This window comes from Acomys minous (genome assembly GCF_964271855.1).
Source record: "Acomys minous genome assembly, chromosome: 5".
NCBI lineage: Eukaryota > Metazoa > Chordata > Mammalia > Rodentia > Muridae > Acomys > Acomys minous.
In genome coordinates, this window is record NC_140494.1 from 63736090 (window position 1) to 63805328 (window position 69239).

Here is a 69239-nt window from a genome sequence, read left to right on the forward strand (position 1 = left end):
GCCACTATAGGTAAGTGAAAAACAGGTGGGTGATGGTAGTGGCACACACCTTTAATCCTAGCGACTGGAAGGCAGAAGCAGGCAGATCTTTGAGTTTGAGGCCAGCCTTGTCTACAGAGTGAGGTCCAGGACAGCCAGATTTACACAGAGAAACTCTGTCTTGGAAAAACCAAACCAAACTAAACCAAACCAATCCAGATAAGCAAAAACATCACATAATAATCCTGTAACTGAAGGACCTTTGAAGTTATTTCTCAATCTCCCAAGCTTGATTTTTATTGTTAAAGTAAAAAAACAAAAACAAAAATAAACAACAACAACAAAAAAAAAAAAAAAAAAGAAAAGAAAGAAAGAAAAAAAGAGGGCACCATGCAATTAATGGGATAATTGACACTACATCTGAGAAATGAACGCACCAGTATGTGGTTCTATGGAAGGAGCTGCAGTTCTCCGTACTTCTTGGGCGTTCAACAGGTATTTCAGTTCTAATTCTATTCTTAGTGTGCTTCATTCTCAAAAATAGTTGTTCACAAATGTACGTGTGCCAAAAAGTGGTGGAATAAAAAAGATATAATTGTCAAGTGGGGGATATTTTTCTCGAGGAAGAGGGAGCCTGTGAAAAATCCACTGAAGACGCATGAGCCGACTTTCCTTTTAGTTGAATCAGATTGCTCTATAAATTCCACTGGAAAATTTGGCAGGTAACCTATTTATGTCAAGTAAATACAGAGTTGCAATTTACCAAAATACTGATTTTTGTATTTGTTTTGGCACCAATGTTATGATTAAAGATTAAGGCAGTAAGATATAAGTTGATAATGTATAAGATGGTAGCAGGCAGCAGATATTATGTTTTAGAAGAGTTTATTAAATGAGCATGGTGGGAGAAGGAAAAGGCGGAAGGGGGTACCCCAGAGGGAGAGAGGAAGAGGAAGAGGAAGAGGAAGAGGGAGAGAGAGAGAGAGGGGGGGGGGTAATGTCTATCCTTGTGTCTGAGATATGTTTCTTGAACGCAGAAGAATGTTGGATCTTGTTTACACATTCAGTTAGTCTGTGACTTTTTATTTGTGAATTAGACCACTGATGTTGAGAGATATTAGTGACCAGTGACTGTTAAGTCCCTTAAGTTTGATGTTGGTTACCACAAAGAGATTGTGTGTTTGTGTTTTTGCAATGGTGTGGTTATCTATTTCCTATGTAGTTTTTGTTGTAGCTTGTCCCTTTGGGGTGGAGTTTTCCTTCTAGTAACTTCTGTAAAGCCGGATTTGTGGAAAGGTCCTGTTTGAATTCGTTTTTGTCATGGAATATTTTGTTGTCTCCATCAATGGTTATTGATAGTTCCGCTGGGTATAGTAGTCTGGCCTGGCATCTGTGTTCTCTTATGGTTTGCAGGACCTCTGTCCAGGCCCTTCTGGGTTTTATGGTCTCAGCTGAGAAGTCGGGTATAATTCTGATCAGTTTGCTATTTATATGTTACTTGACCCTTTTCCCTTGCCGCTTTTAATATTTTTTCTTTGTTCTGTATATTTTGTTTTTATTATTATGTAGTGAGACGTTTTTCTTCTCTGGCCTATTCTATTTGATGTTCTGTAGGCCTCTTGTATGTTTATAAGCATCTCCTTCTTTAAACTGGGGAATTTTTCTTCTATGATTTTTTAAAGATATTTTCTGGGTCTTGGAGTCTGGTGCCTTCTCTTTCCTCAATGCCTATTATCCTCAGGTTTCATCTTTTCATGATGTCCTTGATTTGTGTCAGGAATTTTTTAGATTTAGCGTTTTCTTTAATGGTTGCTTCAAGATCTACAATTGGTATCTTCTAGCCCCGAGATTCATTCCTCCATCTCTTGGATTCTGTTGGAGAAGCTCACCCCCAGTTTGCTTGCCTTCCTCTTTAAGCTCTCTCATTCCTGCTTTCCTCCTGTCTGTGATTTTATCATTGTACCCAGTTTCATCTTCAGATATTGAACTGTTTTATTGATTTATTTCATCTGATTGTTCGTATATTCCCGAGTTTCTTGCATTGCCTCTTTATAGGCCTTCAGATCTTGAATTGTTATATTGATTTCCTTCATCTGGCTGTTTGTATTTTCCTGAATTTTTTCCAGTGCCTTGCTATAGGCCTCTTTTATGTCTTCCACCTGTTTGGCTGCATCTCCCTGCATTTGTTTATGGATTTTATTCATTTCCTCCATTATCATCTTCATTACTAAGGATTTGAGGCCATTTTCTTGTATTTCAATTGTGTTTGAGTTCTCATGTGGCTTTCTTTGGGATAGCTGGGATCTGGAGATGCCATATTATTTTGATTTTTTTTTGTTTATGTTTTTATGCTGGCCTTTAGTCATCTTGCCATCTTTGATGTTGGGAGGTAGCTTCTGGTGTCAGGTGGAGCGAGTCTGAGGACAGATCCACCCGTTTCTGTAAGATTTCTCTAGGTCAGGAGCTCAGATGCTTCACTACAGGGATGATTTCAGTCCTATTAACCGAGTTCGTGCTGCCGAGCAATGTCACAGCTCCCAGCTTGCAGGTAGGCTCTGGGGACTGGTCTGCCTTCCTCCATGTGCCTCTGACTGGCAGGAGGTCAGACCTGGCCGTGAGGGTCTCTCTCACCCAGTGATCCATGCTCCCCTGGTCTGTGGCTCCCTGTAGTGTCTCGGGTCTCAGATTGCGCTCTAGGCCCCCGTGTGGCACCTAGGCTTTCTATGGACTGGCGCCGGGCAAGTGGAGGGTATCTGAGGACCTGTTTTTCAAAATTTCACTAAGCCAGTGGCTCTAATGCTTCATCGCCGGGATGATTTCAGTTCCATTTACTGAATTTGCACTGCCGAGCAAAGCAAAGCCACTCCCAGCTCTCAGGCAGGCTCTGGTCCAGGCTGTGGGGAATGGTCTGCCCTCCTCTGTGTGCCTCTGGCTGTCCACACTGCACTGTGCAGATCTCTCTCACCCAGGGATCTCCAGTTTCCTCAGGTGGTCCTGAGGTGTAGTTTCTGCTGTCTCTTCCCCACAGATCAGACACAGCCCTTGTTGCTATCATCTTAGAATCCCCAGTCCTTGTCAGAGGTGTGAATCTCGGTGTCCAAGTCACTGCAGGGTTCCAGAGAGGCGATGCTGGGAGCAGGACGCAGGCGGGAGGCAGGCTCTGCTGGGCTGCTCAGTGGTGCGTGGTGGGCTCCTTGAAGCTTCTCACTGGCACATAGAGGGCTCCTCTTGGCTTTCTCTCCGCCTTAGCTCACATTTAAACCAGAAGAAATGAATGCCCAGCTTGTAGGCAACTGCCACAATGTGTGCTGCAGACAGCAACAGCAACAAAATTCCTAACAGCATTCAGACACCAAAACAAATCCAGACTCTCTCCTAGATTTAGTAAGTGCCAGCAACCCTTGGAGACCACAGTGATTAAAACATTACTGCCTGATTGTAACTTGACCTTTGCCATCTGCATTCATTAGGGCAGCCAGGACAAAGGCTTATATAGTGAGCACGTCTGTCTAGAGGGAAGTGAAAAGCCCTGTAAATATTTTTCAAATATCTAAACTTTAAGCAACATTCTCATGCAAACCAAGATGTTAATACAATTCGTCTCCTGAGCTCACTTAGCCCCCAGTCAGTGCTTACTGCAGTGCCACTGGCAACCATGCCCTGCATATTACTAGGCTTGTTGACAAAGCACTTAGTAACATCTTTTTTTTTTCCCCCTGAAACCTTCCTTTGGACAAAGCACTGTCTGGCAGCCACTTATTTTCAAACCATTCACACAGTGACACATGAATGGAGAGAAGATACCACCCGGGGTACTTATTAGCTTAACAAGCTCCTGCTTGTTTAGGAAGATTCTCTGGCTCCTGAGTGGCTTAGCCCCGAGACAGATGCTGTTGTTTTACTTTAGGGCCCAGAATCTCATGCCGCTAGAGGATGCTATTGCTTCTTCTAGAGGATGCTATTGCTTCTTCGCTCCACTCCCTGGCAAATTCAGTTCTGACCTAACAGTCTCAGTGCAAAAGAGAAGAGGAGGCTTTATTCTTTCCAACTAAGTTCGTTCTTCTCAAACTCCCAAAGGCAGCTGAATCTATTGGCATTGCATTATTCCCGTTTTGTTCCCCAATCAATAAAATGATTAGTAAATGAAACAGGCATACCAAACCATTTTCTTCAAATAGAACAAGCACGCATGCATGTATGCACGGACGCACACAGGCACGCACATGGTCCCTGTAGGTATTTGTGGTAGAACAAAACAGTGTCCTGACATCACGAGTGGCCTCAACGTTTCCCCAGGAGAAGTGCATGTTGTTAGATCCCAGAGACGTAAGTAGAAATGGGAAAAGGCTGCTGGGAGACAGAGATGAGGAAGTGCCGTGCTCTTGCTGACCCCTCCCTGGTCTGGCAAAACCCTGCTTTTCCTTTTTAGGGATTCATTTTGGTTCAGATGCTATTTACCAAAAATGCATATGTACTAATCTTGCTAGAAACACGAATGTGGGAGATGTCGAGTGAACTTGGGAAGTTCTGGGTTAAAGAAGTTCAATGAAAGTATTGCTCTTTGCAAGACTTTCAGAACACATATTTTACAATGCACCGTGGGTACAAACCTGAGTGTTTTCTGGGAATAGATGGCGTAGCCGTGATTGCCAATCGAGAGATGGGATGAATGTTTAGCCTCAGGGGACATCTGGCACCAGGAGACATTTTGACTGTCACGACCAGCTGACATCCCAACAGGGCCAAAGCTGCTGCCTAACACTGCCCCATTCCACATGACAATGCCTCTTCCTCTGAGAACTAAGTATGACATCACCAGGCCCCTAAGGTCAGGATCTTGGAAGCTTCTCGATTCAACTTAATTTTATGCACCTACACTCTTCTTTAGCCACAAATTAAGGTTTTTCCCCCCCTCTCCTTCTAGAATTCTATGGCAAAAAGGTTGGAAAATGCTGCCTTAAGTTTACCAACAAGTGTATGTTCCTGAGGCAGCTTAATGTTTCTTTGGTGTCCCTTCCCTCTGACCTCCATTTCTTATTGCTGATTGGCCTTTCTGTGGAAGTTTCTCCGAACTGGCTTATGGCGTTCTTTCCTTCTACATCCTTCTGTTTAGTTATTTCTATAACCTCTCTTTCTTGTGTGTGTGTGTGTTTCTTTCTTTCTTTTTTTAAATTTATTTTTATTTATTTATTTATTTATTTATTTTTGTGTGTTTATTTCTTGTTCCCCAAATGGGATATATCTTGTGCCTTAAGATTCATTAAGATCAGTTGCCAGAAGATTCCATGACTCCAGCTGGGTTTTTTCACACCAGTAGCTCCACATACATAAATGGGTTGACCTCGGTCTTTTCGAAGACACCCCTATTGGCAGGAATTTACTGGGTGCTTTCCCAGAGCACAAATGTCCCTCTTTAAAATCACTTCTTCCTCCAGGACTTGCTATTTCCTTCCTCATTAGTTTGCTGTTAATTCTTGCTCTTCTCAGAGTCAGACTTGAAATCCTGTTTAGTCATGGGCCCCGAGGCTCTTCCTAGACTTTTTGTCTATCTCCTTAAGGCTTTGTCTTTTTTTTTTTTTTAAACTAAAAAATCCCAAATTGTGCTTTCAATTCCTCTCCTTCATGCACACACCCCCTCTGTTTCATTCCTCTTGATTCATAGTTTCAGTTCTTCCTTAAAAGCGTTCTGTGTGCTAGTTTCCAACTGACGTGTGGAAAAGTCCACAGAGATTAGGCTGCCAGCCAATAGTGCAGACCTCGTCCGTGTTTAAACTTCTGTCCTAATGGTTTGCCTGCTGGAATTCCAAACAGATGAACACTCACGTGACATTGTTACAGCTGCATTAAAGGTCCATTGAGGGAAAGCTATTTCCTTCTGGTCAAGAGAATGGAATCTGTGGCCTGGGGCAGAAACCTAACATTGCAGAAGGCGTTGTTCAATCACGTGGCTTAGGAAGGTAGATTCATCTAACACCAGGCCGAAGAGATGGGTAGGATATTTATCCCTTCAATGACATAATGCACTTTCCCTTCCCACAATTCTACCCTCTGTTCGGCTGGCTGCTAAAGTGCCATCTTGTGGTTCTGTTAGGCCTGTCTGTCCTTCTGAATCCTAACTCAGGTGTGACATTTCCTTTTTCTTCTCTTCCATCTCAGATGCTGCCAGAGATGCTTCTTCCAGGACCATTACAAAGGAAGCAGTGAGCTCCACATCATAGCTGAAACTGTGGTGACACATCTTATAAGTCAGCTTCTCTAAAAAAGCTGAATCAGACTTGGAGAGATGGCTCAGCAGTTAAGAGAACTCACTGCTCTTGCACAGGACACGGGTTCAGTTCCCAGCAACCAAATGGTGTGACTCACAACCATCCATAACTCTAGCTCAAGGAATCCTAATGCCCTCTTCTGCCCTTTCAGGGCACCAGGCATGCACATGGTAACCATATATACATGCAAACACGCATACACATGGAATAAAATAACTCTTAAAAAAAGAAAACTGAAAACCAGCCATCAAGATGGTAAAGGGGCTTGCTGAAAATCTGAGTTTGATTCGCAGAACTCACACAGGAGAAGAGACAGCCTTCTCACCCTTTGACTTCCACATGTACGCTTTGGTCCAAATACTTTTTTGTGACTAATCTGTGTAAGTTAAAGAAAAAAAATGTGGCACTGTTATGCTCTGTTTTGTTTCCAGAAAAATTCCACTATAGAACATTCGATTTACTTTCTATAGACAGAAATACATCCAGATCTATTACAGCTTAAATTCATCCTCCAAAAATTCCTGTGTTAAAAATTTAATACCCATCATACATCAGTAGTATGTGGAGGTAGGGCCTCTGCAGATGACGTCATGAGAACAGGGTTCCTGTTTTAAGCATTGGTGGTTTTTATATTCCTTGTGTTACCACACTTACGATGTTTTACCACCTGAGTCCCTTGTGTCATGATGCATAAAGACAAGCTCTTACTAAATGCTACCTGGATGCTGGCACCATGCTTTTGGACTTCCTAGTTCTCAGAACTATGAGACAAACACACTTCTAGGTTTTAAAGGTCTCAGTCCCAAGTATTTTGGTTATAAAAACAGAAAATGGACTAAGAACTCTCCTTTCATAAAGCAATCTCAACGCCTGCTTTATAACACCCCCTTAAAAGAATCCTGAAAACACACGCTCAGTTCAGTAGATTAAAATAGCAAAGAGGCTTTAGCCCTTGCTGTACAAAGTCTTCTTTGGTTGGAAATCATTTAAATGCTGAACTGAAGACATTTACCGTCTTTCTTGATTAACAGATGCATTTCCCAGAAGCATATCTGTGACTTCCAAATGGCCCCAGCTGGCTGCAGCGAGGGCCTGTGTAACTGACAAAGTGCATCTGGCCTCAAGGCACAGATCAAGTGCAGAGCCAGGCCCTCTCTGGCCCAGGAGATTCCTGTTGAGTCTTAGTCCTGCTGGCTTTATAAACGAGTGGAAAAAGAGTCTGGAGCGGGAGAGGCTGCGGGGAGACAAAGGCCCGTCTGTCTTTACAGATGACATTTTCTTGTTCTCTTCTGCCCTGAATGTTTCCAAAGCATGCAGGTAAGATGGCAGCTTATGACTTAGATACTTCAAGGCATCTCAAAGGAGGAGGTCATATTTAACCAGAAGAAATCAAATGAAGAGAAAGATGTGAAAAATGCAGAGGGAAAAGGTTTGAAAAACATTCCTATCTAAATAAACTTTTAATAGTTCAGCCAAAGTGAATCACTTTTCCTTATTTTGATGGTAAATTGTAGTCTGAAAGGGCTGGGAAAAGGAAATTGAAAGAAATGTTTATGGAGGTCCTGAGAAGGCAGTAAAGATACACAGTAGGACTATTGGTTTTTGTTTTTGTTTTTGTTTTTTTACTATTGTTATTTTTAAGGCAAAAGTTTTCTCCAGTTTGATTGTTTATTTTAATTTTGGGCCTTGCAGTGAGGTTCTGATGAGATGATATAAGAGCTTTATAGAAAGCTGAATTTGTAGCTTTGGAAACTCAGAACTCAGAACCTTGGGTGAAAAGGCCAGGACTGTGAGGGTAGACGTAACCTAAGTACAAGTGGTGAAGATATGGGTTTATCAAACACACATGTGGGACAAACATGAAGCAATCAAATAGTCTTAAGAAGTTACCGTGCAATCAAAGACCAGAGATAGAAATCATTATTATAGGATGAAATTCTAGGATGGAAAAACAAGTTGGAATTGCTATTACAATTTGTGTGTTCACATGGATGTGTGTAGGGCAGAGGGTATCTTCCTCAGCCCCTGCTGCTCTGGAATGTGTTCTGTAGACTTGGTCAGGCTGACCTAGAACTCACAGAGATCTGCTTGCCTCTGTCTCCCAAATGCTGGGATTAAAGGTGTGTCCACCCATGGCTCGGCCCCTTTCTTTCTTTTTTGAGATAAGATTTCTCACTAAGCCTACTCTAGTATGGCTAGATTGGCTGGTTAGTAAACTCCAGGACTCCTCTTGTCTCTGCCTTCCCAGTGCTGGGATCATAAACATCTATTGTTGTGCTTGACTTTTTGTGTGGATGCTTTTGTGTATGTGTGTGTGTGGGTGCGCAGTGGGATGGGGGTAGGATACTCTTAACGAGCACCATGACCATCAGAGTGTCTAATTAGGGTAGGCAGGAAGGAAACTTGGTTCAATGCAACACAGTAGCCAATGCTGCTTCTAACTTTGAGACTCTGACAGTGGGTAGTTAATTTTAGGTATATTTAAGCATACATAGCACAATTTGGAAACAAGTTTCCTGGTGATAATTAACTCAGCTCTGTGTGCTTAAGACATGATGACCTTCAAATTCTTGTAAAATACAAGTGACATCTTCCATTAAGATAGGGTCTATAGATTAACTAAGGAAGCCGGCTCACGGCAAGCAGCGCTTATGGTTAGGGTCTAGGAGAGTAGTGCTGTAGGCTGACGGAGAGAGACAGGGTCAGGGTAAGTGTCAGGCTATTAACCACATCTCTTCCCAGCCTTCTGGGTGGGGAACGGCACATACATCTCTCTCTTTGAAGAGACAGCCATGTGTGTTTAACATGCCCGGATTCTCCAGGGCTTCTCTGTGAGCACAAGGATTGAAGTGCTTCCTACGAATGCTGAGGATCAAGTTCAGATCCTTATGCTTGCACAGCAAGGGCGATTACCAATTGAACCATCTTTCCGGACCCAGTATTATTACTGCAGATTGGATATTTACAATAAAAATGTTGTATCATTGTACTGGGGGAACAATGGAGCTGCTCTGCCAGCTGTGGGCCTGCCCCACAGCCACTGTGCTGCCCACTTGTTGTACAGAATCTATGCTCACTAGTGAGACTGGAGGAGACCAAGATGTGAATCTTCAGGAACCTTTGAATTAAATGGGCAAAAGTTAAACATAAATTGCAAAGTTGATGCATTTAAAGGCTACAATCTTGCAACATCAAGGAAGCTTACAAATTTAGATTTACAGTGTAATTTGGTACTTATTTTGCTGTGCCTTGTAGATTCCTTTAACAAACCAGAACACTCATTAGCTCAAAAAGGAACATGATATGCTTGTTAAAGTCACCTAGCTAACCCGTTCTTCCCAATATTTGTATTAGCTGCCAATCAATTTCCTTCCTTCTTTTATGGTGAGACATCTTAATAATTGCTTTATGTTTAAAATGTACTTCATAGTCATTGATTTATGACATTTTAACGCTGTGAAAATAAATACATTTTCCCATTAAAAGTAAATTTTTCTTAAAATTAAAATGGGGTGGTAGGATGTCAACAACTGAAGCAACAGCTTCACTCCAAGATGTGTGCAGAGTTTCTGCCTGAACGTCAAAGCAGATGGTATTTACATTCTTAGAGTAAACCTGAGAGGCATGCTTTTGTGATATGTTTCCAACAGGGAAGACACGGGAAAGCCTGGAGCTATCAAAAAGCAGAAGCGATCTCCATGTCTGGCATTTAAAAGGGAAATGACCTTTGACCTCCTTTTCCATCCATGTTAGCTAAACTCAGAAGAATGACTCCAGAATTCCCCCTTGATTCTCTCAGTGTCACTTGAAGGGGAGGTGACTTGTGGCTGAGCTGTTGAAGAATGGGTTCAGAGCCAGGGAACTTCCCTAGTTACAGGTCAGCCCTGTAGTCTACCCTCTTAGGTCTGAGTTCAGCCCAGAATCAATGAACCCAGGGAACAGTCTGTGTGACAATGTCACAGATCAGCAAGTCAGCTAGAATACACTAGTGTTCATTCCGGGATGAAAAACTAGAGAAAAGAACTGAAGGTGCTGTAGATCCTGCTGAGTGTCACGCGCACGGTTGGTTCATTCCCTGTTTTTCAATGTGGCGGATTCTAAACCGATTATTTATAGTCAGCTCGTGCACAAGACTGCTCTATTTTCCATATGTATTATTCTCTTCTTCAAGGACAGGGAGACAAATTGCTCCCACTTTAGGGACTGTCTTAGTTTTCTGTTTAAAAGTACCCTGACAAAAGTGACACGAGGAAGAAAGGGTTTATTTTAGCTCCCAAGATGCGGTCCTTTTTGGGGCAAAGTAAAGGCTGCAGCAGCTGGTCACACGAGGTCTGTGGTCAGAAGAGAGATCAGTGAATAAATGTTGATGCTTAGTTCATTTTCTCCATTTCTATAATCCAGGATCCCCTGGGAATGGTCTTTCCAATATTGTTTTATTCAGAGAGCTCCACTGCCTAGATATTTATCTAGATACTCATGTCTAAACATCTTCCTTTCAGTCACAAAGTGCTACTTGTTTATCTCTGTCCCCTATTTGTCTACAAATCTGGCCTGTGAAGCATGTCACACACACACACACACACACACACACACACACACACACACATGCACGCACGCATGCATGCACACACACAGGCAGATGCACGTGCACACACACCTGCACGTGTTGTATAAAAATTTGCGCAGACTACTAATGTTCCTCTTACGCGCATATGTCCAGCGCTGACCACTCGGGATTGGATAACTCATGAGGTACGCTTTTTTTTCTTTTCAAAAATTTTCTGTTTCTTCTTCTTAATTCAAACTGTGACAATGACTAAACATCTTCTCACTCATTCTAATTTATGTATTCCTATAACTTTCACATTTATTGTTTCTTACTTCTTTGTACAACTTTGCCCAACAGACTGCTTCATTTAATGCACCCAGGAAATCACTTCTTTTTTTTACATTTATTAATTTATTCAGATTACAACTCAACTGTTATCCCATGACTTGTATCCTCCCATTCCTCCCTTCCCGATTCTCCCTTTCTCAGCAGCCATCTCTTGTCCTTGCTCATCATTTAGGGTTCGGGTCTTGTGAGATTCCCCTTGTCATGTTAGCATCACTTTGCGATCCCACAGGTGCTACTCCCCTTTTTCACAGCAGGCATCCTGTCCTTCCATCTGTCAATCTTCCTGTCACCTCTTCTACCATGTTCCTGAGCCGTACACGTAGGGCTTGCATTGCAGCTGTATCAGTTGGGGCAGGTACCCCACAGTCGAGTCTGGTTCCTTCCCCTTTTTACTTCTGTGAGTTCAGCATTTTTAGAAAACATTTATAAATGAGGTTTATCCTGTGCTATTTCTGTTTTTGAGTTCGGTTCATTTTATTTAACACAATACCTTCTAAGTTCATATGTGTTGTTGCAAGCAGGAACTTCTCTTAAGACTCAGTGGTATTCCGTTGTGTGTGTTTTCCCCTCCTCACACTGGCTCTCCTGGGGTCAACTACAGTCTTATGCAAATTAGGTGAGCACCAGCAAGCTACATTTCTAATCTCCTCTTACTACATTATCCCTAATTCTTTCATCCAATGATAAACACTGTAGGATTTCTTGTCTTGGCTATTATGACTAATACTGCAATAAATATGGGTATGAAACTATCTTTTTTTATGGCATACCAATTTCATTGTGGTATATAACCAGTAGTGGGCCTGCAAGATCATATGGTAGTTCTATTTTTAAGTTTTTTTGAAGAACATTCAAGGTTCTATTTAAAGCACAATCTCAAAAAGAAAAGTCATTTATCTTTTATATGATTCTTCTACTTATATTCTTCCAACCCACAAATCCATACTTAAGTGAATGTACTTGTTTTTAACTCATTAAGTAAATGAAAGCTGAAGTAATACATTATTGTTTTCTTTCCTAGGCAACAAGCTTATTAATTTTGGTGGGATTTATAGCGGAGTTTCAAATCTTCTTGAGGTAAGAATATTTTGTATTTTCTGTGTAAATTAAAAAATGTAAAAAAGTGATATTCTTTTGAACGGTTTAAGTTTTACATAACAGATTGGGTGTGTTTATACATCTCATATTTCCATGGTTTCTGAAAATATACTAATAATGCTTTATTCTATTTAATTTTTTCCTTTTAAGGAAGAAACGAGGACAAAAATATTTCATGGTTTTTATTCTACTTCCAGGGTTTTACCTTAGTTCAGAGAGCTGCAGCAGACACGGAGTGATATTTGATCTTTTTAGTTTTTTTTTTTTTCATGACAGGGTTTCTCTGTGTAGCCTGGGCTGTCCTGGACTCGCTTTGGAGACCAAGTTAGCCTCGAACTCACAGTGATCCACCTGTCTCTGCCTCCCGAGTGCTGGTATTAAAGGGGTGCACCACCACCACCCAGCGTGATATTTGATCTTTGAATTTAGTCCTTGCTAAACATTTTCTGGGTTTTAAAGGTTGAGGGCATTTTTTTTTTCATTTTAAATAAAATAGTTGTATTGGTTCCTGAAGACTAGATAAAAGCCAGCATCATTTAGCCATTTCCTTGTTTTATTCTCACTGTTGGAGTGATAGAAACAGGCCAGTTTCCTTGATGGAACCATTAGAATACATGTCACAAGCTGGGCAAGACCTGGGAGCACAAAGAATGAGATGCCATGTAGAGTCCACTGGTGACCAAGGTCCTGCGGTGTAAGTTCTCTAAGTGTTCTGTGCAGGGTTGTGAAGGAGACAGGAACAAAGTCTATGGAGTGTTCATCCTTGGCTCCACGTTTGGGGAAGACCTCTGTTTCTCCCTGGGGCAAGCACCAGTAAATTCAGAGGGTTGTTTAAGGATCAAAACATTTAGACATCTGGCTCACTGGTACCATGGTAAACAGATACCTAAGTTTCCTTCAATGCGTACTACAGAACTGGATTCATTACTTTTAGGATCATCTGACAGCTTTAGGATTCAAGAATCACCTGAACCCATGAAGTCTTTCAGCCTAGGAGTGTGCTGAGTCTACAAATCAGGAGCCCAGGCTTTGTGATCTTTTTTCAATTCACCCTTGACCTTTCAGGACTAACCCAGGTGTCTTTCTCACAGCCAGGGTTTAGTATCACATGAGAGCAGCTTTATCATCCACAGATGCTTGACATGAGTGGAATTGCTTAAGTTCAATTTGTCTACCTATGTGGTGTGTACTTGAGAAGGGGCCCAAGTGAATACAGGGGACATTTAAATATAAACTACTGTCATGTAGCCCTTGCTAATTTTTAAAAAACCACTCATAGGTTCTTAGGATTTCTCTCTCAGGTTTCTGGATAGCTCTTCAAATGATTATTGAGTTTCTTCAAAGGCACAATTCTCTCCCTCTAAACATTCTCACTTACTCTTTTAACTCAGACTATTCCTTTGTTTATATTCCCGTAATGAATTTTATGTTACCACTGTCTTAGGTAAGGTTACGATTGCTGAGATGAAACACCATGACCAAAGCAACTTGGGGAAGGAAGGGTTTATTTGATTTATGCTCCCACATCACAGTTCATCACCAGAGGAAGTCACGACAAGAACTCTTTTTTTTTTTTTTAAATGTTTATACCTTTTTAAAATAAATAACATTTTATTTTATCTTTTTACTATTTTTTATTGATAATACTCATATTACATCTCAATTGTTATCCCATCCCTTGTATCCTCCCATTCCTCCCTCCCTCCCATTTTTACCCTATTCCCCTCCCCTATGACTGTGACTGAGGGGGACCTCCTCCCCCTGTATATGATCCTATGGTATCAAGTCTCTTCTTGGTAGTCTGCTATCCTTCCTCTGAGTGCCACCAGGCCTCCCTGTCCAGGGGACATGGTCAAATATGGGGCACCAGAGTTTGTGTGAAAGTCAGTCCCCACTTTCCACTTAACTGTGGAGAGTGTCCTGTCCATTGGCTAGATCTGGGTAGGGGTTTGATGCTTACTGTACATATTGTCCTTGGTTGGTGCCATAGCTTGAACAGAACCCCTGGGCCCAGATCTGCCCATCATAGTGTTCTTCTTGTAGGTTCCTAGGACCCTCTGGATCCTTTATTTCCCTAATCTCCCATACTTCTCTCACCTAGAAGGACAAGAACTCTTGTAAGACTGGAACCTGGAGGCAGGAGCTTATGCAGACGTCATGGAGGAGTGATGCTTACTGGCTTGCTCCTCCTGGCTTGTTCAGCTTGCTTTCTTATAGGACTCAGGACCACAAGCCCTGGAATTGCACCATCCTCAATGAGTTGGGCCTTACCCCCAAAATGACAAATTAAGAAAATGTTCTACAGGCTTGCCTACAGCCTGATCCATTTATGGTTATTTCCTTTCTGATGACTCTAGCTCTGTCAAGTTGACATAAAACTAGCCACTACAAACACTGTTATGAAATTTATCACAGTAGATATAGTACATAATAATTATAAATTTATGCATTTCTATCCTTTTATCAATAGTCAACACCTTATGTCATCATTTCTACAAACTAGTGTGTTAGTAACATTTTGTGCAAAATAGATATTTAATAAAAATTAATCTTTGGTAAAAATAGGTAGTCCTCTTCTCATTTTCATATGTTTTAGGATATCTTTAGTACCTCTTTGAAGTTTTTAAAAGTATTTTCTCTTCTTAACCAACATATAATACTTATACAAAATAATGTGCTTCATGGTGACATTTTCATAAAAGTATTAACATATCTCAAAGCACAGTTATGTTGTCTATGTGTTTGAGATAGGATCTCAGGTAGCCAAGGCTGTGAGACAGGATCTCAGGTAGCCAAGGCTGTGAGACAGGATCTCAGGTAGCCCAGGCTGTGAGACAGGATCTCAGGTAGCCCAGGCTGTGAGACAGGATCTCAGGTAGCCCAGGCTGTGAGACAGGATCTCAGGTAACCAAGGCTGTGAGACAGGATCTCAGGTAGTCCAGGCTATGAGACAGGATCTCAGGTAGCCCAGGCTGTGAGACAGGATCTCAGGTAGCCCAGGCTGTGAGACAGGATCTCAGGTAGCCCAGGCTGTGAGACAGGATCTCAGGTAGTCCAGGCTGTGGGACAGGATCTCAGGTAGTCCAGGCTGTGAGACAGGATCTCAGGTAGCCAAGGCTGTGAGACAGGATCTCAGGTAGTCCAGGCTATGAGACAGGATCTCAGGTAGTCCAGGCTGTGAGACAGGATCTCAGGTAGCCCAGGCTGTCTTTAAACTCACTGTGTAGCTGAGCAGGATCTTGAACTTCTAATCCTTCAGCCTCCCCCGGCCAGGGGCTGCATTACAGGTGATCACTATTGTTCCATGGTAAGCGCTTTTCATGACTTTTGACTATTCTTATCTGCCCTTCGTGTCCCTGACTTATCATCCCACCTACTTTATAATGGGAAATCTGGTGCTGTGACAGAGCCTCTTCTCCAGTCAACTGCCAGTGGGACTCCTATGGCCCTTGGTCAGAATGTAATGGCTGTACCAAGACTCAGGTAGGCACCTGCAAAACTTTTGACTTGATTATTGTTATGTGTAGGTATGACCACAGAAAAATCAATTCTGAATGTTTATTAATTATTGTTAACATATTTTGAAGCTTATTTTTAGTAATTTTCAAGGAAGAAAATTGGATCTTCAATGTCTTGAAATTATTTCCTAAGTAATAATATAAAATAAAACAGTAGCCTTGAACTGGATATTTTACAATACTTCTGAAAATGTGTTTTTTCTTTATAAAACATTCATTGATGAGAATACAGAAATGTATAATGAAAGAAAACAGAACTCATAATTCTACTGAAGAAACGAATATGCCAACATTTTCCTATTTATTCTTTCAGCTTACTTTCTGTGTGTTTATAATCTTTATTTTATTTATTTTAACATTCATTTTATCATTATTTTCTGATCATTCCATTCATGAGTACTGTATCTTCAACTCTGCTTATAGTTTTTTAAAATATATCACTATTTTAAGTGATTTAAAAAAATTGAAAGTAGATTCTTCTTTCATACAATACATCCTGACCATAGTTTCCTCTCTCTCCACTCCTCCCAGCTGCATTCCCTCCCCCTGCCCCGCACCACCTCTTCTCTCCTGCAGATCCACTCCCTCTCCATTTTCCTTCAGAAATGAGCAGGTCTGGAGGAGAAAGCAACTAAACATGACAAAACAAGATACAATAAGATAAGGCAAAAGTCCTCATACTGAGGCTGGATAAGGCAACCCAATAGGAGGAAAAGAGTCCTAAGAGCAGGCGAAAGAGTCTAAGACACACCAGCTCTCACAGTTAGGAGTCTTACAAAAACAATCTAACATATATATATATATATATATATATATATATATATATATATATATATATATATATTTGATATTTTGGTGGTTTCCAGACTGTTCTCAAACTCATGATCTGCTACATCCAAGTACTGGATCCATTTTTAAGCTATAAATAAAACTTTAACAAACATATTTATACAAAGATGTCTTCATATGTTCCCATAGTATTCTTAGGATACAATGTTTGTTTTAAAGGTCCTGAGAATTTGAATAGCTAAATATTTTAAATGGTTCAGTTTAGATAAATTATACATTTATAGTAAGTTTAAACTATTTTTAACCTTTTTATTATATTTAAAAATTGTACCTCTGTGTATGTGTAGTGTGGACATGTGTGACTTATAGCACATGTGTGCAGGTCAGAGAACCAGCTGTGATAGTCATTACCTTCTTCTACCATGCAGGTCCTGGGAATTGAATTCTGATTATCAGACTTGGTAGCAAGTGTTTTTAAACACTGAGATATCTTGCCATCCCAAGTTTAAATTGCTAAGATAACAGAACTATTGCCTTTTGGCCTTTTGACTATGATCAGACATAAAATAACAACTGTATCAGAGAAGATAATTTTTGTCTTGAAGTCTCTTCACCATCATTATCTCCACTTCCTTTGTTGTAGTTTTGGTCAAACCCAGATCCTTCAGCATGCTAGAGGAACATTCTGCCTCTGAACTTTCCCCAAGCCCCATCATCATGTTGAATGTGGACCAAGTACATTTTAGGGCTATTTATGAGTTTCTCACTTATTCTGGCAACTTCTTCCATTTTCTTCTTTTCTAAAAGAAATCTACTTTTAACCTATTTCTCCTCTCAGAGCTTAACTCTCCATCAGCTACTAAAATCTCATTGTTAACATCCTTTAGTGTTTGATTTTCTCATGGTCATTTTGTAAACTTGGCCTCTATATTAGTATATTTCTCTCTGGGTTTCCCGCTTGTTTCTCTCTCTCTCTCTCTCTCTCTCTCTCTCTTTTTGGAAGGCTCAACTCAAGTTAATCACTATCATGTTTATTACGGTTTCCTTAACTTTACTTCATCTTAACCCCTTTCCTTGTGACTTTATCTTTCCTCCAACATAATGCATTTCATTCTTTCTGCTTAACTCCCAGAATATATCTCTGGTCACCATGTTATTCTGCATTGTAATGTGTTTAATTTTTTGAGTTACTTTTCCAAAGAATCATCAGGAAGCTTTTCCCCCCTCACTCAACAGTGAGTAAATATATAGCTGGAAGCTCTCTATTAATAGCAATTCAACTGTCACTGAACCTGTGGGTTCATTGATTTTGTAGATTTTACTTCTGTACCATACCGGAACATGTTTATGGACAGGGTTTCTCAAATTGAATTAATAGTCAGATTTTACTACTCAAGAAAACTTGAGATAACTGAAATGTAAAATATTAAGAGATCTTCTGCTTACGTGCAGACTCGAAGGCGTTTGGTTGCTGTTTATGGACAATACGGGGGTCATCCATGTGTGGGAAGTGCTTTTGAAACACAATCCTGCAGCCCTGACCGTGGCTGTCCAACTGAAGAGGGCTGTGGGGAACGTTTTAGGTGTTTTTCAGGTAATTTCTTTTGCATGGGCTCAGCATGTAGACTATAAATTCAAATGTTATTTGTTAACCTGGTTGGTACATATTTGTTTGAATTTATCTTGGCCTCCAAATTAATTTAACCAAAGTATAAGCAATATTTTTATTAGTATACTAATCACATAATCAGATAAACCATACACTAAATATCATCTGTTCAAAAGCAAGAGAGACATCTGGTTATAAAAGCATGAGTATTCTTTGGCATGTTGATAGAGCTATAGCTATTAACAGCTTCAACTACACACACACACACACACACGCACACACACACACTGAGATGTGGGGTCTTATAAGTGAGGCTGACATTCAATTCTCTATGTAACAGAGAGTGACCTTGAATTTCTGTTTCTCTACCTCCCTAGTGCTGAGGTTACATGTGTGCACCACCACACTCAGCAAAAACCCAATGTGCTGAAGTGTTTTTGTTTTCAGAGACATGATTTCTCTGTGTAACCCTGGTTGTTCTGGAACTCACTCTATAGACCAGGCAGGCCTTGAACTCAGGAGTCCTCCTCCCTAGTGCAGGGCTTAAAGTTGTGCACCACCACATCTTGAAATATACTGGAGTTTTATGGGCTGATTAGTAGACAAAGAATCACTGTATTAGAATTTCATTTTATAATTATTTATTTTTAATTTCACATGATATATTTTGATCATCCCTCCAAGTCCTCCCAGATCATCCCTACCTCCCCACAGTACCCAATTTCCTGTTTTTCTTTTCTCAAAAGAAATAAAACCTCCCAAACCATGAAAAAAAAAAGCTTCAAAAAGATAAAACCCTCAAAAACAATAACAACAGAAAGGACACAGGAAAACATGGAGTCATTTTTGTATTGGCCAGCTACTCTTAGATTGAGGCCTACACTGTATGGTTAATGTACCCAGTATCCCACCACTACCCTTTGCTAGTTGGTATAAATTGCAAATAACTTCTTGGTCAGGAGTGGGACACTGTGCGCACTGACCCTCCTCAGTGCTGGGATTTGATTTGACCTGAGCTTGAGTGGGTCTTGTGCTTGTTGTCATATATGCTTATGGGCATTGGCTTTTCTCCTACCTGGAAACTGGTATTTGCTTGTTGTCACTCACCATATCTACTTCTTAAATCTCTCATCTTTTCATCTGCATAGATTCCTGAGCCTTGAGGAGAGGGCTTTGATAAACCCATCTCATTTAGGATGGAGAACGTCAAGGCTTGTAGTTGTTCTTAAATAATAATGATAAAGCTCCTATTTTATTTTGAAAGCTCAAGTCAGATGATAGCTGCTTTGCTAATCCCTCAGGTAACAGAATTAATTAACAAATCACTTCTTTCTGTCCACTGTGCATCTTACACTCTCTGCAATCCAAATTGGTGACTGGCATCTCTCTCTGAACTTTTATAGACATAAGTTTTATTTTGTTTATTTTTTTATGCAGAATGCCTTGTACACAGGCAGACTCTCAACAGGTGTTTTCTGTGTTGACTTGATTGATACATAGAGTGAGCTACATGCTGTACTGCAAACATTCCTGTGCACAAAGCATCCTTTGAAGAAATAGAGGAAGGATAATCTTCATAGGCCAAAGGATAAGAATAGTTTTCAAAAAGGGATAATATTTAATTTGATATTTGAAAGACACATCAGAGGAGTAGAGAAAAATCCTTCTAGACCAACAGAATGATGTGTTAGATACTGAGATGACAGAAAACTTGGACCTGCAGTCATATAAATGGCCCAATATGCAGAGGGCATAGGAAGCTAGTAAGGAAAATGCTGGGATGATGCTGGTGAGGAAGACAGGGCCAAGATCATTTGGTACCCACTAGTGCAGTGATTCTAAACCTTCCTAATGCTGTACCCCTTTAATACAATTAAACATACACCTCATGTTGTGTTGAATCCCAACCATAAAATTATTTTTTTTGCTACTTCATAACTGTTATTTTGTACTGCTTTGAATCATAATACAAACATCTGATGTGCAGGATATCTAATAGGCAAACCTTGTGAAAGAGTTGTTTAACCCCTGTCTCAACCCAGAGGTTGAGAACCACTGCCCTAGTGCTTTTTGGTATTCTGAGCTATCATAACAATGATGCTGATTCATAATGGTTCCTGTCCTCATAGTCTTTACTAGCAGATTATGCAGCATATGAAAAATCTGGCCATGACCATGCCATATATATTTGTTTCTCAGCACCAGGAAATCTTGCACAGAGTAAATGCTGACAAATTCTGAGTTTCAACCTTTTGATCTAGGTTCTTTGCTTTAAAAAAAAATTACACATCTTAATGGCCAAGAAAAGTACAAGTTTGATATACTGTTTAACAATTAGACGAACAAAATATAAAGTTGAGGGGTAGGAATGCTAATCTGCTTTGCCAGTAAGTAGCATCGTGTGGAACTTGGAGGATGTAGACCAAAATGCTCGATGATTCTCAGTTTGACTCTGAACTTTTAAGCTCAGGTCTATTTTCAATTTTCACCTATGGAAGGTGAAAATCAGTTTTATGTGCTTCAAAATGGAGACCAAAACCATCACTAGTTTTTTTTCTTAGATAATTTGAGGGTTTGTCTGAAACTCACACAGGCCTATCAGTGCAATGCCAGGGTGATCCCAGCCTGTGTTTTCCCCTTCTCCCTCTTTTATATTTTCTGGTGCTTCTTTCATGTCCAGGTCAGTGCATCAGTAAATCGTTGGTTTGCAATGGGGATTCTGACTGTGAGGAAGATGGCGCTGATGAAGACAGATGTGAGGAATCAGAAAGAAGACCTTCCTGTGACATTGATAAACCTCCTCCCAACATAGAACTTACTGGCAATGGGTGAGGTGCCGTCCAAGAATACCAATGCATTGTAGTCTTTACTTTTGTTCTGTTTTATGGTTTGATGAGTCTAGCAGTAAGTTACCCAGACATCTTTGCCACATCCTACTCCAATTACAAATTCATAGCTGAGTGTTGATAGCTACATGTAGTAAGATGTAGAATGAGCTGCTGTTCCAAATACACCTGGATCTAGCACTGGAACTGTCACACAAGGGAAATCACTCATGCCCAGGGAAATCTGCACAGTTCATCACTCTAAGAGCAGGAAAAGGAGGAGAAGGAGGAGAAGGAGAAGAAGGAGAAGGTGAGAGAAGCAAAGAGACAGGTTGTGGGGAGGACGAGGAAGGAGAAGAGAGGAGAGGGACATAGTTCAAAGTGTGAGAAGAAGAAACTACTCATTAATGTTTTTTAAAATTTAGGATTAAATAAATCCTAGGCTTCTATTTTCTACCTTAGAAAAAGCAATGTGAATTGTCCTCTAATAACGTCAAGTTTATTAGCAGAAAAACAGGGCTGAGTTACGCTAAGGAATACTCCACAGCATACCAAGAGGATCAGCTGGGAACTCAGTGCAGAAGCAACCTCTCCTCCCCAGGAACTTCGATTGTATTGGCTTTATCTATAGAATCAATTCTAAAGCAGCCGTTGCCATAGCTACAACAGGCTGGTGCTTCCCAGATGTGCTTCGACGGCTGAGGGCAGACAGGCTGTTGGATTTCCTCCGCTGCTAGTGTTAGCTCTTCTGACATTAAGAGGAGCTGGACAGTGTATGGCAGGCGTTAGGTGTTGCTCCCTTTTAAGCAGCTTCACGGGTGTTAACTTGTAGAGGACTTTAATGATTGACTTGTAGAAGCCCCCCCAGCATGCACTAGTTCTGCTTTATTAATTGCTACCCATTACCCTTTCCTCCCCCTCCTTTCTCTTCTCCTTACAGTTACAACGCACTTACTGGAGAGTTTAGGAACGGAGTCATCAACACCAAAAGTTTTGGTGGTCAGTGCAGGAAAGTGTTCAGCGGGGACAGAAAAGATTTCTACAGATTAAGTGGAAATGTCCTTTCTTACACATTTCAGGTACTTAATTACGTCAATTTGGCTAATTGTAGTCAGTGACTCATCAGCGATCAATTGTTTATATACACTGAGCCCACTGAGTCGAGCGAGCTGGCGCATGCCTGCAACCCTAGCACCTGGGGAAGCAAGAGGCAGGTGGATAGCTGTGAGTTCGAAGCCAGCCTGGTCTAAAAAACAAGTCCAGGGAAGCCAAGGCTACAAAGAGAAACCCTGTCTTGAAAAACGACAGTAATAAAAAAACAACAAAAAACCCCCAAAATACATACATCAAGATTTTAGTATTTGTTGTGAATTTGATTATGGCCTTATGTGATCAGTTTATATTTTTATTTAAAAAATACTATATATATATTTATATATGCTATATATTTATATATACTTATATATATAGTATTGCTGAAACATGTTTTGCAAAAATGCATAATATATTTTTATAATATGCTTACCATATATATTGTGTGTTTTGATATCATCATTCCTTTCTTTCTAATCTCTCCCCTACTATCTTCACGTTTGCCTCCCAACTTTATGTACTCCTTGTGAGAAAAAACAAAAACCAAACCACTGAGTCATTTCTGCTCTATCTGTGTGTGCAAGGGTATGGAGCCATCAAGAGGAGCATGGGTACCCTCTCAAGCTCCCATGTCCTGGACAGCATCCCAAGCAGCAGAGAGACCCACAGCCTGGCCACTCGTCATGCTGGGGCTTTGGGTTTTGGCTGCTGGATCTTGTGCAGGCTTTGTGCATTTAGTCCCAGCTGCTGTTAGCTCATGCGGTCAGTGTTCATAAACGTTTGTTTTTTATTTTTTTATGTATGCTTAAAAAAAGAATCTGTGTTCTAGAAGTCTAGGGTGCAGGTCAGTAACACTTTTAAGATGCCTTTTAAGCTCATGCTTCTTTCAGGGGAGCTCAGTATCCTTATCATCTGCCCTACATGAGTACTGACCTTCAAGGATCTGGTGTGATGGCTCACAGTGGCCTCCTTACTCTGTCATGGCGGCAGCGCATTTAAAGTGCTTTATTTTCAAGTTGTGAAAAATCTTACATCTATAAAGGAGTCTGGTAACATCTGTCTGTGGTTGGAAAAAAGCCAATAAAGCAAATGCTTATGAATATTCATGCTGGAGCAGAGTATATCCAGTGACTCACAGGCTCCCTCCTACTACTCAGGGTTGATAACCTTCTTCTCACCCCAGGAAGCCACTGTCGCATACTCTGTACTAATAATTGTCTTGTTTTGACCTAACTGTTTATTGTGTGTGTCTACATGTATATATATATATATGTGTGTGTGTGTGTGTCTATAAGGAAATGCTTGTGATTTACTTTTGCCAGCTATTGTCATGTACAGAAATAGAATCATAATATTCATTATTTTATGAGTTATTTTTTCTTGCTAAGGTGTTTTTAAGATGTATTCATGTTAATGAAGACATTCCTGGTTTCCATTTTTTTTTCTGGTAAAAATGTTTTCAGCATTCCCATGCATGAATCTTGTACAAATCGGTTGGAGTTTCTTTGGGTTATCCACCTGTCAGTCAAAATCACCATTTTGTAGGATCTGCACAATGAAACTTCACTATGATTCTAAAATGGCTGCATCAGTTTCTATTCTATCAGCAGTGTGCACGAGCGGTCCGGGGCCCGTGCTGTCCATGTGGGTCCTACCTGACTACTCACCTGTGCATTTGATCAGAGTGCTCTTTTGCTCCAAGCTCTGTTCCTCAGATGCTCACCCATGTTTTTGGTACCACTAACAAATCTGCTCATACAACATACTTAAGGATTTTAGAGACTTTCCTGAGGATTTGGGAGGGGAAGAGGGTTTTCTAGTACGTACTCTGAACACACTGCACCCATCCCAGTTCATGAGCTGATCCTCACAACTCTCTTCACAGCCTCACCAAAATGGAGATTTGGTCCCATTCTGTTTTAAACTCTTTGTTGATTTCATCTTCCAACAGTTATCTTCTTACTCCTTTTCTTTCCTTCATCTCAGAATTCCCTGCATTTCCAGTTGCGTTATGCTTACATTTAACTTTCTGATTTGTAAACAAAAAGGAGTGCTGCTGATACGGAAGGGACACTCTGCTCACTCAGGTTAGCCTTCTGCAGAAGCAGCTTTGACTCTGAAAGCTAAGCATCAGCCACTGGTTTATAGTAGAATGTGCTAGTTACAGTGAATACGTTATAGACTCATGGAACTAATGGAGTACCAGGGACAGGGAAGGCAGCGAGGAAAAGGGAAATAAAAATGAATAGTAGAGGGGATGAATATAACACAAATTTGGACATGCCATCATAAAGCCTCTAATGTTTTAAAAATATATTTATTCATTCATTTTATTTTTTGTTTTTGTTTTGTTTTCGAGACAGGGTTTCTCTGTGTAATAGCTCTGGCTGTCCTAGACTTGCTTTGGAGACCAGGGTGGCCTCAAATTCAGAGATCTGTCTGCTTCTGCCTCCTGAGTGCCGGGACTAAAGGGATGCACCACCATGCCTGGATTAACACCCATAATTTTTATGCAGTTACAATATGCTAAAAAGGTTATTAAGCCAAGCAAGTGGGACATAAAACTGATTTGAAACAACTGCAGTTTCCAAGTTTTTAATATGTGCTGTGTATTTTCTTTCTTTAGGCAACTGCTGTAGATTTAATCCTTGTACCATTCTTGTAAGGTGATATTTTGCTATTTTGTCAGGTATAAATTGAGGCTTGGAGGATTTCATCTTATCCATATTACCCCATTAAAACAGTGTAACGTAGATCCAGAGAAGCAGGTTCTGCAGCCCTTTATTTTTCTGTTATATTTTGTTTCTCTCCTCTTCTGCATTTGGTTTCTTTTTCAATTCAATTTCTTTTTCAATTCTGAATTCTATATAATGAATGACATGTATTATAGTTTTACTGTTGGTTATGAGGGAGAACGTGAGACATGTACGTGTAGATCTAATAACTATTGTTCTACTTTTATTTCTGGAAGAATATGTTACTAACTCTTTCATAATTATAAGGGAGAGAAATTGCATATAAAATTCCAGAAGGGTCAAATTTAGAACATTACAGAGAAGAAGAAATAATGAGGGACAATATTTGTGAGTTAGTTGGAAAGGTCAATGTGCTGGAAGTATGTGGCTTCTGAGGAGAATGATTTAACAGCAGCATGCTCTTCACATGCATTTTCCTCACCATGGCTAGGTTTGGGGATTGACGTCTGAAATGCCTTTCCTGTCACTGAGAGTGAAGGGGTTTGTCAGAAGTAGAGGGAAATTATAGCCTGTTACCAAGTGTGGAATGGTAATGATTTGCAAATCCAGCCTGAGGGAAGTGAGGTGGAAGCAACAGGCGGTGAGCCAGTCCTCTGAGTGCTAAATGCAGACGTGGTGATTGGGGCAGCAAGAGTCCCCCAGAGTTCAAATAAACCGACCCAGCACTCACTGTTCAGCTCTCCACAGGGAAGAGGATGGCCTTTGACTTATTTGGGGCATCAGTATTAGTAAGCATAAAACATGTATACTCCTTTATAATCTGCATGTTGGTTATTAGCAATGTAGGGTTTTAGGGCAAACCTATTTTTTTCTTGATTAAGCTACCTATGTTGTCATACACATTCTCTATTATTCAGAATTTTCCCACACAAAAGGCTACTGAAAACCAAGCACATGCTAGGGCTCCAGAGTTGCCCGGGAAGGAGACATTTGGTTTCCTTCCTTTTCAGCCTGTGACACATTGTAGAAGGGAGTGAGTTACAGACTACGCTGGATACAGGTCATGGATTGTTCTGATTTTGGCTATGAATGTATTTCATAGTTCATCATATTGTTTGAAGAGATCTTGCACACGTACGCAAAGGAGTAATGAGAAAGCCAACTTTAATGTTGCGTTATCCGAGTCTCTGCTTCCTCTATCTATGTGAGAAAGATACCTAGGATTGCTTAATCTACCTTCCAACCAGGAATAATGTGGGCAGTGAGGAAAATAGTTCTCATATGAGAAGCTTCATATTCTGGCTACTGTCCCAAGAATTTCACATGGATATTTTTCATATGGATATTTTTTTCCTTATAAAAGTTGATTGTACCTATTCTGAAAATCTGAAACTTCAGGAATAGTGACACAAGGTGAAAACTTCCACATACTGAAACTATGCATCATGTACAAAACACTAAAAGTACTATATAAAATTAACTTTAAACTATGTGTACAATCTAAACATATCTCATTATATATGCAAATATATTAAGATAAAATATCTGAAACCTAATGCACTTCACTACCAAACATTATGAGTATATACTCAATACTGCATTGACATGATATATAGGTATAGATCCCTATCTATATATTTTTAGGTATAGCTGTTTATACAATAAATAGTTATACTATCATTTTAAAATAGCTTTAGGAATATGGAATGACAGACTGAAGAAGGACAGAGGGAAAACATGAAAAACTAGTGGGGTGCTGAAAAAGAGTTAAAACCAGCTGGAGTAAAGAATGAAGGTTATAGAGGATCAGGAAACGGAGAGGCAAAAGAAGAGAGCAAAGAAGAGTTTTTGGTGGCTATGGAGGGGTTTCTGGTAAGGCCAGAGAAAGATACAGCTTACTGAGAGGACAAGAAGGTTTTCAGAGGGAAGACACTGGTATGGGAAGAACCATGAAGTCTACGCTGAAATGAGAAAGCAAAACAAAACAAAACAGAACAAAACAAAAAAACAAAAAGAAAGAAAAGAAAAAAGAAAAATACTAATATCAAGAACGAGTAAGTTGAAGAACAGGTCTCTGTGGTGTTGAATGATGGCTGTGCCAATAACTAAATAAGAGTTGAAAAAACCTTGAGATGTTAGTGTGTTGGATATTTGAATTAGTGATTGGGAGTATCTGATATCTGAGGTAGAAGAAGAGTAAAATTTAATAAGATCAAACTATCTTGAAAAATATAATTTCTGCAGCCTTTGTAGGCTACATAGGAATCAGATGAAACTGACTGAACTAAAGCAGCTGAGAGTATTATTTGCATAATCAAGAATATGAGATTTGAATTGTGGGGGGAAAGAAGCAGAAAATTTGGTATTGGATTCTTATTTCTCAAAAGAAATAAAAATAAAAAATAACCTAAATATTGTGTATCTAAAACCAAATGGTTCAGAAACAGTGTTGTGATTGGGGAAACTCAAATTTATTTTATTTGTGTGTGTATATTTGTGCTGTTGTGCGTAATGAAAATAATATTTTAATGAAATTAAATATTTTTAGCCCCGTGGTGGTGGTGCACACCTTTATTCCAAGCACTTGGGAGGCACAGGCAGACAGATCTCTCTGAGTTGGAGGCTAGCCTGGTCTACAGAGTGAGCTCCAGAAGCCAAGGTTACATAGAGAAACCTTGTCTTCAAAAACCAAACCAAACCAAACTAAAAACAACAACAACAACAACAACAACAACAACAACAACAACTTTCTTGTTTTCTACATTTAGTATATATGTATATGCAACAATGTTTCATTATACTTTCCTTCTTTCTTCCTGTATTTATTTTTTCTTTGAGATAGTCTTACTCTAACTCAAGCTAGCTTGGAGCTCACAAAGTAGCTCAGCCTCAGATGTATAATATTACCCGTGAGAACCACAGTGCTTTTATCATGACATTGTCACATGTGCCTGTTTATTCTGCTTTGCTCATATTCACTTACGTTACCTTCTGTGTTCTCTCCTCTTTTCCACCAAATAGCCTTCTGTTTTTATTTCCTGTCTTTCTCTATCAGCTGTCCTATCTATCTATCTATCTATCTATCTATCTATCTATCTATCTATCTATCTATCATCCACAAAGAAAGTAAATTTTGTTATACATTATGGAAAATCACATTTTAGCAGATCTGTTACTTATAATCTCAAGAAACTAAGGGACTTGTACAGAAGTCTTTTACACAAGAGACTTTTACACTTTGTCTTACAAAATAGTGGGGAAAAAGCATGTCATTCTTAAGCGCTGGCGCCTATAGTGAGACAGTGTGACTGTACGGATTTGATGTTGGGTACTCTTTACACAGGAGACAAGCTAAGTGTCCACTATCATGCCTTCCCACAATAGTCTGGCTCTACTTTTGATACTTGTCAGCTCTTATACTCATATCATTTTGATGCAAAGGGGAAAAAAATCAAGGATAAACAAATCATTTGTCTCTCCATGAAAGACACTTCTCTGCCACATATGACTAACCTGTAGTCTTTAAAAAAAACTTTTTATTGGTTCTTTTTGAATTTCACATCATGCACCCCAATCCCATTCATGCCCCCCAACAAAGGAAAAAAAAACTTGTTGTAGAAGCTGTAGTATGTCACAGCTTGTCGCACAGTACACATTTTTGTCCATACTTCCCCGCTTGCAAATGCTCATTGTAGTGAAATGTTAGTCTGGTCCAAGGCCTCTAGATCCTGTGACATTATCAATACCGGAACCTCACTGGGACTTCTCCCGGCTCTCCCATTGTTGTCCTGTGTCACAGAGATCTATAGCTTTGGATCCTTCTGTTTCTTTTTCTCTTCCATTTCTCCACTACTTACTTGTTCCTCTCAGTAGTTCCCGGGGTCTCTGAGTGTCTGCGGTTATCTCAGGAGTTGTCTTAGGAGCGCTACGCCCCACCCACGCATTACGTCACTGGTCAGAAGGCATCTCAAGCATAGTATCCTCCGCCAGCCCCCACCTACATGGCACTGGATTGGCATGGTCATCTCAGGCTGGCTCCCTGTCCAGGTCCTATGGTGCCGGACTGGTGGTTGTCTTGGGCTTCAGGGCCCCATTGCTGGCCTTGAAGCCCGAGGTGGGGTTCTTCTCATCTCCAGCTTGCTTTCCATCCTGGGAACCCATCTAGGCCGGCGTGGAGCTGTACTGGTGCTTGTCTCAGGCTAGCTCCCTGTCCAGGTCCCCTGGCGCTCTACTGGTAGTCTAAGGCTCACCTTTTGCAGGGATTGTTAGGTTGCTAATCAGTCATTCAGACATTCACACAGGTCAGAGCTATTGAGAGTACATGTAGCCTCTCTCTTCTCTGCCACCTACTGACGCACATGTGACACAGCAGTCACACTTGCAGTGTCTCTAGGGTCAGGGTATGGTCTGTTTTAATATTCTTGTGGGGTAGCCCTTTCTTCTATCATTCAACACTGGAAAAAGATGATTGAATTTTAGCACTAATTCCATAGAATCTGGAAGTGTAAACTAGCATCATGTCGCAAAATTCAAATGATCTAATTGTTTCCCATCACCTATTTGTTTCTCTGTTCTTCAGTATGGAAAACCAAAATGCTTCAATGTCTTTGTTGGTATTGCTGTATTAATTTGCTCACTTCTGGGCTCAATTCTGTGTAGAGAAAAAGGAGTGTGTTTGTATACAAATGTGTTTCGTGAATTGCTTGGAGTTGCCATTATTGATCCTGCATCTCCTGCTCAGCAGAGCTGTCTTAGAAAAACCTCTGTCTATAGACAGGCCTGGCTTTGATGGAGTCATAGTTGTTTTAAGTATGTGTTTAAGATTTGTGTTCCTGGGAGACTGTGTGAAGAAAGCATGCATCTTTTTTTTTTTTTTGGTTCTGTTTTTGTTTTTTCTGAGACAGGGTTTCTCTGTGTAGCCTTGGCTGTCCTGGAGTCGCTTTGTAGACCAGGCTGGCCTCGAACTCACAGAGGTCTGCCTGCCTCTGCCTTCCGAATGCAGAGACTGCAGGCCTGCACCACCACACCCTACTGAAAGCATACATCTTAAATGATACAACAAAAGCATCTTGAGTATATACCAAGGACTTACAGTAAAAATTCCTCTTTTCCTTATAGGTCAAAGTAAATAATGATTTTAACTATGAGTTTTATGACAGTAGCTGGTCTTACATAAAGCAAACAGCCACAGATCATACATCTTCCAGTTCAAACAGGTTCTCTGTGTTTTACTTCTCATCATCTAATGATCAAAAGGAGTCTTCAGATACCAAGAAAATCTACATGGAAAAGGTTAGTATGAACATTAGCATTTTTTTCCTGTTTTTAACTAGTTTTGAGTGTTACAAAAGTATATTTATCAATAGTACTAGCTTTTTGATTTATATTTAAGGTACAAATAACTCCTTTAAGAGACAACGCCCTCTTTAAATGTATATTTGTTTTGTTATTTTGGATAATATATTTATATTTTTCTCATTAAAGTATTTATTATTATTAATATTATTGTTATTATTATTGATAGGGTCTTGTGTAGTCCCAGTCTGGCCTTAACTTTACTATGAACTTACTCTGAAATATATTACTTTGAACACTTTTTTCAAAACTAGATTAGCAGGTGTGATGATATCAGTTCCCTTTTCCTAGTTGAGACAAGCGTTGCTCAGATATATCCTCATTTGGGCCCCAGAATCCATCAAGTTACTTCATGAAGGTGGGCCCAGCAGAGACCTCATTGTATCTTTTATTTAATATTGTGTATCTAATGTCTTCCCAGTCCTGTTGATGATGGCTGCTCTTAAAGCAATTGAATATGAAGACTAAGAATTTTTCCCCAACATAATGTATTTTTAAGAGAGAGAGAGAGAGAGAGAGAGAGAGAGAGAGAGAGAGAGAGAGGGAGAACTAGTTCCTGTTCCTCCCTATCCCACAGGCAGAAGCCAGACAGCTATGATTATATCATAAGAAATCAAACTGGATGACTAGAACTGGCAGCTGATGAGGATGATGGACAGGGAGCTCTGTTTCTATCTTTTCCACCTGAACATCCTTTTCGTCTTTCTTTTCCTCACAGAGCTATAAATTGCTGGTTGTTCATAACAGTGTTGAAGTGGCCCAGTTCATTAATAATAATCCTGAATTTTTACAACTTGCCGAGCCATTCTGGAAGGAACTCTCCCATCTCCCCACGCTGTATGACTACAGTGCCTACCGACGGTTAATTGACCACTATGGGACACATTATCTGCAGTCCGGGTCCTTGGGAGGAGAATATAGAGTTCTATTTTATTTGGATTCAGGAACCATCAAACACAGTGGTACGGTAATAAAAATGTTACCTAAAAGCATTTGAAGAGTTTTCATGGGAGGATATATGTGGTTAACTTAAACTTTTAAGCTTTAAATTTGGCGGAGATTTAAATTGCAGAAGAGTCCAAAGTTGCAGCAATCTATTACACTGTACTTAAGTTCTCTCGTGATTTAAGAAATGTCTGCCTACTTGTTTGAATATATCAAGTTAAACCATTAACATTATCACCTATGTCTAGAAAATGTTAGATTACATAATGCTTTATAATCTTTCCCATTTCTCAGATTAGAAAGTGCTTCTTTAAAAAAAAAAATGGACATTTAAGTTAGTACACGAAGCAATGGTTTTGTAACACGTTCTCATACATGTTTTGTTCTTACTTATCCCTCTCTTCCAAGGTCTTGTGTCTTTGCCCCCCCCAATGTTCCTCTTTGCCCCCCAATGTTCCTCTTTCTACCTCCTGTTGCTCTTTTGTGCCACATATATTCCATTACTCTCCCTCCCCAAGATTTATTCTTTTCTCATGGCCCATTTCTAGCCCTCCCCTCTATTTCTCCCTACTCTCACACATTTAAATCTAGGGTCCACACATGAAGACAAACTATCTTTCTAATTTGGCTTAATTCACTGAACACAACGATTTCTAACTTCTTCAATTTTTTTTGTAAATGTCAGGGTTTCATTAATTTTTCTTTCTAGGATAATAAAATTCCATTGTGATTATGTTCATTTTCTTTATCCATTCATCTGTTGATGAACACATAGGCTGGTTCTATGTTCTGAATCATGCTGTGAATAAATGCCACAATAAAAATGGATGTGCATGTGTCTCTTAGTAGACGGACATAGAGCCAGTCCTTAGGATATGGGAGTACCAGGTGTGGTGGAGTCACGTGACCGACCAGGTGTGGTGGAGTCACGTGACCGACCAGGTGTGGTGGAGTCACGTGACCGCTCTATTCTGATTTCCTTGGTGGTCATGCCAGCTTACATTGTAAACAGTAATGAACAGGGTTTTTTTTTTCTCTCATGTTCTCTGGAATTGTTGTCAAGATTAAACAATATTTCTTAAGAAAAATTAAATAAGGAATTTACTGATAATCTTTTTTTTTCAGCAGTGATTGAGAGCCATAGAACGTCATGCGTGGTAGACAAGTGCTCTGCAGCTGTGCTGTATACTCAGCCTCCTTTTCACTTTGCTTTTAAAATTGCGTTTTAGACAGGGTCTTGTTAGCTTTCTCAGGCTGGCCTTGAACTCATACTAGCCCAGGCTGTCCTGAACTTGTGATCTTCCTTCATCGGCTCCCTCAGGAGCTGGGAATACAGCCCTGTGCCACCCACCAGGACACACTTAGGATAAAAATGTCTTAAAGCCATTAGCTATTGGCTTTTTGTTCTTCACCATATGCAATTCTTAAATCACCATTTGGTGGCTACCTTCCTCAGGACAGGTGAATTGTATTTATAACCAGAATCCTCGCTTGCGTCTATGAGGTGGGTACTACGGGTCCACCTTGTACGAGGTGGAAAAACAGAAATTTGTTGCCATGATGAGACTCTTGGAGGTCACATTGATTGCAAGGAAAGGATTAGAAGCCAGAATGAACTGCCATCGTAATCAGTCTAGCTTTCCCCCTGGGCTGCTGATGGGGACTGATTTTTGTTAGAAAATGAATCTGCCACTGGAATTCTTGCTTTGGGGTTTCCAGCTTGAAAGGAGGGCCCTCTTCATCATGAGGGACTCTTTTCACCGTGCCTTCTCGCCAGGGAATGTTCTGTCTGCCTAACTAATATTCCAGGTTAAACTATCCCTTTCACCTTGTACAGCTGCCCACACCTCTTCCTTCACTCCTGTCCATCTCTTCAAGGTCTTTTGCTTCAGTGTATATTCTGTTCCACCCTGAAGCAGGCGAGCATGCAGCTTTCCCTTATGTGGTAACTGTAGTATTTTCCTTCCTTCCACTGGGCCTTTTCAGTTTCCTATCAGTCAAATTTAAGTAGAATTTGAACTTTTCTCTGTTCATAGGTTGAAAATGAATGTGCAAATAACCTTTTGCAAACGCACAATTGTGTGTGTGTGTGTGTGTGTGTGTGTGTGTGTGTGTGTGTGTGACACAGGCATTATTCCTGTGTCTTCCATATGGCTTGATATAAACTTAGTTTCACTCTCAAGCCTGAATTTTTTTTATAGCACTTAAATGTAGATTACAACCACATCAAGATTCCATCTTTCTCCAGTCAGAATAGCAATAGTTATCAAAACCATTGAGGGCACAGAGAAAAGGAACCCTTGTACTCTGATGGTAGGGATATAAATTTTACAACTACTGTGGGGGTGGGCATTAAGAAACTGAAAATAGATCTACCATATAGGCCATCTATACCACTCCTGGATATATAAACAAAAGACTCTAAGTCAGCATACTGCAGAGATTTGCACTATTGACAACAACAATTATATGCACAATAACCAAAAATAAAATCAGCTTAGGTGTCCATCAGCAAACAGACAGATTCCTGCTGAGTCAGGCCTTAACTAACGGCATGGCGGAGTCAGTTGCCAAGCCTTCATTCTCTTGGTGCTGACTCTTGACCTGTCCCACCAGGGCATGCGTGTGCAGACATTTTATTGTCATTAGGCTTGGACCCCCACCCTCAACCAAATGACGTACAAAGGAGGAGCATCTTGCTCCTAATTGCTATCACTGGATACCACAGATATTGGGAGAGAAGCTGAGTTAGTTGGGCCGGGAGTTTAGGAATCAGTATGTACAGAGTCCTAATTCAGCTTTTAGAATCTGCAGCGAGTGAGTGGGAAGCCATCTCCTTGCTGTGTTTACTTACTCGTTTTATTCATAAGACTGTGAGTGGGTACGAGATGCCTCTCTTTGAAGATCCTGCTCCCTCGACTCATGTATGTGAAAATTACTTGGGGTTCCCTGCCCCTCACCCCCCTCTTCAGCTAAAGCCAATAGGAGGGAAACAACAAAATTCAGGTTTCCCTTCTTCCTGAACTTTTCCCTTAGAGAGCACTAGAAAATGCATCTTTTGTTACTCTGTAGTAAGTGGCCACAATAGCTGGAAACTGTTTCTAACTCCCACTTCCATACATGGCCACCCCCCAAAGAAGGTCTTTATGAACACAGACACTAAACACTTGACTTTTGCATTTCTTCCTAGGTTTTGGGTCAAGCCAAGAGAAGGCATGTTCTTCTTCAGACTTGCAATTATTTTTTGGAGCATCAGCAGATCAGAGATGTAAGGAACTGGAAAAAGCTTTCAGGTCCACTTCAGGTAAACGAGAAAGAGTCCAATTTCCATTACTGGCTTAGCCTTGCTCATTCTTATAATTAATTAAGTTTTTAATCATTAGTAGGTTAATTTTATATCTTGATTTATTTTTAATATGCTTTATATTTATTTTATTTATTATGATTATTTTTTGAGATAGTTCCTCACTATGTTACTAATCTAAACCTGAACCCCTGGGCTTAAGAGATTCTTTTCTTATCAGAAAATTAGGGGACCCCCATGTCGGGTACTACATGGTGCCAGGGAAGTTAGAGCCTCTTTAGATTCCTAGTATTGTTCCCTAAAGAATTTTAAAATGGAATGATAAGGAAGCTTGTAGACAAAATATTATTAGAGTTTAAGAGAAAACAGCAGGGAAGGCAAGCTGTAAATCAGTAGGAGGGTTTATGAAGAAAGGGAGTGAGAACGCTATGCCTTTTGAACATGCTCAGCAATGGAGCTACATAGTAGAAAGTGTGTGGTTGGATAGTTTTAGAGAAAGAGTGAGAAAGCACCAAAATGTCAGAAGAAACATGCTTAGGCTTTGGCCAGGATTAGAAAGGAAAAGATAAGGGCTGGAGAGATGGCTCAGATGTTAAGAGCACTGGCTGCTTTCCCAAAAGTCCAGATTTCAATTCCCAGCAACCACATGGTGGCTCAAACAATCTATAATGAGATCTGGTGCCCTCTTCTGGTGTGCAATTGTACATGCACGTGGAACACTGTATACATAATAAATCTTTAAGTAGGTTTTGAGGATCAGAAGGGTATATCTATATCTATATCTCTGTGTGTGAGTTTTGTTGCTTGTATGTATATATGAGTACCACATGTATGCCTGGTGCCCATGGAGATCAGAAAGGGAGTTGGATCCTTGGAAACTGGATTTATGGATGGTTATGAGCCACCACCTTGTGAATTCTGGGAACTGAACCCACATCTTCTGTAAGGGCAAAGTGTTCTTAGTGCTAAGCCATGTGTGCTTTTTGGAGTTAGGATTAAGGAAAGCAGATATAGCTGAGCTGTATGGAAGAGGCTCTCCATGAGACTGCACCAAAGGCAAAGTTTCTGTGAAGCTGAAATTTATTATCTCACCAGGGCAAGGGTAGTCTCTTGGCCACATGATTGACAGGTCCAGCTGAATTAGTTCTTAGTGGAAGACATAACAATATGTAATATTCTAATCTTTGGAGCAGATCAGAATGCCACATGTCCACTTCCCATCTCATTGGTGGGACCCCATCTGGCCTGAACTTGTGCCAATTTTGTGTACGTTGCCACATCTCTGTGAGTTCATATGTGCACCAGTCCTGTTGTTTCTGGAAGACACTCTTTCCTTGCCATCTCTGCTGGCTCTTACAATCTTTCTACCTCCTCTTCCTCATAGATCCCTAAGCCTTAAGGGGAGGAATTTGTTAAAGACATCCCATATAGGACTGAGTTCCCCAAAGTCTGTTACTTTCTGCACATTGTCTAGTGGTGGGTCTCTGTGCTAATTCCCACCTACTGCAAGAAGAAGCTCTTCTGATGAGGGTTGAGCAGTGTCTGGTCTGTGTGTTGACATCAAGTCTCCACCGTGCTGGCAGCAGAAAGCTACTCACTGCTGCCAGTTTGCGTTTAATAAGCACAGAGCCGTCATTTTCTACCATAACACTCTTAAGGGATTTCCAAAAGTTAACCAATGGACCCTACCCCCTCTTCCTAGCTATGAAATACTTAGACTTTACATTTCCATTGAACACAGGGGACACTGAGATACAAAAAACGGTCACCCAAGCTGCCAGCCAGCGGGGACTAGACTTGAGATGTAAATGTATGGAATTGGCTTCTTTGTTGCTGTGCTTGCCCTGCTTTCACAGGGGAACGAGTTAGCCAGAGCAAAAGGGTCATGGTGTCTGGACATGGAGAATACAATCTTCAAAACGGCATCAAACCTGTAGAGCCTGCTCAGCTTAGTCTGTTGTGTGGGTAACACAGTGAGTCCTAATCTTTTAAGCTCTTTTTTTTAAAAAAAAATTTAATTAATTTATTCTTGTTACATCTCAATGGTTATCCCATCCCTTGTATCCTCCTATTCCTCCCTCCCTCCCATTTTCCCCTTACTCCCCTCCCCTATGACTGTGCTGAGGGGGACTTCCTCCCCCTGTATATGCTCATAGGGTATCAAGTCTCTTCTTAGTAACCTGCTATCCTTCCTCTGAGTGCCACCAGGTCTCCCCCTCCAGGGGACATGGTCAAATATGAGGTACCAGAGTTCCTGTGAAGGTCATACCCCACTCTCCACTCAACTGTGGAGAATGTTCTGTCCATTGGCTAGATCTCATGAGGGTCCCTTGGGGAAGGGGGAGGGGCATGTAGACACGAGCCATTTTCCTGTAGATATTCTCTTATAGGTCTTGCTTGAGCTTGAAAAGCTTCAGGCAGCCAGCTATTGGTGAATCAGTAAGCTCAGGGTTTGGTCTTGTGTGATATTGCATTAAAAAGGCTACTATTTGCATATCAAACCAAAATTAACAATGAAAATGAGGAGGCACTCAGATAATTTATTAAAAATACCAGGCTTTCATAATTTCTCATTATAAAAGTACAGTGTGTTCATTTGACAAGACTGCAAAATTTGGACAGCTATAAGAAAGGAAGTGGGAATCACTCAAAATGTGATTAGAAGTGTCTAGTCGTGACCTTTGTAAGAGCCAATAACAAGTGTAGATAAAAATACATCTGCAATTATGAGGCACATAAATGGAAAATAGGAATTCAATTTGCATTCAAACTTTTCAGAACACTTTTCATGTTTTAGGTAATGTATTCCTGTTAATTAACAGCTTTAAAAATTGTTAACGTGCTAGACCCTAAGCTGTTTTTTCTTCAATATTTTATCACAAAGAATTTCAAATACAGAAAAAAATGTTAGGAACACAGTAGTTATTTGCATACCTATACATAACAATTATTATTTTGGCATTTTGCCACACTAAGACATATACTATTTATAATGTTGACAGATTATTTAGCAGCATCAATGATCATGAATGTAAAGTGCTTATGTTAGTTATGGAATTATTTGAAAGTAAGTTTCACCTTCATGATACTTCATCCTGAGTGTATGTGTGCTTCTAACAATACTCTTTGTTAAAGCATTTAAAAAATGACTCTGACATGAACTCTGGTGCCCCATATTTGACTACCTCCCCTTGGTGGGGAGGCCTGATGGCACTCAAACGAAGAATAAGCAGACTACCAAGATGAGACTTGATAGCCTATGACCATACAGTGGGGGAGGAGGTCCCCCTCTGTCTTAGACCTAGGGGAGGGGAATAGGGAGAAAGCAGGAGGGAGGGAGGAATGGGAGGATACAAGTGATGGGATAACAATTGAGTTGTAATCTGAATAAATTAATTAAAAAAACCCATGTGTTTTCAGGTTAAAAAAACTAGCAGTAATTTTATAATATCCTCTATATCAGTCCATAGAGGTATTCTTCCTCCTCTTCTTCTTCTTCCTCCTTCTCTTCCACCACGGTCACTGCTGTTGTCGTCATCATTATCATCATTTAGATGGGGGTCTCATGTATCCCAGGCAAGCCTTACACTTGTTTTGTAGTAGAGGGTGACCTTTACCTTCTGATCTTTCTACCTCCCAATGAATGCTGAGATTATATATAGGCCTGTGCTCCCACAGTTAGCTTTATGTAGTGCTGGTATGAGTTTAGAGTTTCCCAAGGGTTAGCAAATGCTCTACCAACTGAACTATATCCCCAGCCACCTACTTTCCCTTTCAAATGGTTTTTTTTTTTTTTTTTTTTGTTATTCCAAGACTGGTTTCTCTGTGTAGCCTTGATTGTCTTGGACACACTTTGTAGACCATAGTGGCCTAGAACTCACTGAGATCACCTGCCTCTACCTCCTGAGTACTGAGATTAAAGGTGTGCTCCACCATGGCTGGTTCTTCAATCTTTCTTTTATGGTCACTGAGAGTCACAGCACAATCAAGAGAAAAATGTAGAGATTTGCCATCTACTTTCTGACCCCAAACCTTGCACACTAGCCACACCTCCTGCTGCAGTGGAGCAATTGTTAAAATTGATGAATCTTCCTAGACTTATCTTTCCATAGACTACTAACTGGCATTAGGGTTTGCTCTTGGTGTTGTATGTTTTATGGGTCTTCTCAAGTATGTTAGATGGATAGCAACCACTGTAGTGTTTTACAGAATGGTTTAAATTCTCTAAAAATCCTGTGTTCCTCATGTCCACCACCCGATTGTCTTTAGCTTTTGCTTTTTTCAAGAAGCCACACAATTTGATGGAGGTTTTTTGTTTTGTTTTGTTTTGTTTTTGTTTGTTGTATTTTTATACACTTGACAGACTTTCCGCTTTTATCTTGTTAGTTTCATTTTATTTGTGCATGCTGGCTTGTGTCAACTTACTTCATGTGTATCCTTTTGTGTAGGAAGCCAGAGCAACGTCCTTCGAGGAAAGGCACTTGTCAGAGGTGGAGCTCCTACCTTGCACGCTGACCTTAGTTTACTGGAGCTGAACAATCCCACTAGAAACAAGGAGCGCTACATGGCCTGGGCCAACTCTGTAACCAACCTTCCCCAAGTCATAAAACAAAAGGTATGCGGTGCTCTGCAGGAAGCAGTGGAGGAGCAGTCGTGTTTACTTGTGTTGGGAAAATGAGATTACATCAAGGTGATTAAACAGAATTGGCTGCAATTAGCATTTCCTGCATCCCAATTACACTTTATATAGTAAGACATGAATGTGTACATGGTAATAAGATACAGAGGATGTGGTTTATTTGTAGATCGGCAAGTAAAGCTTAAATACCCTGTAAATTCGTATCTTAACTTTTGCCCTAAATAGGATTATGTTTTCTTTTAAAAATTTACTTTCATTGGTTTATCATCAGTGCATGTAGATGATGTATGTATGTGGCCCACACATGCCATCTCATGCCTGAGGAAACTCATAGACAATGTTTTTTTTTGGAATCAGTTCTCTCCTTCCACCTTTTTGTGGGTTTTGAAGACTGAACTGAGGCTGTTAGGTTTATAGAGCCAAGTGCCTTCATTTGTCAAGTCATCTTGCCAGCCCCTTGATCTTTGGTTTCTAATCCAGAAGGGTCACAGATCTTTCTAAGGGGATACTTACAGAATCATTTGCTATCTCGTCTGTCAGTCAGATCACTTCTCTTCCTGTGTCATAGTTGATGAGCTCTGAGATCACAAAAATTACAGACGGACCAAATGACAGCAGAGCCAAGGATGTTTTTATCACAAAACAAGTCTTACTTCATAACACAATATATGTATTCCAAACAGCAACAAAATAAAAATAAAGAACCTCCCAACCCAAATAACTACAAAACCTCAGTCCTACTAAGTTACTCGAACTTGTCCAATGAAGACCAAAGATCATACTGGAAATTGAGGCTATGGCTACAACACTCAAAATCCACTGTGGTGTTGATTTAAGAAAGGTGGCACTGGGAAGAATGTGAGCAAGGCCTTTGTCATGTTAAATGGTTGAGAAATGTGTTGATACTACTGTGAATGAGGCACATTGTCCAGAAAATCCTGAAGCTCGCTGGGTGCTGGGAGCACTACAGTGGTTCAGATCACATAAACTAGAGCAATTAGAAATCTGTCAGTTTACCAGACGAGTGGGTGTAGCTTATGGTACAGTAGGTTAGCAAACCTGGACATCTGAGCTGTGTGTGCATGTGCATCACATGTGTTCTGAGCTGCCAGGTTCCGTGCTCACTTTCTCTGTACATCTAGTAGATATGACTGCACATGTGAAAATGTAAAATTTGCAAAATGCTCATGTTGCTTTTAAGCATGTCAACCATCACTAGAGCAAATTTACACTTTCTAAAGAATTTTGATAGAACTGATTCTATGACTTATTCTCTATGCTACTCAGTATCCCAGAGAATGTCTAATTCAAACAATTAAGAGATCTGTACATACTTTATATAATTAACAACAACAACAACAACAACAACAACAACAACAACAACAAAGACTTACAGTAGTTCCTCAAGCATCCCTAACATATCTCTGTTTACCTGAAATAAGGCAGATAGCATTTCCAGGAATGTCTCAAAGAGTACCACCTTTGAGTATGTAGAATGGGCTAATGTCACCGTCCCATATGTTCTTTAGCATTGAGGGAAAGCAGACAATCCCATTCTGTGCCTGATTGATAAACTAAACTCTGTCACAGGGAGCTGGAGAAATGGTTCACCAGTTAGGAGCACCTATTGCTCATTTGGAGGACCACACTTTTGTTCCTGCCACTCATTTTGGGAGGCTCACAGCTGCCTGTAATTAATTCCTACTCCAAGGGATCTGGCATCCTCCTTTTGCTTCTGTGGGCATTTGCCCACATGTGACATTTATTCACTGGGACATATACACACAGAGACACACAGAGAAACACAGAGACACACACACATGAGGTAGGAGGGAGAGAGAGATTGAGCTTTAGGTGTATACCAATAGGAAGAAGCCACCCATGTAGGACTTGGTTCTATTCTTGTTTCTTGTTTTGGGGGCAGTACTGAGGCTCTTGAGACATACATACTATAGAGACAACTGTAGTGAAAGTAAGAGTGGCTTTTGCTTCTGTTTCACTGGGGTTGTACGTACATGTAAGAAGTATGCTCTCCCTTAAAGCTTTGGGCATGGACTGACATCTTTCCTTTGTAGCTGACGCCATTGTATGAGCTGGTCAAGGAAGTGCCCTGTGCCTCTGTGAAAAGACTGTACCTAAAGCGGGCTCTTCAGGAGTATTTGGATGAATTTGACCCCTGCCATTGCCAGCCTTGCCAGAATGGTGGCCTCGCTGTTATTGTTGGGACACAATGCCATTGTCAGTGCAAACCAAACACATTTGGTGTGGCATGTGAGCAAGGAGTCCTTGTCGGCGATCAAGCAGGTCAGCATAATAGGTTTTCACTCATCATGAGGGACACATTGAAAAGAGAATTTTCCTTGGCCTCGACATGCACTGATTTGTGTTTGAAGAAGTGAGGTTGCATTTGAACTCAGAATCTCCTTTGGTTTTCAGCTCCACATTGTAGTTTTAAGGTTAAGGTCTCTTCCTAGCTAAGGTCTTTTGCTATTTCTTTTTTTACTCATCTGAATTAAAGACACTATTCTGGTTTTGACTCTTTATTTTCTACAAGAATAGGATGTTTAAAACATCTCCTATCTTTGCATAATTATCTCTACAAAGTTTTGTTTTTAACTTGGCTCTATGGGAGCTTGTATCTATTGCCTAGACTTTATGACAGTGAGCTCTTTGAAGCATCTCTAGTATTTTGTACCCTTAGTCAATAGTTTTCAATAGACATGTGGATTTTCAATTATCTGTTAAAGTGGAAGCACCCGTTGTTAGTAAGTTTTGGAATATGAAGTGGGAATGATAGTGTCTCCTTTGCTTCACTTTGGTCATTGTCTGGAGAAACAAATGTGGAGATTCAATGTGGGTGAAAGTGCTTTGACACTCATAAAACACAGTGCAAGAGTTTCTCTACAGCAGGCTGGATATGGATATGCCAAGTTAGTGAGTAGAGCCATTCTGGTTTCTGTAAAGCTCCCCAGACAACACCAGAATAATAACAAAGGAGCAAGAAGTTTGAATGCCTTGTCCATGGTTATGAGTGAATAAAATACCATAGCTAGGTTCATGTCCAGCCATTGCAGAGCCTACACTATGCCCTTTCTATATGCATTGAGCTCTAAAGTCTTGCTCTGCAGAAGTCAAGAGCCCCTTTCCCATGTTACAGGAGGGGTCGATGGAGGTTGGAGTTGTTGGTCCTCTTGGAGCCCCTGTGTTCAAGGCAAGAAATCAAGGAGTCGAGAATGCAACAATCCCCCTCCCAGTGCAGGTGGAAAGGCCTGTATTGGAGAAACAAGCGAAAGCAGTCAGTGTGAAGATCAGGACTTGGAGAACTTACGGTAATGGAGACCAGACCTTTTGGAAGTTACATAGAGGAAGTATACTGTGCAGTGGGCATGCACTCGATGATCACTGCTCTTAGATGGCCAGAAGTTAAGTGGTGATTTTCATCAGTGCTTGCTTTGCCCTTTAGCACTGGAATCAATGAAGGAGGGAGGCCTGTCATGGTCAGGAACACCGGCTGTGAGCCTTAGGTTTTCTAGGCACTGGGAATACACAGGGCTAGTAACTGGGAGAAGGGCAGTGGGTTTGCTCCCTACAGAGCTTAATCTTTCCCACAAGAAAGTCACTTGATATACCTTTAAAATCAGAATAATAGTTGTAGGTAAGCTGATAATATAAGAGCTAAGTCATGTAAAAGGACTGATCAGGCATGTGAAAGTGACTGGAGCAGGCACATGGGAAGCTTTAATATGTGTGATAATTTTCAGATACACTCATCCTCTTGGAGGTACATGCGCATTCTTTCTCCACTGTACCCCATATGTCCTTTGGCGTGCCCATTGAAGATATACTGGTTATCGTTGCTTTACAAGCATGAAAGACCCAGGCTCAAGGCAGCCTATGTCCTCATCTATCGCATACCCAAGGCCCTTGTTTCTTTCTTTAACTCACATGGCTTTCAAATGATCTTACTAGAATCTCTTGTCGAATCTCTTGTCTAGTTTCTGAACTTTGGATTATGGCACAGATGGACCAACACATGCGCTTTTGGGTTCTTTTAGATAGGTCCACTGGAAAAGTACCCTCAACTGCCACACCCCAGTGTCCCTATTCAGCTGTAAGAAGCCAGATCAGCCATTACCTCAATGCCAAAAGGGCAAATAGGGTTACCTCTTCAGATAGGAAAATGATGAGAAGAGGAGGAAAAATTGGCTCAAAAGGCCCAGGAAAAAAAGGAGCCTGTTTCTTTTGTGTCTAACAGCCAAGAGTGACCTCGTACTTCTTCGGCAGTCTCTTCTTTAGCAGGGGCTGGACATTCCAGAAGCATTTGGGGCCTCTGATTCATGGTCTGGTTCCTAAATGATTTGAAAGTTACCTCTCTAAAGGTGGAGTGTTACAGCAACAATGAAGTCTCCGTGAGGAAAAGTCCTTCTGGGCCTGCAGGCCGGCTTCTGTAGTTGACTGCTTACTATCTCCTTACAGGGGACCAGAGAGCTGGTGCCAGCACCCGAGTCAGATGGTTTATAACGGCATATAATTCTAGCTCCAGGAGAATCCTTAGCCGCTACCCTTTTTGGGCATGGACACTCAAATAATCATACACATAATTACAAATAGGAAAATAGTTTTTGAAGGAAATAAAAGTCCTTCTGGTTAAAGGAACAGAATCTCTGTGGAGACCTAAATTTCTAGTTAAGTGAGATCAATATCTTGACTAAGAGATCACTCCTCAGTGGGCAGCCTTGCCTTAAGCTATGCTAGAGAGATAGGCAGGATAATTATGCAAAGACTTTCATCTGTCTTCTTACTTGCTTCACATACTACTGATTTTGTAGGTACTTAAATCACCGTCTTTTGATAGATTGACTTTATGCTTAAGGTACTTAAAGATATAATGTGGTACATATTTGGTTCTGAGAGTGATAAGGATATGTTCTTTCACTTTCTCCTTTACTACCTTCATATATAAAGGGAAAATATATAATATATAAGTATATAATACATATTATATATAATATAAATAAACTAGACTGTGGGAACCAATCACATTAATTTCCATTTGTTTCTGTTTTTTTCCAGATTACTTGAGCCACACTGCTTTCCTTTGTCCTTGATTCCAAAAGAATTCTGCCCATCACCCACTGCCTTAAAAGATGGATTTGTTCAAGTTGGTTATGAAGACTTATCTGTCTCCTTTATAAACATTCCAACTTCTGTCTCTTTACTTGGCCATAATCTAACTCCTCCTCTGTGGTGAAATAGTGCTAAAATATTTTATATGTGCATTTTAACCTCAGTAGTGGAGGATTTAATTTGTGACATTTTTTTCTTTGGCCCAACGTGATTCATATTTTGTAGAAGGTAGCATTCCTTCTATGGTCTTGCCACTTGATGAGTGAGAGATGCCATCATGTAAGAGGAATATTCAACATTGCCAATGTTATAAATAAGTGTGGATGTATAAGCAAGTTTTTAAAAAAGTTTTTAATTTTAATTTTATGTACATTGGTCTGAATGTGTGAGGGTGTTGGATTCTCTGGAATTGGAGTTACAGACAGTTGTGAGCTGCCATGTGGGTGTTGGGAATTGAATCTGTGTTCTTTTGGAAGAGCAGCCAGTGCTCTTAACCACTAAACCATCTTTCCAGCCTCAATAAGCAAATTCTTAAGCCTAGAGAGAATTATTATGATTATTTTTTTATTGAAAAAGGATTTCTCTTAAAACATTATCATTATGGAATGAAGTATTTTATCTACTCCAAGAGTAGATTTTAACCATTGTCTGATGAGATGTAGGTTATCATACTTTTACTAATTTTCATGTTCATAAAAGAACACTGGCCATCTTCCATTGGTTGTTCTAGTGGCTGCACTTGGAATTGTGATCGCCTTAGTTAGTTCTTTTCCCAGTTTTTCTTATGCTTTGGCCCCAAAGTTCAATGACATCTCTTTGCGCCTCACACAGGAGATCTGTCTGTCTTCATAAGGATGCTTTCAATGCTGCCAGCTCTGTCCTCTTCATGAGAACTTCTCATTCTTAAATTCCAGGCCCTTACTCTTATAGTAATGAGAAATTGCTTAAGTTTCCACAATTGTATATACTGTTGAGAAAGTGAGGAGGCAGAGGAAGAAGGAGATAAAGTAGAAAGTGGTAGAATGTTCTACACATGGACCATGATCTATGGAGCTTCTGAATGAAACATATTTAGAGAACATAAACTGCAAACAAGCACACCCTCGTGACCCATGAAGCTCTTTTGCCCTTTTATGAGCCAACATTTTCAAGCACTGTTTCAGAGTTGTCCACAAAGGTCACTCAGGGAACGTCAAATAAGGACTACTGCTGGATTCCAGGCCTCCAGTCTTTTCTGTTTCAGTAGGTTGGGACTGGCACCTGCAACTCTTTTTTAATTTGCTATCAGTGGTTTTTGTATAGAGATGTTTGAATGGTGTTGAGTTGAGTTTCCTCATCATGAAGTCCCTCTTGCCAAGCAGAGGTGGGACTAGAGGCTATACTCAAGCACTGACACGTAATTTCTGAATAGTTTCCTTAAGAGGAATTATAGGCTTCTATAGAGGCAGACTAAGCCTGGGATAGTATATCTGGCAATGATAATAAGGCACAGGGAAACTGGGTTCTATTTCCTAGAGTAGAGCTGTGTGAGATTCCATCTCCAAACCATGCCTGTGTTTCTTCAGTATTTCTTTGGTGCGGGGAGGTGCAGAGTACCAGAGAGCAAGGAAAGGAAGCAAGGACCCCAAATGAGGATAACTATGTCCTTGAAAGCTGGGATTTGAAATTCCTTACTTCATTATGACAACTCACCTCCCAATATTATAGGCTAATAAAATATGTAATCCACTCATAGCAGCATTTCCATAACTACAGTGAGGAGTGGAAGTGAGGAGTGCACAGTGAGACTGTGTGTAAAAGCAAAACAAATGATCAGATGATCCAAGGTCACCATGAGACTTTCATTGAATATAGTGAGAAGATACACATATTTCTGCTATGCTTACATTTATTAGGTAATGTTGCCAAGGAACAGAATATACATCCTTCATATGAAGAACTGATAGACAAATCTCCTTCCAGATCTGATGGCAAATTGCCCTTTACTGTATGTATTAAGGGAAGGAAAGTACTAGAATGGTGTCCACTAAAAGATTTTAGTAAAGTGCTTAGTGCAGAACTTCATATTTTGGGAGTAATCAATACATTATAATATATTGGCACTGTGGCTTTATTTTAATCAATGGTGGTACTAGTGTTTGAACAGACCAAATCAGGGGAAAATGTGGAAAATGTTTTATATTGTTTTTCTAAATCAATTGTTTGGATATAAGTCAACTGATGATTAAGGTCAACAATGATTTCCAGGCCAAATAAAACTAAAGAAACAAAACAAACAAACAACCCCTCAAAAACTGAGTTGGCCTGTTTCTCATTAACAACATGTTTCTTTAGTTTTTTTCTCCATCTTTTATGTTTGTTTAGGGCGAAGGTACCATGTTTCCTGTTGGGAAAAGCATAGTATATGCTTGCAATGAAGGGTATGCTCTTATTGGAGATCCTGTTGCCAGATGTGGAGAAGATTCACAGTGGCTTGTTGGAGAAATGCATTGTCAGAGTGAGTGGTCCTCATTGTTGTGTATATCCTAAGATGGCCGACTGAGAGAGAAGGGAATGAATGAGGATAAAAAAATCACCCATGTTAACCCTAACACTATGGAGCAAATCATCATCAGCCCCACCCTTGCTCTCCTTTTCCTGAAAGGTTGTTAGGAGCCTGCATTAGTTATTTTTTAGATCAAAATGACTTAAGGAAAGAATGACAAAGGTTGGCTCACAGCTCACAGGGAAGGTGGAGTCCATCATGAGCCTCGGGGAAGGGAGATTGGCGTTGGCTCACATAGCATCCACAGTCAGGAAGCAGAGAGCGATGGAAGATGGCGCTTGCAGCACTACATGCGATATTCTTTGCTTTGCTTTTCATGTTAAATATTTCTATTGATTTATCACTCGCTCATGGATTTTCTGTGTAATTGTGGTATAGTCTTTTAAGAATTCTATTGAACTGTTACATTTTTCTGCTAGTGATATTTTTCAGTGCTTTGTAGAAAAATTTCATCTTGTCATTTAGATTTTTTTCTGACACAAAAATTTCACTCAATAGCCCAGGCTGTCAAGGAATTCACCTGACTGCAACCAATGGCAATCCTCCTGCCTCTCAAGTGCTGAGATTTAAGGCATAAGACACCATACCTAGCACCATCTAGATTTCTGAACAAACTAATTGCAGCCTTTCCAAGGCTCATGAATGTTAATTTTATTATCTGGATTGCTTATGGGTTTGTTTCTGTTGTGTTTTTAGTGGTCAAACTTTTGTCATTCTTATGCTTTTGAATGTTAGATTAGGTCTGACTAAATTCTACCGTATACATGAGAAACTTTAAGAACAATTTGAGGCTTTAAGGCATCTCCAGAGAAGATGCATTTTCTATCTGGTGAACAATGAGGCGGATTTATGTCTGGTTAACCTTCATTCCAATGGTGTCTGGCCAGTGAGGGATCCTGATGAGCACTATGAACTTCCTACCTGGGTTTCTCCTTCTGTAATGCAGCTGGACCCCTGCATTTGGTCCTTTACCCTTGGTCCCTCCTGCAAGCTCCATAAATAGTTCAACCTCTGAGCTGCACTTCTCTCCTCAGTTTGTTCTTCACTAGGCCTTTATTTTTTTTTTCAAGTTCACAAATAGTTCCTGGAGAAAAGCATTATGAAACACGCAACCACGTACTTCGTTAGATTTTTCTTCTGTCTGGTATCTTGGACATTCACAAGCACACTCTTATGACAGCCCCCTGACGCTCAGGGACATTTCCTTTTAGTCTTCTTGTGCAGCTTTGCTATCTGTCTTGGTAGGAGAGAGGCTGCAGAACACTCCCCTGATACATCTGGCAGATGTATTGTGCCAGAAACAAACTCAGTGCTGGATTTTGAAGGTACAACATAGCTTTTCCCCATCAGTACACAACACATTTGACAAAATTTAGGCATACAATGAATGATGGCATTTGAATAAATGAATGAATGGGTCTTCTGATAAAGACAATGTTGGAACACAGCAATGTTGTATAATATTGTCTAAAATCCACGAGGGACATTGACAGATTTTTGTCTTCAATCATGATTTCTGACTTGTTATTCACACACACACACACACACATACACACACACTATGTTTTCTGCTGCTTTATTTTTAAATAGGTTTGAACTAATTAATGCCATTAAGGAAAGGTTGGGGTGGGAAAATACTGAACACCAAACACTTTTATGGCTTCGAGGTGAAAGGTGGTGCTTTAAATTTTTAGATGGTGACATATCTAATTAGAGCTAATGAGATGCAAATGAGTAGAGCTCTTGGGAAAATTCTGGTGGGACATCACCTCACTACAGAGATAAGTGGCAGCTGCAGGGTCTGATTTTAGCAGCAGGCTGGGCTTAGGGACTCTATTTGTAGCCTTGTTCGTTTCAGGTTGTCACATTGCTTTGAGGGCAAGGGAAGGAGATGACAGCTGTTTTGTCCTCAGTCATTGATTGGCCAATTACATGTCAGACACCATGGAGAGTGACTTTTGGAGCACCCTACGAGTAGACACTCTTTTTTCCCTGTTTGCCCTGTGATATGAAAAGGCAGATCAAGTATATGAACATGACCTAAGGCTGTTTTTAAAAAGGTTGTTTAGGAAAGGGCAAGCGGTGACTTTTGCGTTCTGTTCTCATTTATCTTCAGAAATTGCCTGTTCTCTACCTGTACTGATGAATGGCATGCAGAGTCACCCCCAGAAACCTCTTTACATGGTTGGCGAGAAGGTGACCCTTTCCTGTGTGGCTGGCATGTCCTTAGAAGGTCCTTCAGTGTCCCTTTGTGGCTCTAGCCTTAAATGGAGTCCTGAGCTGAAGAATTCCCAGTGCGTGCAAAAAGGTAAGTACCTTCTGTGTCTCTTCAGTGCCACGTGGGCTCAGACAGGTGAGAGTCCTTTTTAGTGACCTTCATGGCGTTGAGTCCTGGTACATGATTCTCTCCATCTGGCTCCCTCGGAGAATGAGGTCAATGTGCAGACACTTCCACAGCTATTCGTGTGGCACAATATACTCACAGAACGTAGGGACTGGGAAGGGCGGCACAGTACCCTTTGTTCCAGAGAATGAATCCATAATGGTTTGGAGGCGTGGGGTCCTGTGACAGGAGCTGGAGACTGGGTGACTGCTTCACAACAGTACCCAGGAAACAGTGTGAACAGAGGTGGAGCCAGGCTAGAGCTTAAAACCCACTTCCGGTCATGTACCTTCTCCAACAACACTGTGCCTCTTAAAGGTCCAATCACCTTTTCAGACAGTGCCAGCAATTGCTCAAATACTTGAGCTTATTGGGGATACTTTAAGTCAAACCACAGTATATACTTATAAAAAATAGAAACCATTTTTACTTTGGAATAATTTTAGGTATCAGAAAAGTTTCACCAACCAAGGACAATACATGCAGTAAACATTGAACCCCTACTCAGATCTAGCCAGTGGACAGGACATTCTCCACAGTTGAGTGGAGAGCAGGGACTGACTGCCATGAACTCTGGTGCCCCATATTTGACCACTTCCCCTTGGTGGGAGGGCCTGGGGGGACTCAGAGAAAGGATAAGCCGGCTACCAAGATGAGATGTATGGGATAACCATTGAGATGTAACAAGAATAAATTAATAAAAATTTATTTAAAAAAAAACCAAGATGAGATGTGATAGCCTATGATCATATAGTGGAGGAGAAGGTCCCCCGTGGTCACAGACACAGAGGAGGGGAATAGGGTGAAAGCAGGATGGAGGGAGGATCGGGAGGATACAAGGGATGGGATAACAATTGAGATATAATCTGAATAAATTAACTAAATAAAAAACATGCAAAATATTGATCCTACACTGCCTCACCTATCTTTACTTTTTGCATAAGTTGATATAACTTAGTTGATGAAAACAGAGATACTACCAGTGGCAGCCCACACCTGTTGTCTTAGTTACTGTTCTGTTGCTGTGAAGAGACATCACGACCAAAGCGACTCTTATAAAAGAGAGAATTTAGCTGGGGGCTTGCTGACAGTTTTGGAGGGTTAGTCCATTATTGTCATGATGGGGAGTGTAGCAGCAGGCAGGCAGGCATGGTGCTGGAGAAGTAGCTGAGAGTGTTACAGCCTGATCCACAGGTGGCAGGAAAGTCAGACGCTGGGTCTGGTGAAGGCTTTTGAAACCTCAAAGGCCACCCACACACCTCCTCTGACAAGGATGCCTGTCCTAATCCTTCCAAACAGTTCAAATGGGGGCTAAGCATGCAAATATATGAGCCATGGTGTGTGTGTGTGTGTGTGTGTGTGTGTGTGTGTGTGTGTGTGTGTGTGTGTGTTCTCCTTCAGGTCACTGCACCTGCCGTCCTAGTGATCTGAGGATCTGGAAACAGGAAGATCTCAACTTTGAGGCCAACCTGAGCTATATTATAAGATCCCGTCTCAAAAGCAATGAAAACATCATAGCAAAACAGATTGAGAAAGTACTATTACTAGGATACTATCAACTAGCTTGTTATTTAGACACCACGTTTCTCCCTTTGTCTTCTGCCTTACATGTGGAGTGTCACTGCATCAAGGTGAAGTCCTGAGAGATTTTTACTGAGAGATCTAGTTATGGAAGGCAATGCTTCATACTGATGCCATTTCCCCATTTTTCCGTCAGTTTCTCATGGGCTTTTATTATCTTGTCTAACTTGCTTCCATTCTCCACAGTAAAGGATGTATATATTTTATAATTTTTACGGTTCTCTTGCCCCAACTCCTCCTATGTCCTCCCCTTCTCCCCATCCACACAAATCCACACCTTTTCTTTTAACTATCGGGGATCTTTACAGTTGAGAATCTCATGGATGCTGATTCAGCAAGTTCTATCATAAAGCAGGGCTTTATCTTTAGATTCCCCTAATGATCACATCTCTCTTAAATGTTTCTTTTAGTTGCTACCACTCTACCCCCGGCAGCTCCTCCTGCATGTCAGCCCTGGGAGAAACTGCAGAACTCAAAATGCGTCTGTAAAATGCCCTATGAGTGTGGGTAAGCTCTGTCTCTGCCACTTACTTTTCTGTTTGATTTTATCCAGGGTAAATGGGATGGCTCTGCAGAGCTTATTGAAGGCATGGCTTACAGAGAGCTAAGAGTCTTTGCATCTTACTCTGCCCCATTGCTGCTGCCTGGTACAGGTCATAGGCTGACAGCCATGGGTGTTAAATAGGATTCTAATCTGGAGGGGCGAGACACCGAAGGGCCGCTTGAGCACTGCTTGTTCTATATATAAGTGACAGAACTGTCACCTGAGGATTTAGAGCTTTAGAGGATTAGGCTGAAATTCTCTTGGGACATAAACTTTTTAAAAAGCAATACCAATAGGTAATAAGGCAGCTGCTTTTCTGATGCTAGAAGCTTCCTTTCTACATTTGCATTGTAGAAATGCTCCCTATTTCTGGCCATGGCTTTTATTCCTGGATGCCTGTGTCTGGGTCCTAGCAAGATGTATTTTAGTACAGTTAGGTAAGGGATAGTGGAGGCTGATCATGCCTAGCAAAATGTGGGCAGAGTGAGGGCATGTAATAGTGCATATGTGTATATCCACACCCAGCCCCGAAAAGAGGGAGACAGACATGAAACACACAAAGGCCGAGAAGCTAGGAGGAGACAGCTTCTAAGGAGGAGCAGATTTCCCTTTAGGGACTTGAGAGGCACTACGGGTATAATCCAGAGTTATAAGCACTTCCTTACACCTTCTTCAATGCGCAAAACCTCTTCACCAGGGCTCTTCAGTGGTGGAATCAACCCAAGCTAGAGGATAAAGGTGTTCTGATATAGTCTTTCCATGCCAGACTTCCAGGAAAATGAGGAGGAATGGAGAAGGGTTTGAGAGGACATAGGAGACAGTCAGTGAAAATGGACCATTTTTTTGTTTAAGATTAAGGAGTTAAGTTGGCTCATTTTTAAGAACCAAAACTGCAATATCCTGCATACTTTGAAGTTGCCATGCTCATCAGAACCCATACCCACTTCCTGAATTACTAATCGATGAAGATGATTACATCTTATGCCTTTTAGTATGCAGAAAATTAGTGAAGGGTACAAATGAAAATTGTCATCAGTCCAGATACATTCTTATTTGGGTATCCCAACTTTGTTGTTACACTCTTGTAGGCATTAATTATTTGAATCCAATTCTTTCTCTTTCTAACTTCTCTCCAACCCCCCCATCCAGTTTATCCTTATTCTGTCATTTGTAGGCATAGCATGACTTTTTGTATAATTTCACAGTATTGGAGGCCCATAATAGCATCATAAAGTTTCTGCTTAAAAAAAACCCCAACAACCTTTTTATTGATTCTTTGTGAATTTTACATCATGTATGCCAAACCCACTCATCTCCCCCTCCCTTCTCCACCTTTGCAACCTCCTTCCCACACAAATCTTGTGTGGAAGATGTAGTGTATCACAGTGTATTCCTTTTGGTCCACACTTCTTTGCTTGCAAATATTCGTTTTAATGACCTGTTAGTCTGACATGAGGCTTCTGAATTCTGCTACTCTATCAATACTTGAAGCTCACTGGGACTGCTCTTGGGTATCCTGCTGTTGCCCTGTGTCATGGAGATGCTGTAGTTTTGGACCTGTAGGACTGGGCCCTTCACATACTCTAGCAGTTCACTGATGAAGTAGATGTTGAGGTGGGCCAGTTGAGAGCCCTGGATCTGTGCCTGAGAGGTATCTGAGCTGGTTAGCTTGCTGGCTCTTTTGTGCTCACGCTGTCAGGGCTCGCTCACCCACAACCTCCCTCCACTCCACAGCCAGGGTCAGCTCTACCCTGCTGTCAAGGTAAGGTTCAGTTACTGCAACTGAATGTTGCGGCCAGTGGATGAGGGGCATGACCAGTTCTTCCACTTTTATGATGCTGGGGCCAGCTCTTCTGCCTGCCATAGATGGCAAGGAACAAAGGAAAGGAGGAGGGCATCTCTCCATCATCCCAGCCACCACCCAGCAAATGAGAGGCAGGCTCAATCTCCTGCATTCATGCCCTTGGGGCTGGCTCACTTGCAACCCCACACCCAGGGCCAGCTCTACTGTGCTGTCTAGGCAAGGTACATGGTTCAGCTGAGTGCTGAGGTGAGGGACAGGGACAGCTCTCCTGCTCAGATGACCCCAGAGCTAGCTCTCTCACCTGCTGAAGGTGACGAGGGGTGAGGGTAGGGGAGGGTATGTCTCCCTTGCTTATACTGCTGCATTGCCGCCCACTCTCACACCCTCAGGGCCAGTTCACCTGTGTCTTCACTATCAGAATCAACTCTACTGTGCTGCTCAGGTGAGGTACAGGCCCCATTCTCCAGAGTGCTGAAGGTGATGAGGGGCAGGGACAGCCTCCTAGTTTTGTGACTCCAGGGCCAGGTCTCCCACCTGCTGCAGGTACTGAGGTGTAAGGGGTGAGGGGGAAGGAGGGTATCTCTTTCTCCCTCACACCTCTACAAGGGAGATGAATGGTAGGGCCAATTCTCCCATGATTGTATCCTCAGTCTGCAACTCCCTGCAACTACAGCTGCCTAGGGGTGGGCCCACTCTCCCACAATGTCTAGGTGATGGCGTGGGCCGGTTTTGCACAGCCCTCAGACATCAACATGTCCCACACCAGAGATGTCTCCCTGGCTTTTGGTGGTAACAGACCCTTGCGACTTGAGGACCATGGACACAGATGTGGCCCTCAGTAGCAGCAAAGGCCAGGGCTCCAGCGTGGTCGTAGGTGGCATCACCAGCTACTCACATCAGGCTGTTCCTCAGTATGCTTAGTCTCCAGTTCTGCCTCTCTCCATTGTGCCCACATCCTTCTGTGTGTCTTTCTCTTCCATATCTCTACCACTTACTTGCTCCTCTTAGTGGCACCCAGGGTCTCTGAGTGTCTGGGGTCATCTCAGGGTGGTCTCCGTAGTGTTATGCCTCACCTTTATCTTATGTCATCAGCGGGGATCATCTCTTGAATGGTATGGTCCCACCGGGCCTAGTGTTCATCTTAGGCTAGTGCCCTGTCTGGGCCCCATGGTACTAGTCTGGTTGACCTATTGGGCTTGCTTCTCATCCTATCTGCCCCGAGTAGCCCCTTGCAAAGGTCATCTGTCTCAGCTTACTCCCTCGGGAAGCTTGTCTGGCACCACACTGATAGTTATCTCAGGCTCGCTTTCTTTCAGGGAGTGTTAGGCTACTAATCAGCCAGTCACAGGTCAGAACCCTGAGTGTAGACGTAGCCTCTGTCTTCTCTGCCACCTACTGACACACATGTGACAGAGCAGCCACACCTGCAATGCCTCTAGGGGCATACGTTTCTGCTTTTGAAACTATGCAAGATCTATTCAAAATTTAAATAAACAGAGAAAAATAATGCAAAATAGAAATGTTCTTTTGCTACATAAGCCACTCTAGACAAATTTAGTTCTAGGTCAAAGAGATTTTTTAAAAAGCTAAATAAAGTATATGAACATAATATCTTTCTGACCAGCATATAAAAATATGCTTTGTTGTCTAAGACTTTTGCCTATAACTTTACTTTTCATATCTATAAGTATTCATAAGTGCGATTTTTTGAGGGGATATGGGTGTTGCGGGGAGTTTGAAGCAGGTCATACATACAGGCTGGGCTTGAACTCACTGTGTAGCTGAGACTGGCATTGAACATCTTGCCCTCCTGTTTCTGTCTCCCAAGTTCTGAGATTACGTGTGCCTGTATGTCCAGTTCAGGAAATATTTGTTTTTAAAATTATATTTCTAAATAGCTATATTGTATTTTAGCAACAGTGGTTAAGGAAAAAATCAATATGATGTTTAATGGAAATATTTATAAATCCTTTATAAGCACAGGCACTTTTATTGATAGGGAAGAGGGCATTGTGCCAAAGCATAAGTGAACAAGTCAGAGGACCACTTACTGGAGTTGGCTCTCTTTTCCATCATGTTGGTTCTGGGATCAAACTCACCTCATAGATTTGGTGGGATGTGTCTTCATTTAATGAGAGATCTCACTGGCTACACAGATATTTTAAAAAATAACACTGACGTGGCCCGAGGGATGACTCAGTGGCTAGGAGCCCTGGCTGCTCCTCCAGAGGACCTGAGTTTGGTTCTCAGAACCCACATCACACAGCTCAAAATGGTCTGTAACTCCAGGGCCAGGAGATCTCACTCATCTGGCCTCTGCAGACATCTGAACTCATGTGTACACACACACACACACACACACACACACACACACACACACACACACACACACACAAAGGTAAACCTTAACAACAGCATTGAGAAACTCTCATCTTCACTTGTTTATTTAGGGATTATAGTGAACAATGCTGAACTACAGGCTTGCCAGCTGTTGAGCTGGGGGATCAGTGGTTTCACATGGTCCCTTGAGGGTGTTAGGTCATTGCTGCTTTTCTGTTTCCTTCAGCATCAGTCCATCTGCAGTTGCTGGCAGACCTCACCTTGTCATCCAAATTTCTGCGTCTGGCTTGTCCAAGAGGAAAATAAGCCAGCCCTAGGTCTGGGCTTATAAAAAGGGCAAATACAGTTTTTACGGGTGTTGGTGGATTGACTACAAGTAGAGTTGTGCGCACAATGTCTTACTTTTACTCATCTTCCTCAGCTTTGAAGGGAACAAATCTTGTAAATGATCTAGTTAAAATACCCCTTTTCAGACCCTCCTTGGATGTGTGTGCTCAAGATGAGAAAAGCAACAAGATACTGCCTCTGACCATTTGCAAGATGCATGTTCTCCACTGTCGGGGAAGAGCTTACACTCTTGCCGGCAAGGACAGCTGTGCTCTCCCTGCCTCCTCGGAGGAGAAATCCTGTGGTGCATGTCCACCATGGAGCAAGTGTGATGGTAAGGAGCCTTCCACATCTGTAACTGTAAGAGTCTAAGGCAACGGTGCCAAGAGTTTTAGCTAATGTAGTTTCTAGTTCGTCAGCAGATACTTCAAGATGTCAAATATATTAGATTGGTTTGACAACCAACTGGCCTTTTAGATGAGGCACTTAAGAGGACTGAAATCTATTCCTGATCATCTAAATGTTCATCCAAGCCTCACTAATTCTTATTCTACCTTTATGGTATGCAGGCATGCATACAGGCAAACACCATGCACATAAAACAAAAATTAAAAAAGTTAAGGGGAAAAGAGGACTTACATAAAAATGCTCTCTAAAAACTGAATCTTTATATTATGCACTTAAAAGTAAGCATCACTGGGCCGATTAGATGGCTCAGAGGGTAAATAAAGATGCTTGTGGCCAAGGCTGACACTCTGTGTTCTGTCCCTGGAATCCACATGCTGGAAGGAGAGAATTGACTTCCTTGGAGTTTTTCTCTGACTTTCACATGTATACCATGATGTTGGAGCATGCGAGTGCACATGTGTGTGCGCACGCGCAAGCACACACACACACACACACACACACACACACACATACAAATAATGGAACAAAGCAAAGTTGAAGATTTGAGACAGATACTGTTCTGAGACTAAGGGAACCTGTCCTTGTTATAAGGCAGTTTAAAAAGTCTTAGAGAGGCATTAAAAATACGAGAGACAAAGTGACACTTCTTGAAATAATCAGAGGCTTTGATGAGAATAGACAAAGGAGTTACTTTCTCAGATTGTGATTCAGGATCAGCTGTGATATGTGTGAAAATAACTTAGCAATGGTCTTCACCACCACTCATGATTTGGGAAATATGGTGATTGGGAAAGGGCTAGGATGCAGTATTGAGCTTCTGCCCTGGATTTCTTTACCTGTAACTGTGGAAGCTGAACTATGTGGTATACACATGAGCCAGCATCCCCTGCTTCTCTGTCCTGTGTACCTCAGGGGGCCTCAGTCCCTCATCAGCTGCAGTAGCATGAAGACATGTGTCTCTCCAGCAGCATCTGGCTCATGGTTCTGTAGTTTACCTCATCACTCTCCGCCTGCGCGATCTGGGTGATGTGTTGCCATTTCCCAGGTCTTTCCTTGTTTCTGATTAGTTTGTCTTCTTAGGACAAACATCTTCTGAATGCCATACTTTCTCTTTCAAAGAATTTTATTCTTTTTTTTTTCTCTGTCTCTGAGCTTTGACTCTCCATTCTCTGCCGAAACCTTCTCATTTGGTTTTGGGGAACAAAAAATTATACTTGATTTCTGGCTCACAAAGATGACAGCCCCTATAAGGAAAAAATGGAGAGCTCTTGACTTTGATAGAACTTCCCCACGTGTGTCCAGCCAGTAGAAAGCCTGGCACCAATTTCAAAGCCCATTTATTCTGAGTGAAATAAAATGGCCCTATTTCCTGGTCTTACTGCTCTTCCAGGAGGCAGTTTATTGCATTGCTCAAGGCACGAGCTCTCTGGTCACCATGCCATTACTTGGGAGGTCATATGCTTTGACCCTCCCACCTTCACAACACGCCATTAAGTCTCTCCCTACTTGTTCTTTCCAGCCCAGAACAGCAAATGTATCTGCAGAGAAGCATCGGAGTGCCAGAAGGAAGGGTACAGCATCTGTGTGGAAGTGGATGGCAAGGAGGAGACAATGTCTGAGTGTGAGGCAGGCATCTTAAGATGCAGAGGGCAGAGCATCTCCATCACAGCCATACGGCCTTGCACTGAAGAAGCCCAGTAGGTCCCAGGGGGCCTTGTCCTCTTCATCTGAATCTAGTGAGTGGTGGATGCCAAGTTAACACATCTGCAACTGCTCCATAGATCACTTTCCCAGCATGAAGGCACATCTATTTCTCCTTCCTCTCCAGTATTTACTTTTCCCTTCTGTGTTCAGTCACCAGGGCAAACAGACCCTTTGTTTTCTCAAACCCCAGTCCAGATTTCCTTCCTTCACAAGTGATGGTATGTGGGCTGGAGAGATGGCTCAGCAGTTGAGAATACTGTCTGCTCTTCCAAAGGTCCTGAGTTCAATTCCCAGTATCCACATGGTGGCTTACAACCATCTAGAATGAGATCTGGTGCCCTTTTCTGGTGTGCAGGAATACATGTAGGCAGAACACTGTATGTATAATAAATAAATAAATCTTTAAAAAACCCCACAAGTGAACCACGGCATGAGTTATTTGTGAGTTTTTGAAAAAAATGTGTTGGGCTGTCTTTTTTTTTTGTCTGTGAAATTACAGGATGGGGACTATGGACATGTATTCTCCATCCATTCCTAAGTATGACTGATGCAATCCATGGGCCAGTCTACCTCCTCTGAATTGATTAGGAAAACAGAAAGAACATGATTTCCTGATCTCTCTCTCTCTCTCACACACACACACACACACACACACACACACACACACACTGGAAGAAACAGACACATGCAATTATTTCCATCCTGAGTGGTAATGTCACGCTTTGCCCTACTAAGCCATCCCTACATGTGGGATCTTTATTCTTGTCAGAAGATCAATCCACTTAAATGTCAGAGCAGGATTCATCATGCTGTGGTCACAGGACACTGTCTGCCTTCTTGTCTGAGAACAAATATGATTCAGCCTCTTGGGAGGTTTTCCCCAGTATATGTCAAATAACACCGTGAAATGACTCTGCTTTGGAAAGAAACATCAGTTTATGCTTGAGCTATTGAGTGATGCACACTGGAGAAATGTCTTCCCTAACATGGTTGCATCCTTAGATTTTTCCGGAAGTATTGGTTTTTCCATTGGTATTTGGTTTATTTCTTATTCATCTTTCACCTAAAACAACAACAACAACAACAACAACAACAACAACAACAACAACAACAATCCAGCTGTGGACAGTGAGGTGCATGAGCTTAATTAGAGTTTAAAATATGTATAAACAGTATCTCTGTATTTTTTCAGGCTTAGCAAACTTGAAGTTGCTAAGGAGTAGAAAACTCATTCAAGATCCTGTTATTTAAATTTTTTGAAGTGTATAGTGTTTTATATGACTGGTCCAGATTTGACTTTTTATGCCATAATTTTCCTTGATGGTTGATGCAGATGTAGTACAAAGAACTTGCAGAGGTTGAAAACAATCACAGTTAGACATGTTAACTGCACTGATTAGTGGATCTGATGGATTTAGTGTCTTCCTTGGCCCTAGGGATAGGTTTGAAAATGCTGGGGTTGGCTGTTGACTCCCATCAGAAGTGGAAGAAAAGGAATCACCCAGGAAAGCTAATCTCAACACCTGCCAGTCTTTCCCCTTATTTACCTTTCTAACATGGAGTTAAATTTCCACTATTTATAAGGACTTCTAATTTGAAAATACAAATTCTGAAATGCTTTTAGAATCTGAAACCTATTGATGACATGATGGAAAATGTCCACAAGTGGAAAATTTCTACTTCTGATCTCATAATGACATATCACAATCAAAGTGCTAAAAATGGCCTATAAAACGAATTCCAGGTTATGAGAAATGTAAATGAATTCTGTCTTTAGATTTGGTTCCTGTTCTCCTAAATATCTCTCAATGTGTATGTAAATATTCTAAAATAAAAAAATATCTGAAATTGTAAACTCTTTGAGCAAAAACAGTTTGGATGAGCACATTTAACAGCTAAGGTATTTGAGAAAGGAGTTTCAACAGCACTGGTAGAGCAGACACAAAGGATTGGTAGCTTCACTGTGACGGGAGAGGAGGGAATTCTATTTTGTGTCATGTCATGCCTCTCCCCCAATGCTTAGAACATTTTTATGCCTAATGACCTTTCCTCAATTCAGACAGGCACATTAACAGTTACAAAAAAAAATCAGAGCTATTGTAACAGGTCTTCAAGAAGAAAGTTATTTTTGATAATGGCTCACTGAAGATGTTTTGAGAATTTAAAAATAAGCCCTGTATGCAGAATTCTCTGAGGAAAGTGAGAAGGAATTGTCTGTGTCATAGGTAAACAGAAGGCAAAGGGAACAAATCCTTTCATCTTTCCTGCCTTCTTTTCGCTGTCTCGGAGCGAAGGAGGACTACCTGATTGAGCACAGGTTGACATTGCCTAAAAGACTGAAATCAAGGTTGTTTGGATTTGGAGGAGGAGGAAATGGGTGCTTTACCCTTATTATTTCGGGGTGCCTTGTGGGAAACAGATCTTTACTCACCATTTACACAGGCTCTGCAAGTTACCGACAGGAGCAGCCTTGGATGATGTCTGCATAGTGCTGGGAACTACTTCATTCCCGTGGTCTCACACAGCTCCTGCTAACCCATCAACACAAGTGATCCCCATCCGTGCCCTGGGTTTCCCCAGCCCCATCTAAGCTGCTCCTCATGGAACCTCTCCATCCCGCATCTCTCCAGGATTCTTGTCCTTAGGTCGCATCTGAGGACAGAGCGTGAATAGTCACACGGGGAATGGGGAATGGAGGGGGTATAGAATCGCAAGTAAGAGTGTCTGATGGATGACCCTATAGCTCTGGGGTGTCTTGCGACTACTCAGAGGAGTTGATTAAGGGCTCTCCTCTCAGCTGGGCAGACGATGGCAGATTTCAGCTCCATATAAAATGTGAACTTATCAAATAGTGGAGGACATGCTCAGAGTTATAGGTTCTCAGCACGTGCTTTACCTAGCTTTCCCTGAAATGACTTTAGACGTGTCTGCATAGAAACCACGGCTACTTTCCCCTCAGGTTTAGATGTTTCGATCCTATTGTTTATCATTCTACATATTTTTTCCTATTTCAACCCAACTTTTTTTTTCTTTCTGGTTTTTCGAGACAGGGTTTCTCTGTGTAGCCTTGGCTGTCCTGGACTTAGTTTGTAGACCAGGCTGGCCTCAAACTCACAGCGATCCACTTGCCTCTGCCTCCCAAGTGCTGGGATTAAGAGCAGGTGCCACCATGCCTGGCTTCAACCCAACGTTTTATATTCGCATCCGTCAGCCTTCTGTATGAATCATCATCCCACTATTATGACAAAATACTTGAGACAATCCATTTATTGGGGGAAAAGTTTATTATGGTTGTGCAGGTTGCAGTCCCAAATGGTCTGATTCCATGGATTGGATGTGAGCTTTAGGTGAAGGCATCACGTAACTACAGGAGCACGAGGGAGACCCAAACAACACATCCCAGTAGCCATGATGCAAAAGGAAAAGCAGGAGAAACCAAAGTCTTCTATTTTCCTTTGAAGATATGTCTTCAGTGGCCCTCCTGCCAGGCTTCAATTATCAATAGCACCACTTCTTGAAAATGGCAGAACTGTAGCACCCACCTTATACATTTGTGTTATTTGTGAGGGCAGGGTCATAGCTAGCAAATGCCACGATAAACTTGAAGGTGAGACAAACCACTGCAACCTCTGATAAAATTGAGTGTCTCAGCTCAGGCATATTCACTATTCATTCTCTTCGGATATAGGAGTAGATGGAAAAGAAAAAAGAGGGGGAGTAAATGAAGGAGAGAGAGGATAGGAAAGAGGAGGAAAGAAAGGGAGAGGGGGAGAGGAAGAGGCAAAGAGGGAGAGGGAGGAGCAAGAGGGAAAGAGAGAACCATTTTTAAAATTGTATTTAATGCCTTTACAGCCTGACCACAGCCCACTCCCTCCTCTCTTCCCAGTCCCACCCTTGCACCCCCTTCCACCACTCCCTCTCCCCTTCTACTCAGGGAAAGGGAGGTCCCCATGGCCAGCAACCCACCCTGGTACATCAAGTCACAGCTGGACTGAGCACTCCCTCTACCACTGAGGCCAAACAAGGCAGTCCAGCTAAGGAAGAGGGGTCCAAAGGCAGGCAACAGAGTCAGGGACAATGCCCGTTCCAATTGTTACAGTACCCACATGAAGATCAAGCTGCACATCTGGTACATATGTGTAGGGAGTCTAAGTCTAGCCCAGGCACGAGAGGGAACCATTTAAGAGCAAGATTAGAAACACTGTCACTAGGTTAGCCCTGTCTCTGACCAGTCCACAGAGACTTTTCTTTACTATGGGCTGGTTAAAGGTATTTGATACTTGTGTTGGAAACAGAATGGCCTGATTGCTTTCAGAGTACAAAGCCAGAAAGCTACTTCAGTAGGAGGCAATTTCCGTTAACACCGAGAAACCAGAGGGGTTTATGGCTGCCTTTCAATTACCCTGGCCTTTCAGACAGTTTGCACATTTGGGACCAGGAAAGCTGATGGCATGACAGGAGTCCCTGCTGTGACAACCACAGACCTACAGTTTATCTTTTTTATTTGTTCCTGTCAGGCTCTGAAGGTAAAGCTCCAGATTTACACTCAAAACATGAGTTCCATTAAAATATTTGTTTCTTTAGCCTACGGTTGAGGAGGCCAGAAAGAGAGGCCGTTATTGTTTCTGAGGGGGTGGGCTGGAGTAAGAATGTGGGCAGTAAAAGACAGTGGATTCTGGTGGAGGATTGTCCCTTGTTTTGTTCTGTCATCACTGTGATTTCCACACTTTTTGGGGAGAGGACATTTGTGATGAATTCCATAGCAAAGGCCTTAGACACAAATGCAAGTCATGATTGTCAAGAAAGAGGAGACTTTCTGGGAAAAATCTGCACTCGAAGGTCCCCTACCTAGTAACAGGTCAGATAAGGGAGCTGGGAAGACAAAGAAAGCCAGGCCAGTTTTGTCAATAGCAAAATAGAATTTTCCCATGAAAGAAAGATTTGGCCTGAGTGTCTCAAGAGAAAGTGACTAACAAGGATTAATGTTATTTTACCAAATACAACCAAAGCACATTGTGACAATATTTAATAGGCCGCCACTACTGAGACCACTGACCAGATCTCTGTGTCTTTTCTAAATAGATGACACCAAGAACACCTCTTGCCAGGAGTGATATAAAAACATACCCCGACCCACTAATGTGACTTTTGTGGCTGAATAAGTTTAACAGCTTAGACAGGATGACGACGAGACTTCGAAAACACCAAACGTCCTAATGGCTTAACAGCTGTGGCATACAGAACTGCTAATGGAACAGAGAAATGCACATTTGAGGAGACGTAGATGCACTCCAGCCTGGCTAGGCAGTGTCCAGTGCCGAGCACACTGAGTATATATGTAAAATATCCTGTTTGCAAAACTGCCCCAGTTTTAGCAGCTAATTAGCAGAAGGCCTTGTGTGCTTAGTCTGCAATTGGCTCTTCCATCTCCTACTCTTTTACCATATTGCTGGCCTCTTAATGGGTAGGGATGGCTGCTTGCTATGGGGCTGCTGTTCTGTAGCACTAGCATAGACTGAAGTGAGCATGTCTTTTCTTTTTCTCCTATGGAAAGCGTTTCCCTCCTAATTTTCCTACCTCTTCTCTTTTTCTCTTTCTCTGTTTTCTTTTTTGAGGTGGATTCTCACTAGGTAGCTCAGGCTGGCCTGAAACCGACACTTCCTTTTGCTTCTCATCACTTGCACACTTCCTTTCTGTCTTGAAATACAGGCCGGGGATTTTCTCTCAGGGCTCTGAAGATGGTGGGGGTTGAAGGATGAGAAAGTTTTTTGTTGTGAATTGTGGTAGTGAAGGGGGTTTAGAAAGGGAGCAGTGACATTTCTGAGGCTTAGACATAGAAATAAGCCAAAGTCCTGAAGCAGATGATATTGGGATGATGTTTATCTACAGGCGACATTCCTGCTTTAAGTCTTAGAGGCAATCAAAGCGGAAAATTCCTTTGCTAGATGGGAAATTACTATTTTTTTGTTTTTTTATTAATTTATTCAGATTACAACTCAATTGTTACACTATCACTTGTATCCTCCTGTTCCTCCCTCCCTCCTGCTTTTACCCTATTCCCCCCTCCCCTAGGTCTATGACTGAGGGGAACCTCCTCCCCCTCTATATGGTCATAGGCTATCAAGTCTCATCTTGGTAGTCTGCTTATTGTTTCTTTGAGTGCCCTCAGGCCTCCCCACCCAGAGGAGGTGGTCAAACATGGGGCACCAGATTTCATGTCAGAGTCCCCACTCACCACGTAACTGTGGAGAATGTCCTGACTATTGGCTAGATGAGAGTAGGACTTATAATCCAGAAACTGTGTTCAGAGAAAAGGGAGATTTGGTCAGTCCAGGCTGTGATAACAAAACATTGTGGACTGAGTGGTTTAACTGAGGGCTTCTTAAAGATTTTTCTACCTTTAAATCCCTTTCACCAACTATATATTTTATTTTTACATAAAATAAGCATAGCAGTCAAACATTTACTCATGATAAACCACAAAGAATTTTATCTTAAAATAAGTTTTGGGTACACATATGATTTTTATCATTTGTTGAAGATGAAAGTAAGTGATGCAAGCGATTTCCACAGAATCACCTTTCTTTGTTCAGAAGCTAGAAAAATCAAGATCAAGACTTTCAGGTGTCTGTTGAAGACGACTTCCTACTTTGCACATGGCTACCATCTCATAGCACCCTCACACGGAGAAAGAGAGAGCTCAGTTTCCTCTTTTTATGTGGGCACTAATCCCATCACAAGGGCCTGTTCTCCTGATACCATCTAAATATACTGTTTCATTTCAGCAACCAGGTTTTAGCTTGAATATTGGGTTCTACTGAAGAGGACCGATGGCGGTATGCCATTAGTTCTCAACCTTCCTAATGCTGTGACACTTTAACACAGTCCTCATATTGTGGTGACACCCAACATAAAATTATTTTCATTGCTACTTTATCATTGTAGTTTTGCTACTGTTATGAATTATAATGTAAATATTTGTGTTTTCTGCTGGCCTTATGTGAACCGCTATGAAAGGGTAGCTTGACCTCCTCCAACTGGGGTTGTGGCCCACAGGTTGGAAACTTTTATGCTATACCAGCGAGAGGTGCCGTTTATTACCACCCTCCTCCACTACCCAGCCTGTATCCTTTTGTTTGCTTCAAGCATCTAAACTGGTAGTAGTTCTTCATGTACTGAGGATGAACATTTATTGAAGAAATCTGGCAACTAGTAACCATTTCCATATTAGGTTAAAGCTGACCTTAATCACAGGGTGTGTTCATATCAAGAGACATCCAAAGAGACCTCCAATATTCCAGACATGTTCTTTGAAGACCACCCCTGGGCTGTACTGCAGTCTGTTTTGGCCCAGGGAATTAGAATCAATCACAATGTCCTACATCACACCCTCTTTTACAGACCTTTGCAACCTGATGGATGACTGCTATCCTTTGAGGTAGGGCAGTGAAAATGTTTTGCTGCTCTTCCCAGATGAAGGGAAGATGCTTTGGATGGTCTTTATTAATTGGTCTGGAGAGAAACACATTTTTTTTTTTAGATCAACAGCTGCACGCTAGATGCCGGAGGGTTTGCTAATTTGTTCAGACAATGAAATCACATCTGGTGTGGCAGCCAGCTTCGGTTAGAGTCATCACTCGGTTAAGGTATTGATGCTCTGCTCCCGAAGATGGGCAAAATAGATGAATTAAATGGAGATGTGGAGGTACTCAGAACCTTCTGTCTTTGAAGTCCTTGATCTTGTATCAACTTCAGCAGCCCCCCTCCCAAGAACACAACATTCTTTTAGGATCAATATTTTACTAGATTGAATAAATTCTATTATTTCCTAATTGGAGTTTCCCACTGTAATAGATTTGACTCTCCAAGTCTGAGAAGCTATATGGAGCTTCTGCCAGCTTCCATATATATTACCCACTCTGGACTGGCAAGATAGACATAGGGCACACTCAGGACCATCACCAATGGATGTGGGTCAAAATTCCATTGATTGCTTGACCTTCACAACTGCTTGGCTCAGAAGGCCTAAGTCATGTTTTGTGTCTCCTGTACGTAGTATCAGTGTATAGCCAGCATGCAGCTGTCTCAGAAGTGGACTCTTCTTTCTGTGGTTACCCCAGGTAAAAGGCTGCAGGCATCTGGGAAAGAGCCAGTTTCAATGATCAGCAATGCATTAGGGATCAAATCTCCCCTTCATTAGTGATTCTAGGTCTATAAACTAAGTTTGGGAACTGAAGGAGGAGCCAGGACGCTGCTTTTTTATTTTTCAGGTTTGAGTTTTAGTCACTTGACCCAGAACTTCTCTGCTTATACAAGTCAAGAGTCAAACAAGCATCCAGTTGATTTCATTTCATTCATCAGGGGCCAGAGACTAGATGGTTGCTTTGACTCTGCTTCCCAGCAGGATAATCACACACACATTTACTGCTGGCCTTGTCTGACATCTGCTTCCTTGGTGTCTGATAATTTTTGTTACATTATGGTCACTTAATTCAATGGCTTCTCTCCCCAGTGAAAGATATTTGCAAAGAATAGTGATCATTGCTCTCTTCCATGATACTGGCCCCTCCCCGTCTGGATGAATAGAGCTTTAATGATAAATTCACTCTAACATTCCAATCTTTCTAAACTTTTCACTTTTACGCTAAACCAAGGTGAATCGGGCATTTTCAATTTATTCTTTATGGGTTTAATTCATGTTTAGCCAACCAATTGAAATGTTGAACTCTTTTTTATTCCCTGAGCATCTGATGCCTGCTCAGTAAATACCTGTCAAGAATTCTTCTTGGTCAGACCAAACCTTGTTTATTTCATCAGCACCAAAACCCTACACACATTATCCATTTGAGACTTCTGTCTCTGTAAATGGGACACTCAGCTTGCTCCTTTGGAGGGTAACATACCTTCTTTTGGACCATAATTTGCATCTCACCTGTAGGATGGTGCATTGGGACCTGAATTTAGTCATAGTTTTAGACAGAAAGGAGGGTATAGGGGTGGGTCAAGAGGAGAGTCAGCTTGGCCTTGTACAGCAACTGCCTGAGGGAAGGCATTCTAGCTATGTGTATTGCAAGGGTTATTTTTCAGTACAGTTTGAGGGTACCATCTTGTATAGTGTGAAGCCAAGATGGTAAGAGCTGGACTCAGTTGTTTACATGGCATCGGTGGTCAGGAAGAAGAGAGTGATATGAATGAGGCTTAACTCCCTTTCTTCTTTTGTATTCAACCAGAGACCAAGCCCAGGAAATGGTGCTGCTCATGGGTAGGGTTTGCCTTCCCATTTCAGTTAACATAATCAGCAAAATTCTTCACAGGCATGTGAAGGCTAACGCCTTCTACATAGTGCATTGTCTCGAGGCTCCTTTGATAGGTTCTTGTAGATGATGACAAGTTGATACAAACCATTGCGATGTCTTTGCAGTTTCTAGAACAATCCTGTTTGGAAAAGGAAGATGAATGTTTATTTTTTCAAGTCCTGGAACTTCAAGAATACTGTGGCCAATGGAAATTATTACTCTCTGAGAGATGTAATGGCAACTGTACTGTTTTTACAAAATAAACGCTAACTTTTATTTTCTAATTTCTTCTTATTTGCTTTCCATTATATATGAAAACATTAAAATTGTAATACTCATTCATGTAATGCATATTGGTTATATATAATTGTGAAATTTTACTCATTATATAATATTTAAATGAGACTAAACATTTAAAATATTTTATTAATTTATTCATATTACATCTCAATTGTTATCCCATCCCTTGTATCGTCCCATTCCTCCCTTCCTCCCACTTTCCCTCTACTCCCCTCCCCTATAACGGACTGAGGGGGACCTCCTCCCCCTGTATATACTCATAGGGTATCAAATCTCTTCTTGGTAGCCTGCTATCCTTCCTCTGAGCTCCATCAGGCCTCCCCATTCTGGGGATGTGAGACCAAACATTTTTATGTCCTTAAATATTTATCTTTGCTTTGGGGCAGGTAAAGTGCATTCTTATTACATGTAGTTACTATACTGTGCAGCCACTCAATGACTTTTCTTGTTTCCATGAGACTGTTTTATTGCCCATTGGTCATTCTTCCTTCGTTTCTCCATACTCTCTACTCATATTGTACACTGGTAATGACCATTCCTTCCTCTGCTTCTGTGAGATTGTGATTTAGAGTCTATACACAGGGGGTGCGGGTGGGTAGGAGATTGGGTGGGGGTGGGTGGGGGGAAACCATGTGATGCTTGTCCTCTGTGCCTGGTCTATTTCACTTTCCCTTTACATTGTCACATATGACAAAATTTTAATTTATTTTTTAGCTAGAAGGATATTCTGTTGTGTTTATGCACTACATTTTCAGTTCATCACTTGATGGGTGTTTGTTTCTATTTCCTGGCTGTTGTGCATAGTGTTGCAGTAAACCTAGGAGTTCGGGCGTCTCTTCAGCATGCTGATTTCATTTCCTATGACTGTATAGTCAGAGGCTGGATTGATAGTTTAAATGAGACTTATAGTTTTAGACTATTAAGGTGTCTCCATGCCACTTCCATAGCTTACATCTCCATTAACATGTACAAGGACTCCATTTTCTCCATATCCATAGAAGCATTGTCATCCTTGGCTTTTTGTTTTTGCAATATCAGCTGTTCTTGAGGTAATAGCTCACTGTGGTTTTGATGTGCATTTCCACTGAATCACCCTTCTGTCTTAGGGAAACCTCCCTGCTGTCCAGATGGGATTTCACTCTAAGAAGTAGCAGACCGGAAGATAGAAGACTAGCCCTTCCCATAGGCTAATCTGCCCCATCCATAGGTGTGGCACACACTCATGATCCCAACCCCAGTCAAAGGCTCTGGAAAGAATGTGAAACTCTGCTGTTCCTCATGATTCCAATGGAAGCTGGGAGAGATCAGCTCCAGCTTCTCCCCACTTTCTGCAGAGCCAAAAAAGTTTTGGTTAGCTTGTCCTGCAGGCAAAGTGGCACCCCAAACGCTCCAAAAGTGGAGCCACACTTTGACCCCCTTCCAGTTAAGAATGGATTTAGGGAACTGATAAATCCCTAGCATTTGCCTATGAGAGTATTTGGAGGAAGTGGTAGTCAACATAGAAGGAAAGGTTTCTTAAGGGCTCTCACATGAAAAAAGAAGTGTGAGTCACATGTATTTGGAAAATCACCTTCTCCAAATTTATCTTTCCTTCAGGATAACTACATAATTTAATAAATATCATCTAGGACACTTTATCTAGGGGGAATGCATGTAAGTAAGCATTTTTGTTGTACAAAGTTTGACAAGTAGAGGCAGGAAAAACTACCATTGTTTTAGGTCACGACTTTTTAGGGTAACTTTATAAGCATCTAGATGCACAGGTCATGTAAACACACACAGAGGCACAAGCAAACACACACACACACACACACACACACACACACACACACACACACACACACACTTTTACTTTGGTAAAAATCCCA

At 41.2% G+C, this 69239-nt stretch overlaps 1 protein-coding gene across 1 annotated transcript; it reads left to right on the plus strand.

Moving 5' to 3' along the window:
- Positions 1-7404: 7404 nt before the first annotated feature.
- On the plus strand, positions 7405-58185 carry C7 (complement C7). The gene is made up of 18 exons (XM_084783533.1): positions 7405-7562; positions 12164-12219; positions 15648-15723; positions 18000-18141; positions 20837-20984; positions 21922-22060; positions 29888-30061; positions 30843-31086; positions 34260-34373; positions 38822-38988; positions 41088-41316; positions 42170-42341; positions 44086-44173; positions 46504-46636; positions 48801-48992; positions 51059-51155; positions 55810-55997; positions 57591-58185. The coding sequence occupies exons 1-18, from the start codon at positions 7557-7559 to the stop codon at positions 57770-57772; spliced, it is 2547 nt and encodes an 848-aa protein (XP_084639659.1). The 5' UTR covers positions 7405-7556; the 3' UTR covers positions 57773-58185.
- Positions 58186-69239: the final 11054 nt, after the last annotated feature.

Bases quoted from the DNA above. Each gene is read 5' to 3' on its own strand.
- C7 (XM_084783533.1), top strand. The intron at 30,062-30,842 runs GTTAGTATGAAC...TTTTCCTCACAG, and splicing joins AGAAAATCTACATGGAAAAG to AGCTATAAATTGCTGGTTGT. The intron at 31,087-34,259 runs GTACGGTAATAA...ATTTCTTCCTAG, and splicing joins AGGAACCATCAAACACAGTG to GTTTTGGGTCAAGCCAAGAG.